We start from the raw sequence: 65000 nt of genomic DNA on the forward strand, positions 1-65000 counted from the left end.
ATAAACACCGAGCCTGCTCTGGGGGGACAAAGACAGAAGGGCGTCCGCCTTCCGAGAGCCCTCACCTGGGGTGAGGACTCAAGATGTGCCCTTCTGACAGTGATTACCTCCAGAGAACCAGGACCCCCGTGGGAAGGGTCCTGCCAAGCTCGGGTCGCCCAGATTCGCCTCTCTCACTCGGGTCACGCGCCCAGCCAACGTCCGCAGAAGACTTCCGATAAACACCGAGCCTGCTCTGGGGGGACAAAGACAGAAGGGCGTCCGCCTTCCGAGAGCCCTCACCTGGGTGAGGACCCAAGATGTGCCCTTCTGACAGTGATTACCTCCAGAGAACCAGGACCCCCCGTGGGAAGGGTCCTGCCAAGCTCGGGTCACCCAGATTCGCCTCTCTCACTCGGGTCACGTGCCCAGCCAACGTCCGCAGAAGACTTCCGATAAACACCGAGCCTGCTCTGGGGGGACAAAGACAGAAGGGCGTCCGCCTTCCGAGAGCCCTCACCTGGGTGAGGACTCAAGATGTGCCCTTCTGACAGTGATTACCTCCAGAGAACCAGGACCCCCGTGGGAAGGGTCCTGCCAAGCTCGGGTCGCCCAGATTCGCCTCTCTCACTCGGGTCACGCGCCCAGCCAACGTCCGCAGAAGACTTCCGATAAACACCGAGCCTGCTCTGGGGGGACAAAGACAGAAGGGCGTCCGCCTTCCCGAGAGCCCTCACCTGGGTGAGGACTCAAGATGTGCCCTTCTGACAGTGATTACCTCCAGAGAACCAGGACCCCCGTGGGAAGGGTCCTGCCAAGCTCGGGTCACCCAGATTCGCCTCTCTCACTCGGGTCACGCGCCCAGCCAATGTCCACAGCGGATTTCCGACAAATTTTCACTGAAAATTCAACTTTGTGCCCATGAACCAGACACTTTACCCACACTTGGGTCTCTATCTTGGGGTACTTTACAACATATTGACGACCCATGAGGTTGAAGTAGGGAAAATGTGAGATTTTTTTTTTTTTACAAAATCGGGATTGTCTCAAAATTTTTCTAAAAATGTCTAAGGAAGTGTCCTTGACATAACACCTGAGATTTTTCCCTTTCTGAATGTATGACACAACAGGATTCGAACCCGAGACGCCAGCTCGGCAAGGCCGCAGCGCTAACAAGTGAGCCACCGTGCTTTGACTGGGATCGATGGATCCAGTTAGTACCCAATCCGTTACAGATATGACTGATCGACAGCCGTGTAGGTGCCACCCCCTGGGGCTGAGTCATCCCCCGTGATGCCGTATAGGCGATTATGGCAGGTGGATCCGGTCAGGTGCCACCCCTGGGGCTGAGTCATCTCCCGTGATGCCGTATAGGTGATTACAGCAGGTGGATCAGGTGAGGGATATATCATCAACCCTACGGATGTTTAGCGACCGTGGAGGTGCCACCCCCTGGGCTGACTCAACCCCCGTGGTGACCTATATCAGAGTACGGCAAAACACATCCGGTTAATTTCAATCACCTCAGCTGGCGTCTTTCACCTGCGTGGCTGACTCGCGCGGAGGAAAATCATTTGCCACAGTTCAAGACACAGAGAAACACGGCACTTTAATAAACTATTACGAGACGCTCTGTTTGACTGCGGGAAACCCTTCGCAATGGAGCGGTGAGTAGAAGACATTTGTCGGCCACGTAGAGACACATGAATGTACCTTGTAGTGGAGTTGTACACTTGCTGGCAAGGTGACCGGTTTTATTGCTTGTGTCTCCCCCGCAGGCACCCACGGACACCACTTACATGCCCCGTGTGCCACAGGGTAACCAAATATATATCCACACATCTGAGAAGGGTATGCCTGAGGTCACACGGTGATTCGGAGATAAAAACCGCCATAGCCTCCGCAAAGTATCAACTTCGCTGTATCGCCAACAAGGGGACAACAATCCAATTCAGTGAGCTCAAGCCCCTCCAATCCTTGGAGGAGACTGTAGCCTTCTTAGAAGGTCGCGGCTTTTTGATAGCAAACAAGCCTAGGTTTGAGTCACAAATCACACCACTGACCTGTGAAGGGCCCGCTCAGGTACCAACTGACAATCCGGAGCTCCGCCCAGGCTCCATGCCAGAGCTAGATTCAGATGTGATGGATGTGCCTTTCCTTTTACGGCCGGGAGACAGTCTGGAGGGAGACCCGTGCCCCCCGCCAGAGCTAGATTCAGATGAGATGGATGTGCCTTTCCTTTTACGGCCAGTAGACAGTCGGGAGGGAGACCCATGCCCCACGCCAAAGCTAGATTCGGATGAGATGGATGTGCCTTTCCTTTTACGGCCGGTAGACAGTCGGGAGGGAGACCCGTGCCCTGAGCCTGACCACACAGGGAGCATTTCTGACCGCATAGGCAATGAGGAGGTCATGGATGGCAGCAATTTAAGTATCCAGAAAAGGGAATGGAAAGACAAAAACCGCACGGCTACCAAGGCCGCCGGATTGTACAAGCGTCACTCATTGAATCACCCCATGTTAAAGGGGTTCCACTCGTACCTAACAGTTACCCATGGGGTCCCAAACTGTCAACAGGAGGTATCAAACGTAGCACGGTTTCTATTTTTTGTGAACCCAAAATCTGTAACTCTGGAGTACCTCGTAAAACCAAACCAGGTTAATAATTTTTTTCAACAACTTGGAAAACTCCATCTATCGAGCCAGACCTCCCTCAAAATGTTGAAGCATATACGGAGATTTACCATGTATCAGATGAGGGCTACCAAACTGAGACTAGAGAATCCTCAACTTTATAAGGCATGCGAAGTGTTCATGAATTTTACAACAGACCTTCAGAAATCATTGTACAAGGGAGCCTGCCGAGAGTCTGTAAGTAAAAGGTACACCGTTCAAAAGAGCCAATATTCAGCGCATTGTTACCAAACCTTGGATGTTGGTTAATTGCCTTTATTTTTCCCCACAGGTACGATCTATTGATGAAGCCATCAAAGTCACCCAAGGACTGCCAGATTATACTGGAGGAGGCAAGGCCAACATTTCTAGCTAGCATCGAGGCTGTGACAGATGGCGGATCAGAAGTAGATCGCCGGGAAGTGGTACTGTACCTCGAGGCCCTTCTGATTCTAAAACATCTCCAAAGACCAGGTGTTGTTCGTAACATGACGGTAAGTCGTCGGGCCCTGTGGGTCAGCGGTATTTGCTGAACCGGTTCAATATTTTTCCACCTTTTTTTTTCACATCGTAGGTTTCAGAGTGGAATGAGAGGATCCATCACACGTACCAAGGAAGACGCAAGACAATTGTGGGTGTGAAGACTCACAAGTGCTCCACCTCTCAGGTAGCAACTTTTGTACTTTCAGAGGAAGAGGAATCGGTAAGCTTTTCTCAAAGCCAGGGAACCCAGGCAACCCCACTCATTGTGGGGAGCAAAACACTCTCTTGTCCCCATGTAAAACCTTTTGGAGGGGTGCCCCCAGACTGGAGAGTAACATATATATATATTTTTTTTCTTTTTCAGTGGTTCAATGCGTATGCGGAATATGTCAGACCGGTCTTTACCTTTGGCCGAAAGATTATCACAAACTTTTTCGTGACGTGTACCGGGAAGGTCATAAAAAATCCATCCATGAGACTCAGACGATACCATTCAAGGTAAGGTAGCCACAAGTCAAGTGACCCACAGCCATAAGTAGCAACCAGTACTAACAATGTGCTTTCCTCCGTAGCTACAACCTCCCAAACATCACCAGCCACCTTGTACGGCGGATTTGCGAGACATGGACTTTGTCACAATACACAGATTGCGAAAAGCGCTTGTTTGCACGCTACTTGGCACATACAAACGATGTGGCCGAGAGAGTTTACCGGGAGAAGACCCTGACCGATATGTGCCGTGCCCAAGAGCTAGTGTTCAACGCAGGAAATCATGAGGACGCAAAAATTATGTCGCCAGTAATGGCATCAACCAGTGAATTGGATAACGAGGTGGTAGACCTCACGGAAAGTGATACCGAGTCATCCGATTCTACTGAGGAGTATAGTCTCAAGAATATTCGGCTCATCCCAATCAGGAGAACAAAGCCCTTGTGAATATGTCAATTTTTATCTGACATTAATAAAATTATTCAAATGTACATTCATCTTTGCCTCTTTGACTTGCCTCACTTTTCTCCCACTTTGGGGACCCTTTCGGGGTACTCTGCAACATATTGAAGCCCCTCTTGGGTGGGGGGTAAGGGGAAATGTGATTTTTTTTTTTTCTCAGAAAATTGCCCAAAATTTTCCAAGTGTCAAGGACTCTTCCAGAAAAGCTTCCCCAGGCTTCTGGAAGTGTCCTCGGTACACCTCCAGCGGTTTCCCCCTGCCTGGAAGTCTGACACATGTCTGAAATTTTCAAAGTGTGAAAGTATGGTTTTTCACCCAAAATTCAACTTTCCGCCCATGAACCACAGACTTCACCCACACTTAGGTCACTGTCTTGGGGTACACCTCCAGTGCTATGTCACGGTCATCACTGTTGTCACAAAAAATTGACTTTTGTTTAGGCCAAGCAATTTGAGGACGGCACGGCAGCCAGCAGCCCGTACGGTACAGGGGTTGATCAGACCCCCGTACGTCCGGTTGTGGTCTCCGTGCCCCGAAGGGGTTCCCGCTTCTCGCCTGCACCAGGCACGGCAGCCAGCAGACCGTACGGTCCAGGGGTGGGTCAGACCCCCGTACGTCCGGTTGTAGTCTCCGTGCCCCGAAGGGGTTCTCGCTTCTCGCCTGCGGCAGGCACAGCAGCCCGTACGGTCCAGGGGTTGATCAGGCCCCTGTACGTCTGCCCGTGGTCTCCGTGAGTCTTTCGCCCCTATACCCAGGGACCACACCTATGGCCATTTAGCTCAGTTGGTTAGAGCGTGGTGCTAATAACACCAAGGTCGTGGGTTCGATCCCCGTACGGGCCAAGCACATCTACAAACGCCCCTATACCCAGATGACCAATTTGCACATCAGGGTCGCTGCGGACCTCCACCAGAGTTTCCTCTGGCTTCGTCCTGCCCAGGCATAGCTCACCATCTTTCGGGTCCTATCGCGCACTCATGCTCCACCTCCCCGACAGAGGCGGGCCGATGGTGCACCCGCCGTGTCAACCCCCCGGAGCGGGCGGCGGGATCCCACCTCGGCCGGAGCGCCCCGGCCTTCACCTTCATTGCGCCACAGGGTTTCACGTCGCAACGGGGGGAGTGACGATGGTAAACCCCATCAGGTGGGCCCAGGGCAGGTGAGTCTGGCCTTGGGGGGACGTAAGGGATAAAGGAGAAGAGACCATCAGGGCACGGAGCCTCAGGCCTCCCTCGTTGTCACCCTTGCGAGGGGACCCCAGCTGCGCCATGGAGGCGATAGATGGAGGGGCAACCCTCAGACAGGCATAGCCCCGGGAGCACCCCGGGGCCGCAAGGTGCGTTCGAAGTGTCGATGATCAATGTGTCCTGCAATTCACACTTAATTCTCGCAGCTAGCTGCGTTCTTCGACGCGCGCGCCGAGTGATCCACCGTTAAGAGTCGCGCTTTCTGGTTTGGGGACACTCGGAGGCGCCCCCCTTTTCACTCTCGTGTCAGCCGGCCGCAAAAGACTGGGATGCTTTGGAGGGTTGTTTTCAAATCTCGGCCCTGTTGCCCGGGCGCTCGGCCTCCCCGTCCCTCCCTCCAGCGGGGAGGAGAACAAAGGAGGGCTCGAGGCTTCTCAACCTACCGCCCAGACCCACATACCCCGGGGAGGGGTGTGTGAGCGCACAGGAGAATGGTACCCGGGACGGCCTTTCGCGTACGCGGGGGGCTTCTTATTTTTCCTCGGCAGGCAGCGGCAGGGCAACAATCGTCGGCGCGAGGCCGGGCGTCTTTTTCCTGGGCGACGGAGCGAGAGGGGCTCCCCGCACCCTCCCGACGTCGCCCGCCCGCTGTCCTCACGTGCCCTCACCGTCCCCACCCTGCGGAGCGCCCTGGCGAAGCAGAAAGAGACCTACCACCGCCCCCATCACGTTCGGTACCCTTCGGGGATTTGGCGGGCGGCTGGCCTCCTGATCTGCACCTCATCGGTATTTTTCACTCGCCCATTAAAGATCCTTCCACAGGTTCATCTAGGGAAACCTTGTTACGACTTTTACTGTCTCTAGATAGTCAAGTTCGATCGTCTTCTCGGCTCTCCACCATGGGTCTTGGCCGAACCCGGCGGGGCCGATCCAAGGACCTCACTAAACCATCCAATCGGTAGTAGCGACGGGCAGTGTGTACAAAGGCCAGGGACTTAATCAATCGAGGGAGAGAAGCCAGATAGGAAGCCCCGCAGCGGGAAGGGCACCCGGAGGAAGGGAAATCCTCCTCGTCGTCCGTGCCGGCAGGCGGGCATCCCGGGGCGTCACCTTCCGGAGGAAAACAGGAGCCTGAACGGCGAGTGCAGTGCCACTGGGGAGATCGTGCACGCTGTACGGTGCGAGGCGGCCGATGCGGAGGGTGTCTGGAAAAAAACCCACCTTGCACGGAGAGGGCGAGGTGACTGGCCTCCGGAGGACACCACGGCTCCCCTGCCTCGTGACCCACCGCTCCCGGGGCGACACACAGAGTCGCTGCTGGGGAGAGGGGCCAGGGCGGTGGGGGGCCTATGCGGCGCCACCATCTGGCTTAGACCCGGCCTCCCGATCGGAGGGCATCTGTTGTAAAAACCACCCCTTGCACGGGGAGGGCCGTAGGTGACTGGCCTTCGGAGGACGCCACGGCCACCCTGCCTCGTGACCCACCGCTCCCGGGGCGACACACAGAGTCGCTGCTGGGGAGAGGGGCCAGGGCGGTGGGGGGCCTATGCGGGGCCTCCGTCTGGCTTAGACCTGCCTCCGCCGCGGGGGGTCCTCGACCCACCGGCGGACGGGCGCGAGGAGTGGGAGAGGGGGGCTGGCCGTCGGGGTCCACCGCGGCTCAGGCGCAGAGCCCGCCAGCGACGCGGAGGTCGCACGGGGGGCGCAGTTGGCCTGGCCGTGTCGGCGTCGCCCTATGGCGTAGTCCCTCGTCCCGGGCTCTTGCCCGTAACCTCAAAGGAGCCCCAACCGAGCGGCGTCTCCCCCCCAAAGCCGTGCCTCCGCTGTTGAGAACAGAAGAAGCCCGGGGCGGCAGTTCGCCGGGTACTCCCCTTCGCCAAAACTCTTTTTGCCCCACTCGTCTCTCCCTTTTCCATCCTCCCTTCTCGCTCTGGGGCGTCCGCTTGGTCTCTCTCTCTCTCTCTCGCTCTCTCCCTCTCGCGCTCCCTTCCGAGCCGCCTCGGAGGACGTCGGACGAGCGGGGAAGGCGACGGCGTTCGGCCGGGCACACCACGCGGTGAGAACCCACTCCGCCTGCCTCCCCACGCGTCTGTCGTCCCCCCACTATCGTAGGGGCTCGGGAAAAGACTGGAGAACGCGGAGCTCGGCGGTGGCGTGGAAGCGCCACCCACCGCCGCCGCTCTCGCCGATGCCCACCGCGGAGGCCGCCCATCGGACGCTGGGTGGGGGTCGGCACGGGCCTCCGCGGGCGAGCTGCGCATCTGGAAGTCAAAGGGCCGCCCTCGGAGAAGATCGTTGTGCTACCCCGCGCGGGGAGCGATTCGGACGACGGGCCCCCACGCCGAGGTGGGTGGGCGCCCCGCCATTCGCCCGCGCGGGTCGTCGGACCCCTGCCGTACCACAGTTCGGGTCAAACTCCCCCTCTGCACGGCAGCCACCGTCCTGCGAACGGGAGGCGACTGCCGGCGTGCACGCCCAAGGATGCGTGCCTGAATCCCGGGGGGGTAAAAGAGGAAGGAGACCGCCCGCCTTAGACCGACGCGGGCTCCAAAGCCCGGGCCGAGCGAGCGGCACCACCTCCCCACCCGGGAGCGCTGAGCCAAATCGATCGGAGGAAGAGCCGGTGGGGGGCATGGGTGAGAAACCCCACCCGCTGCCATCCTTCCCCTCGGGGAGACGGGGAAGAAACATGCCCGATAGTCCTGGAGGTCCCTCTCCGACACGCTACGGGCGCCCTCGAGACGGAATCCGGGTCACAGTGCGATTCTCTCATAGGTCTCCCCGGTGGCGTGGAAGCGGGAGACATCCGACACAGAGAAACGCCAAGCCTGCTCTGAGGGGACCGAGTCAGGGGGTGCAATCCGCCCTCCTGGAGCCCTCCTCGGGACGAAGACTCCAGATCTGCCTCCCTTCTGACATCCGTCACCCTCGGAGAACCAGAACACGCTTGGGGAGGGTCCGTTCAGGCTCAGGCGACCCGGGAAACGCGTCTCTGACTTGGGGCAGACGACCGGCAAGAGTCCCCCTGGAGCCGCGGAAGCCTGGTGTCGACGCGAGGGCGGACTTCCATGCAAACAGGGGGGTACTCGCCAAACCGCCTACCCGACTTGAGGAACCACGAAAACATCGGAAATCAGTCGGGCCCGAGAGGTACCCCTCTCTCCTATATCCTGCAGCTGGTGTGCAAAAGTGGGTATTTGCATGGCGAAACACCGACCCACACTTTAAGGGAGCGAAGCCGAAAAGTGTCCGACTTCCTGGAGCTGTGCGGCGGATCCGGCGGCCAGAAATTCCTCATTCCGGTTCTATTTTTTTTTTTTTCGATTTTGCGAAATTTGGCGGCCAGGCGGCGTAGCTGGGGCCTGGACTAGCCCGAAACACCTGGAGCCGGCGAGCGGAACGAATTTCCCAACGTTCTGCGGCTCCCGGAAGCCAAAAACGCATCGCCGAAAAATTTCAAAGTCCCAAGGACTCGTTCTTGAAAATCGATCCGGGGGCCATGGAAGTGTCCTCGGTACAGCTTCAGAGCTTTCCCCCCGCCTGGAAGTCTGAAAGTTCTATGTTTGTTCTAAGTGGAAAATCGCGTTTTTTTCAGTGTTCCACCCATCAGACCCAAACTTTGCCCACGCTTAGGTCTCTGTCTCGGGGTGCTTTACAACATATTGACGCCCCTTTAGGGTGGAAGTAGGGGAAAGGGGTCATTTTTCACAAAATCGGAAATTTCTCAAAATATTTCTAAGTGTCAAGGACACTTTTGGAAAATCTTCCCCAGGCTCCTGGAAGCCTCCTCGGTACGCCTACTGCGGTTTCTCCCTGCCTGGAAGTCTGACACTTGTCTGAAATTTTTAGAGTATGAAAATGCGGTTTTTCACCCAAAATTCGACTTTGCGCCCATGACTCGCAAACTTCACCCACATTTGGGCGACTGTCCTGGGGTACCTCACAACATATTGACGCCCCCCTGGCGTGGAAGTAGGGGAAACGTGTCAATTTTCACAAAATCGTGATTTTTTCAAAATATTTCTAAGTGTCAAGGACACTTTTGGATAATCTTCCCCAGGCTCCTGGAAGCCTCCTCGGTACGCCTCCTGCGGTTTCTCCCTGCCTGGAAGTCTGACACTTGTCTGAAATTTTTAGAGTATGAAAATGCGGTTTTTCACCCAAAATTCGACTTTGCGCCCATGACTCGCAAACTTCACCCACATTTGGGCGACTGTCCTGGGGTACCTCACAACATATTGACGCCCCCCTGGCGTGGAAGTAGGGGAAACGTGTCAATTTTCACAAAATCGTGATTTTCTGAAAATATTTCTAAGTGTCAAGGACACTTTTGGATAATCTTCCCCAGGCTCCTGGAAGCCTCCTCGGTACGCCTCCTGCGGTTTCTCCCTGCCTGGAAGTCTGACACTTGTCTGAAATTTTTAGAGTATGAAAATGCGGTTTTTCACCCAAAATTCGACTTTGCGCCCATGACTCGCAAACTTCACCCACATTTGGGCGACTGTCCTGGGGTACCTCACAACATATTGATGCCCCCCTGGCGTGGAAGTAGGGGAAACGTGTCAATTTTCACAAAATCGTGATTTTTTCAAAATATTTCTAAGTGTCAAGGACACTTTTGGATAATCTTCCCCAGGCTCCTGGAAGCCTCCTCGGTACGCCTCCTGCGGTTTCCCCCTGCCTGGAAGTCTGACACTTGTCTGAAATTTTTAGCGCATGAAAACGCGGTTTTTCACCCAAAATTCGACTTTGCGCCCGTGACTCGCAAACTTCACCCACATTTAGGCGACTGTCCTGGGGTACCTCACAACATATTGACGCCCCCCTGGCGTGGAAGTAGGGGAAACGTGTCAATTTTCACAAAATCGTGATTTTTTCAAAATATTTCTAAGTGTCAAGGACACTTTTGGATAATCTTCCCCAGGCTCCTGGAAGCCTCCTCGGTACGCCTCCTGCGGTTTCCCCCTGCCTGGAAGTCTGACACTTGTCTGAAATTTTTAGCGCATGAAAACGCGGTTTTTCACCCAAAATTCGACTTTGCGCCCGTGACTCGCAAACTTCACCCACAGTTAGGCGACTGTCCTGGGGTACCTCACAACATATTGACGCCCCCCTGGCGTGGAAGTAGGGGAAACGTGTCAATTTTCACAAAATCGTGATTTTCTGAAAATATTTCTAAGTGTCAAGGACACTTTTGGATAATCTTCCCCAGGCTCCTGGAAGCCTCCTCGGTACGCCTCCTGCGGTTTCCCCCTGCCTGGAAGTCTGACACTTGTCTGAAATTTTTAGCGCATGAAAACGCGGTTTTTCACCCAAAATTCGACTTTGCGCCCGTGACTCGCAAACTTCACCCACATTTAGGCGACTGTCCTGGGGTACCTCACAACATATTGACGCCCCCCTGGCGTGGAAGTAGGGGAAACGTGTCAATTTTCACAAAATCGTGATTTTCTGAAAATATTTCTAAGTGTCAAGGACACTTTTGGAAAATCTTCCCCAGGCTCCTGGAAGCCTCCTCGGTACGCCTCCTGCGGTTTCCCCCTGCCTGGAAGTCTGACACTTGTCTGAAATTTTTAGCGCATGAAAACGCGGTTTTTCACCCAAAATTCGACTTTGCGCCCGTGACTCGCAAACTTCACCCACATTTAGGCGACTGTCCTGGGGTACCTCACAACATATTGACGCCCCCCTGGCGTGGAAGTAGGGGAAACGTGTCAATTTTCACAAAATCGTGATTTTCTGAAAATATTTCTAAGTGTCAAGGACACTTTTGGATAATCTTCCCCAGGCTCCTGGAAGCCTCCTCGGTACGCCTCCTGCGGTTTCCCCCTGCCTGGAAGTCTGACACTTGTCTGAAATTTTTAGCGCATGAAAACGCGGTTTTTCACCCAAAATTCGACTTTGCGCCCATGACTCGCAAACTTCACCCACATTTGGGCGACTGTCCTGGGGTACCTCACAACATATTGACGCCCCCCTGGCGTGGAAGTAGGGGAAACGTGTCAATTTTCACAAAATCGTGATTTTTTCAAAATATTTCTAAGTGTCAAGGACACTTTTGGATAATCTTCCCCAGGCTCCTGGAAGCCTCCTCGGTACGCCTCCTGCGGTTTCTCCCTGCCTGGAAGTCTGACACTTGTCTGAAATTTTTAGAGTATGAAAACGCGGTTTTTCACCCAAAATTCGACTTTGCGCCCGTGACTCGCAAACTTCACCCACATTTAGGCGACTGTCCTGGGGTACCTCACAACATATTGACGCCCCCCTGGCGTGGAAGTAGGGGAAACGTGTCAATTTTCACAAAATCGTGATTTTTTTCAAAATATTTCTAAGTGTCAAGGACACTTTTGGAAAATCTTCCCCAGGCTCCTGGAAGCCTCCTCGGTACGCCTCCTGCGGTTTTCCCCCGCCTGGAAGTCTGACATTTTTTACAGTGCGAAAATACGGTTTTTCGCTCAAAATTAAACTTTCCGCCCATGGAACGCACACTGTGCCCCTACCTTGGAGAGTCGCTATGGCGTACTCAGGGTGACTATTAAGCCCACAGACAACCTCCACAGGCCGACTATTAAGCCCCCTCCGTCTTCCGCAGGGCCGACTATTAAGCCCTCCACCGACTTCCGCAGGGCCGACTATTAAGCCCCCCTCCGACTTCCACAGGGCCGACTATTAAGCCCCCCTACGGAGTCCACTCAGCCAGCGACTGAAACGTGGTGAGCGGGGTGTGCGCATCCCGGCCGCGCCCAAAGTGCTTCGCCGCGGTCATGGCTGTCGCCACCGAAAACGGCAAATGTTTGTTTCGGCCAAGCTGCAAGGATACATCTCGGAACACAAAAACCAAACCGGTGGGGACATCCTACAGAGAAACACCGAGCCTGCTCTGGGGGGACAAAGACAGAAGGGCGTCCGCCTTCCGAGAGCCCTCACCTGGGTGAGGACTCAAGATGTGCCCTTCTGACAGTGATTACCTCCAGAGAACCAGGACCCCCGTGGGAAGGGTCCTGCCAAGCTCGGGTCGCCCAGATTCGCCTCTCTCACTCGGGTCACGCGCCCAGCCAACGTCCGCAGAAGACTTCCGATAAACACCGAGCCTGCTCTGGGGGGACAAAGACAGAAGGGCGTCCGCCTTCCGAGAGCCCTCACCTGGGTGAGGACTCAAGATGTGCCCTTCTGACAGTGATTACCTCCAGAGAACCAGGACCCCCGTGGGAAGGGTCCTGCCAAGCTCGGGTCGCCCAGATTCGCCTCTCTCACTCGGGTCACGCGCCCACCCAACGTCCGCAGAAGACTTCCGATAAACACCGAGCCTGCTCTGGGGGGACAAAGACAGAAGGGCGTCCGCCTTCCAAGAGCCCTCACCTGGGTGAGGGCCCAAGATGTGCCCTTCTGACAGTGATTACCTCCAGAGAACCAGGACCCCCGTGGGAAGGGTCCTGCCAAGCTCGGGTCGCCCAGATTCGCCTCTCTCACTCGGGTCACGCGCCCAGCCAACGTCCGCAGAAGACTTCCGATAAACACCGAGCCTGCTCTGGGGGGACAAAGACAGAAGGGCGTCCGCCTTCCGAGAGCCCTCACCTGGGTGAGGACCCAAGATGTGCCCTTCTGACAGTGATTACCTCCAGAGAACCAGGACCCCCCGTGGGAAGGGTCCTGCCAAGCTCGGGTCACCCAGATTCGCCTCTCTCACTCGGGTCACGCGCCCAGCCAACGTCCGCAGAAGACTTCCGATAAACACCGAGCCTGCTCTGGGGGGACAAAGACAGAAGGGCGTCCGCCTTCCGAGAGCCCTCACCTGGGTGAGGACCCAAGATGTGCCCTTCTGACAGTGATTACCTCCAGAGAACCAGGACCCCCCGTGGGAAGGGTCCTGCCAAGCTCGGGTCACCCAGATTCGCCTCTCTCACTCGGGTCACGCGCCCAGCCAACGTCCGCAGAAGACTTCCGATAAACACCGAGCCTGCTCTGGGGGGACAAAGACAGAAGGGCGTCCGCCTTCCGAGAGCCCTCACCTGGGTGAGGACTCAAGATGTGCCCTTCTGACAGTGATTACCTCCAGAGAACCAGGACCCCCGTGGGAAGGGTCCTGCCAAGCTCGGGTCGCCCAGATTCGCCTCTCTCACTCGGGTCACGCGCCCAGCCAACGTCCGCAGAAGACTTCCGATAAACACCGAGCCTGCTCTGGGGGGACAAAGACAGAAGGGCGTCCGCCTTCCGAGAGCCCTCACCTGGGTGAGGACCCAAGATGTGCCCTTCTGACAGTGATTACCTCCAGAGAACCAGGACCCCCCGTGGGAAGGGTCCTGCCAAGCTCGGGTCACCCAGATTCGCCTCTCTCACTCGGGTCACGTGCCCAGCCAACGTCCGCAGAAGACTTCCGATAAACACCGAGCCTGCTCTGGGGGGACAAAGACAGAAGGGCGTCCGCCTTCCGAGAGCCCTCACCTGGGTGAGGACTCAAGATGTGCCCTTCTGACAGTGATTACCTCCAGAGAACCAGGACCCCCGTGGGAAGGGTCCTGCCAAGCTCGGGTCGCCCAGATTCGCCTCTCTCACTCGGGTCACGCGCCCAGCCAACGTCCGCAGAAGACTTCCGATAAACACCGAGCCTGCTCTGGGGGGACAAAGACAGAAGGGCGTCCGCCTTCCGAGAGCCCTCACCTGGGTGAGGACTCAAGATGTGCCCTTCTGACAGTGATTACCTCCAGAGAACCAGGACCCCCGTGGGAAGGGTCCTGCCAAGCTCGGGTCACCCAGATTCGCCTCTCTCACTCGGGTCACGCGCCCAGCCAATGTCCACAGCGGATTTCCGACAAATTTTCACTGAAAATTCAACTTTGTGCCCATGAACCAGACACTTTACCCACACTTGGGTCTCTATCTTGGGGTACTTTACAACATATTGACGACCCATGAGGTTGAAGTAGGGAAAATGTGAGATTTTTTTTTTTTTACAAAATCGGGATTGTCTCAAAATTTTTCTAAAAATGTCTAAGGAAGTGTCCTTGACATAACACCTGAGATTTTTCCCTTTCTGAATGTATGACACAACAGGATTCGAACCCGAGACGCCAGCTCGGCAAGGCCGCAGCGCTAACAAGTGAGCCACCGTGCTTTGACTGGGATCGATGGATCCAGTTAGTACCCAATCCGTTACAGATATGACTGATCGACAGCCGTGTAGGTGCCACCCCCTGGGGCTGAGTCATCCCCCGTGATGCCGTATAGGCGATTATGGCAGGTGGATCCGGTCAGGTGCCACCCCTGGGGCTGAGTCATCTCCCGTGATGCCGTATAGGTGATTACAGCAGGTGGATCAGGTGAGGGATATATCATCAACCCTACGGATGTTTAGCGACCGTGGAGGTGCCACCCCCTGGGCTGACTCAACCCCCGTGGTGACCTATATCAGAGTACGGCAAAACACATCCGGTTAATTTCAATCACCTCAGCTGGCGTCTTTCACCTGCGTGGCTGACTCGCGCGGAGGAAAATCATTTGCCACAGTTCAAGACACAGAGAAACACGGCACTTTAATAAACTATTACGAGACGCTCTGTTTGACTGCGGGAAACCCTTCGCAATGGAGCGGTGAGTAGAAGACATTTGTCGGCCACGTAGAGACACATGAATGTACCTTGTAGTGGAGTTGTACACTTGCTGGCAAGGTGACCGGTTTTATTGCTTGTGTCTCCCCCGCAGGCACCCACGGACACCACTTACATGCCCCGTGTGCCACAGGGTAACCAAATATATATCCACACATCTGAGAAGGGTATGCCTGAGGTCACACGGTGATTCGGAGATAAAAACCGCCATAGCCTCCGCAAAGTATCAACTTCGCTGTATCGCCAACAAGGGGACAACAATCCAATTCAGTGAGCTCAAGCCCCTCCAATCCTTGGAGGAGACTGTAGCCTTCTTAGAAGGTCGCGGCTTTTTGATAGCAAACAAGCCTAGGTTTGAGTCACAAATCACACCACTGACCTGTGAAGGGCCCGCTCAGGTACCAACTGACAATCCGGAGCTCCGCCCAGGCTCCATGCCAGAGCTAGATTCAGATGTGATGGATGTGCCTTTCCTTTTACGGCCGGGAGACAGTCTGGAGGGAGACCCGTGCCCCCCGCCAGAGCTAGATTCAGATGAGATGGATGTGCCTTTCCTTTTACGGCCAGTAGACAGTCGGGAGGGAGACCCATGCCCCACGCCAAAGCTAGATTCGGATGAGATGGATGTGCCTTTCCTTTTACGGCCGGTAGACAGTCGGGAGGGAGACCCGTGCCCTGAGCCTGACCACACAGGGAGCATTTCTGACCGCATAGGCAATGAGGAGGTCATGGATGGCAGCAATTTAAGTATCCAGAAAAGGGAATGGAAAGACAAAAACCGCACGGCTACCAAGGCCGCCGGATTGTACAAGCGTCACTCATTGAATCACCCCATGTTAAAGGGGTTCCACTCGTACCTAACAGTTACCCATGGGGTCCCAAACTGTCAACAGGAGGTATCAAACGTAGCACGGTTTCTATTTTTTGTGAACCCAAAATCTGTAACTCTGGAGTACCTCGTAAAACCAAACCAGGTTAATAATTTTTTTCAACAACTTGGAAAACTCCATCTATCGAGCCAGACCTCCCTCAAAATGTTGAAGCATATACGGAGATTTACCATGTATCAGATGAGGGCTACCAAACTGAGACTAGAGAATCCTCAACTTTATAAGGCATGCGAAGTGTTCATGAATTTTACAACAGACCTTCAGAAATCATTGTACAAGGGAGCCTGCCGAGAGTCTGTAAGTAAAAGGTACACCGTTCAAAAGAGCCAATATTCAGCGCATTGTTACCAAACCTTGGATGTTGGTTAATTGCCTTTATTTTTCCCCACAGGTACGATCTATTGATGAAGCCATCAAAGTCACCCAAGGACTGCCAGATTATACTGGAGGAGGCAAGGCCAACATTTCTAGCTAGCATCGAGGCTGTGACAGATGGCGGATCAGAAGTAGATCGCCGGGAAGTGGTACTGTACCTCGAGGCCCTTCTGATTCTAAAACATCTCCAAAGACCAGGTGTTGTTCGTAACATGACGGTAAGTCGTCGGGCCCTGTGGGTCAGCGGTATTTGCTGAACCGGTTCAATATTTTTCCACCTTTTTTTTTCACATCGTAGGTTTCAGAGTGGAATGAGAGGATCCATCACACGTACCAAGGAAGACGCAAGACAATTGTGGGTGTGAAGACTCACAAGTGCTCCACCTCTCAGGTAGCAACTTTTGTACTTTCAGAGGAAGAGGAATCGGTAAGCTTTTCTCAAAGCCAGGGAACCCAGGCAACCCCACTCATTGTGGGGAGCAAAACACTCTCTTGTCCCCATGTAAAACCTTTTGGAGGGGTGCCCCCAGACTGGAGAGTAACATATATATATTTTTTTTCTTTTTCAGTGGTTCAATGCGTATGCGGAATATGTCAGACCGGTCTTTACCTTTGGCCGAAAGATTATCACAAACTTTTTCGTGACGTGTACCGGGAAGGTCATAAAAAATCCATCCATGAGACTCAGACGATACCATTCAAGGTAAGGTAGCCACAAGTCAAGTGACCCACAGCCATAAGTAGCAACCAGTACTAACAATGTGCTTTCCTCCGTAGCTACAACCTCCCAAACATCACCAGCCACCTTGTACGGCGGATTTGCGAGACATGGACTTTGTCACAATACACAGATTGCGAAAAGCGCTTGTTTGCACGCTACTTGGCACATACAAACGATGTGGCCGAGAGAGTTTACCGGGAGAAGACCCTGACCGATATGTGCCGTGCCCAAGAGCTAGTGTTCAACGCAGGAAATCATGAGGACGCAAAAATTATGTCGCCAGTAATGGCATCAACCAGTGAATTGGATAACGAGGTGGTAGACCTCACGGAAAGTGATACCGAGTCATCCGATTCTACTGAGGAGTATAGTCTCAAGAATATTCGGCTCATCCCAATCAGGAGAACAAAGCCCTTGTGAATATGTCAATTTTTATCTGACATTAATAAAATTATTCAAATGTACATTCATCTTTGCCTCTTTGACTTGCCTCACTTTTCTCCCACTTTGGGGACCCTTTCGGGGTACTCTGCAACATATTGAAGCCCCTCTTGGGTGGGGGGTAAGGGGAAATGTGATTTTTTTTTTTTCTCAGAAAATTGCCCAAAATTTTCCAAGTGTCAAGGACTCTTCCAGAAAAGCTTCCCCAGGCTTCTGGAAGTGTCCTCGGTACACCTCCAGCGGTTTCCCCCTGCCTGGAAGTCTGACACATGTCTGAAATTTTCAAAGTGTGAAAGTATGGTTTTTCACCCAAAATTCAACTTTCCGCCCATGAACCACAGACTTCACCCACACTTAGGTCACTGTCTTGGGGTACACCTCCAGTGCTATGTCACGGTCATCACTGTTGTCACAAAAAATTGACTTTTGTTTAGGCCAAGCAATTTGAGGACGGCACGGCAGCCAGCAGCCCGTACGGTACAGGGGTTGATCAGACCCCCGTACGTCCGGTTGTGGTCTCCGTGCCCCGAAGGGGTTCCCGCTTCTCGCCTGCACCAGGCACGGCAGCCAGCAGACCGTACGGTCCAGGGGTGGGTCAGACCCCCGTACGTCCGGTTGTAGTCTCCGTGCCCCGAAGGGGTTCTCGCTTCTCGCCTGCGGCAGGCACAGCAGCCCGTACGGTCCAGGGGTTGATCAGGCCCCTGTACGTCTGCCCGTGGTCTCCGTGAGTCTTTCGCCCCTATACCCAGGGACCACACCTATGGCCATTTAGCTCAGTTGGTTAGAGCGTGGTGCTAATAACACCAAGGTCGTGGGTTCGATCCCCGTACGGGCCAAGCACATCTACAAACGCCCCTATACCCAGATGACCAATTTGCACATCAGGGTCGCTGCGGACCTCCACCAGAGTTTCCTCTGGCTTCGTCCTGCCCAGGCATAGCTCACCATCTTTCGGGTCCTATCGCGCACTCATGCTCCACCTCCCCGACAGAGGCGGGCCGATGGTGCACCCGCCGTGTCAACCCCCCGGAGCGGGCGGCGGGATCCCACCTCGGCCGGAGCGCCCCGGCCTTCACCTTCATTGCGCCACAGGGTTTCACGTCGCAACGGGGGGAGTGACGATGGTAAACCCCATCAGGTGGGCCCAGGGCAGGTGAGTCTGGCCTTGGGGGGACGTAAGGGATAAAGGAGAAGAGACCATCAGGGCACGGAGCCTCAGGCCTCCCTCGTTGTCACCCTTGCGAGGGGACCCCAGCTGCGCCATGGAGGCGATAGATGGAGGGGCAACCCTCAGACAGGCATAGCCCCGGGAGCACCCCGGGGCCGCAAGGTGCGTTCGAAGTGTCGATGATCAATGTGTCCTGCAATTCACACTTAATTCTCGCAGCTAGCTGCGTTCTTCGACGCGCGCGCCGAGTGATCCACCGTTAAGAGTCGCGCTTTCTGGTTTGGGGACACTCGGAGGCGCCCCCCTTTTCACTCTCGTGTCAGCCGGCCGCAAAAGACTGGGATGCTTTGGAGGGTTGTTTTCAAATCTCGGCCCTGTTGCCCGGGCGCTCGGCCTCCCCGTCCCTCCCTCCAGCGGGGAGGAGAACAAAGGAGGGCTCGAGGCTTCTCAACCTACCGCCCAGACCCACATACCCCGGGGAGGGGTGTGTGAGCGCACAGGAGAATGGTACCCGGGACGGCCTTTCGCGTACGCGGGGGGCTTCTTATTTTTCCTCGGCAGGCAGCGGCAGGGCAACAATCGTCGGCGCGAGGCCGGGCGTCTTTTTCCTGGGCGACGGAGCGAGAGGGGCTCCCCGCACCCTCCCGACGTCGCCCGCCCGCTGTCCTCACGTGCCCTCACCGTCCCCACCCTGCGGAGCGCCCTGGCGAAGCAGAAAGAGACCTACCACCGCCCCCATCACGTTCGGTACCCTTCGGGGATTTGGCGGGCGGCTGGCCTCCTGATCTGCACCTCATCGGTATTTTTCACTCGCCCATTAAAGATCCTTCCACAGGTTCATCTAGGGAAACCTTGTTACGACTTTTACTGTCTCTAGATAGTCAAGTTCGATCGTCTTCTCGGCTCTCCACCATGGGTCTTGGCCGAACCCGGCGGGGCCGATCCAAGGACCTCACTAAACCATCCAATCGGTAGTAGCGACGGGCAGTGTGTACAAAGGCCAGGGACTTAATCAATCGAGGGAGAGAAGCCAGATAGGAAGCCCCGCAGCGGGAAGGGCACCCGGAGGAAGGGAAATCCTCCTCGTCGTCCGTGCCGGCAGGCGGGCATCCCGGGGCGTCACCTTCCGGAGGAAAACAGGAGCCTGAACGGCGAGTGCAGTGCCACTGGGGAGATCGTGCACGCTGTACGGTGCGAGGCGGCCGATGCGGAGGGTGTCTGGAAAAAAACCCACCTTGCACGGAGAGGGCGAGGTGACTGGCCTCCGGAGGACACCACGGCTCCCCTGCCTCGTGACCCACCGCTCCCGGGGCGACACACAGAGTCGCTGCTGGGGAGAGGGGCCAGGGCGGTGGGGGGCCTATGCGGCGCCACCATCTGGCTTAGACCCGGCCTCCCGATCGGAGGGCATCTGTTGTAAAAACCACCCCTTGCACGGGGAGGGCCGTAGGTGACTGGCCTTCGGAGGACGCCACGGCCACCCTGCCTCGTGACCCACCGCTCCCGGGGCGACACACAGAGTCGCTGCTGGGGAGAGGGGCCAGGGCGGTGGGGGGCCTATGCGGGGCCTCCGTCTGGCTTAGACCTGCCTCCGCCGCGGGGGGTCCTCGACCCACCGGCGGACGGGCGCGAGGAGTGGGAGAGGGGGGCTGGCCGTCGGGGTCCACCGCGGCTCAGGCGCAGAGCCCGCCAGCGACGCGGAGGTCGCACGGGGGGCGCAGTTGGCCTGGCCGTGTCGGCGTCGCCCTATGGCGTAGTCCCTCGTCCCGGGCTCTTGCCCGTAACCTCAAAGGAGCCCCAACCGAGCGGCGTCTCCCCCCCAAAGCCGTGCCTCCGCTGTTGAGAACAGAAGAAGCCCGGGGCGGCAGTTCGCCGGGTACTCCCCTTCGCCAAAACTCTTTTTGCCCCACTCGTCTCTCCCTTTTCCATCCTCCCTTCTCGCTCTGGGGCGTCCGCTTGGTCTCTCTCTCTCTCTCGCTCTCTCCCTCTCGCGCTCCCTTCCGAGCCGCCTCGGAGGACGTCGGACGAGCGGGGAAGGCGACGGCGTTCGGCCGGGCACACCACGCGGTGAGAACCCACTCCGCCTGCCTCCCCACGCGTCTGTCGTCCCCCCACTATCGTAGGGGCTCGGGAAAAGACTGGAGAACGCGGAGCTCGGCGGTGGCGTGGAAGCGCCACCCACCGCCGCCGCTCTCGCCGATGCCCACCGCGGAGGCCGCCCATCGGACGCTGGGTGGGGGTCGGCACGGGCCTCCGCGGGCGAGCTGCGCATCTGGAAGTCAAAGGGCCGCCCTCGGAGAAGATCGTTGTGCTACCCCGCGCGGGGAGCGATTCGGACGACGGGCCCCCACGCCGAGGTGGGTGGGCGCCCCGCCATTCGCCCGCGCGGGTCGTCGGACCCCTGCCGTACCACAGTTCGGGTCAAACTCCCCCTCTGCACGGCAGCCACCGTCCTGCGAACGGGAGGCGACTGCCGGCGTGCACGCCCAAGGATGCGTGCCTGAATCCCGGGGGGGTAAAAGAGGAAGGAGACCGCCCGCCTTAGACCGACGCGGGCTCCAAAGCCCGGGCCGAGCGAGCGGCACCACCTCCCCACCCGGGAGCGCTGAGCCAAATCGATCGGAGGAAGAGCCGGTGGGGGGCATGGGTGAGAAACCCCACCCGCTGCCATCCTTCCCCTCGGGGAGACGGGGAAGAAACATGCCCGATAGTCCTGGAGGTCCCTCTCCGACACGCTACGGGCGCCCTCGAGACGGAATCCGGGTCACAGTGCGATTCTCTCATAGGTCTCCCCGGTGGCGTGGAAGCGGGAGACATCCGACACAGAGAAACGCCAAGCCTGCTCTGAGGGGACCGAGTCAGGGGGTGCAATCCGCCCTCCTGGAGCCCTCCTCGGGACGAAGACTCCAGATCTGCCTCCCTTCTGACATCCGTCACCCTCGGAGAACCAGAACACGCTTGGGGAGGGTCCGTTCAGGCTCAGGCGACCCGGGAAACGCGTCTCTGACTTGGGGCAGACGACCGGCAAGAGTCCCCCTGGAGCCGCGGAAGCCTGGTGTCGACGCGAGGGCGGACTTCCATGCAAACAGGGGGGTACTCGCCAAACCGCCTACCCGACTTGAGGAACCACGAAAACATCGGAAATCAGTCGGGCCCGAGAGGTACCCCTCTCTCCTATATCCTGCAGCTGGTGTGCAAAAGTGGGTATTTGCATGGCGAAACACCGACCCACACTTTAAGGGAGCGAAGCCGAAAAGTGTCCGACTTCCTGGAGCTGTGCGGCGGATCCGGCGGCCAGAAATTCCTCATTCCGGTTCTATTTTTTTTTTTTTCGATTTTGCGAAATTTGGCGGCCAGGCGGCGTAGCTGGGGCCTGGACTAGCCCGAAACACCTGGAGCCGGCGAGCGGAACGAATTTCCCAACGTTCTGCGGCTCCCGGAAGCCAAAAACGCATCGCCGAAAAATTTCAAAGTCCCAAGGACTCGTTCTTGAAAATCGATCCGGGGGCCATGGAAGTGTCCTCGGTACAGCTTCAGAGCTTTCCCCCCGCCTGGAAGTCTGAAAGTTCTATGTTTGTTCTAAGTGGAAAATCGCGTTTTTTTCAGTGTTCCACCCATCAGACCCAAACTTTGCCCACGCTTAGGTCTCTGTCTCGGGGTGCTTTACAACATATTGACGCCCCTTTAGGGTGGAAGTAGGGGAAAGGGGTCATTTTTCACAAAATCGGAAATTTCTCAAAATATTTCTAAGTGTCAAGGACACTTTTGGAAAATCTTCCCCAGGCTCCTGGAAGCCTCCTCGGTACGCCTACTGCGGTTTCTCCCTGCCTGGAAGTCTGACACTTGTCTGAAATTTTTAGAGTATGAAAATGCGGTTTTTCACCCAAAATTCGACTTTGCGCCCATGACTCGCAAACTTCACCCACATTTGGGCGACTGTCCTGGGGTACCTCACAACATATTGACGCCCCCCTGGCGTGGAAGTAGGGGAAACGTGTCAATTTTCACAAAATCGTGATTTTTTCAAAATATTTCTAAGTGTCAAGGACACTTTTGGATAATCTTCCCCAGGCTCCTGGAAGCCTCCTCGGTACGCCTCCTGCGGTTTCTCCCTGCCTGGAAGTCTGACACTTGTCTGAAATTTTTAGAGTATGAAAATGCGGTTTTTCACCCAAAATTCGACTTTGCGCCCATGACTCGCAAACTTCACCCACATTTGGGCGACTGTCCTGGGGTACCTCACAACATATTGACGCCCCCCTGGCGTGGAAGTAGGGGAAACGTGTCAATTTTCACAAAATCGTGATTTTCTGAAAATATTTCTAAGTGTCAAGGACACTTTTGGATAATCTTCCCCAGGCTCCTGGAAGCCTCCTCGGTACGCCTCCTGCGGTTTCTCCCTGCCTGGAAGTCTGACACTTGTCTGAAATTTTTAGAGTATGAAAATGCGGTTTTTCACCCAAAATTCGACTTTGCGCCCATGACTCGCAAACTTCACCCACATTTGGGCGACTGTCCTGGGGTACCTCACAACATATTGATGCCCCCCTGGCGTGGAAGTAGGGGAAACGTGTCAATTTTCACAAAATCGTGATTTTTTCAAAATATTTCTAAGTGTCAAGGACACTTTTGGATAATCTTCCCCAGGCTCCTGGAAGCCTCCTCGGTACGCCTCCTGCGGTTTCCCCCTGCCTGGAAGTCTGACACTTGTCTGAAATTTTTAGCGCATGAAAACGCGGTTTTTCACCCAAAATTCGACTTTGCGCCCGTGACTCGCAAACTTCACCCACATTTAGGCGACTGTCCTGGGGTACCTCACAACATATTGACGCCCCCCTGGCGTGGAAGTAGGGGAAACGTGTCAATTTTCACAAAATCGTGATTTTTTCAAAATATTTCTAAGTGTCAAGGACACTTTTGGATAATCTTCCCCAGGCTCCTGGAAGCCTCCTCGGTACGCCTCCTGCGGTTTCCCCCTGCCTGGAAGTCTGACACTTGTCTGAAATTTTTAGCGCATGAAAACGCGGTTTTTCACCCAAAATTCGACTTTGCGCCCGTGACTCGCAAACTTCACCCACAGTTAGGCGACTGTCCTGGGGTACCTCACAACATATTGACGCCCCCCTGGCGTGGAAGTAGGGGAAACGTGTCAATTTTCACAAAATCGTGATTTTCTGAAAATATTTCTAAGTGTCAAGGACACTTTTGGATAATCTTCCCCAGGCTCCTGGAAGCCTCCTCGGTACGCCTCCTGCGGTTTCCCCCTGCCTGGAAGTCTGACACTTGTCTGAAATTTTTAGCGCATGAAAACGCGGTTTTTCACCCAAAATTCGACTTTGCGCCCGTGACTCGCAAACTTCACCCACATTTAGGCGACTGTCCTGGGGTACCTCACAACATATTGACGCCCCCCTGGCGTGGAAGTAGGGGAAACGTGTCAATTTTCACAAAATCGTGATTTTCTGAAAATATTTCTAAGTGTCAAGGACACTTTTGGAAAATCTTCCCCAGGCTCCTGGAAGCCTCCTCGGTACGCCTCCTGCGGTTTCCCCCTGCCTGGAAGTCTGACACTTGTCTGAAATTTTTAGCGCATGAAAACGCGGTTTTTCACCCAAAATTCGACTTTGCGCCCGTGACTCGCAAACTTCACCCACATTTAGGCGACTGTCCTGGGGTACCTCACAACATATTGACGCCCCCCTGGCGTGGAAGTAGGGGAAACGTGTCAATTTTCACAAAATCGTGATTTTCTGAAAATATTTCTAAGTGTCAAGGACACTTTTGGATAATCTTCCCCAGGCTCCTGGAAGCCTCCTCGGTACGCCTCCTGCGGTTTCCCCCTGCCTGGAAGTCTGACACTTGTCTGAAATTTTTAGCGCATGAAAACGCGGTTTTTCACCCAAAATTCGACTTTGCGCCCATGACTCGCAAACTTCACCCACATTTGGGCGACTGTCCTGGGGTACCTCACAACATATTGACGCCCCCCTGGCGTGGAAGTAGGGGAAACGTGTCAATTTTCACAAAATCGTGATTTTTTCAAAATATTTCTAAGTGTCAAGGACACTTTTGGATAATCTTCCCCAGGCTCCTGGAAGCCTCCTCGGTACGCCTCCTGCGGTTTCTCCCTGCCTGGAAGTCTGACACTTGTCTGAAATTTTTAGAGTATGAAAACGCGGTTTTTCACCCAAAATTCGACTTTGCGCCCGTGACTCGCAAACTTCACCCACATTTAGGCGACTGTCCTGGGGTACCTCACAACATATTGACGCCCCCCTGGCGTGGAAGTAGGGGAAACGTGTCAATTTTCACAAAATCGTGATTTTTTTCAAAATATTTCTAAGTGTCAAGGACACTTTTGGAAAATCTTCCCCAGGCTCCTGGAAGCCTCCTCGGTACGCCTCCTGCGGTTTTCCCCCGCCTGGAAGTCTGACATTTTTAACAGTGCGAAAATACGGTTTTTCGCTCAAAATTAAACTTTCCGCCCATGGAACGCACACTGTGCCCCTACCTTGGAGAGTCGCTATGGCGTACTCAGGGTGACTATTAAGCCCACAGACAACCTCCACAGGCCGACTATTAAGCCCCCTCCGTCTTCCGCAGGGCCGACTATTAAGCCCTCCACCGACTTCCGCAGGGCCGACTATTAAGCCCCCCTCCGACTTCCACAGGGCCGACTATTAAGCCCCCCTACGGAGTCCACTCAGCCAGCGACTGAAACGTGGTGAGCGGGGTGTGCGCATCCCGGCCGCGCCCAAAGTGCTTCGCCGCGGTCATGGCTGTCGCCACCGAAAACGGCAAATGTTTGTTTCGGCCAAGCTGCAAGGATACATCTCGGAACACAAAAACCAAACCGGTGGGGACATCCTACAGAGAAACACCGAGCCTGCTCTGGGGGGACAAAGACAGAAGGGCGTCCGCCTTCCGAGAGCCCTCACCTGGGTGAGGACTCAAGATGTGCCCTTCTGACAGTGATTACCTCCAGAGAACCAGGACCCCCGTGGGAAGGGTCCTGCCAAGCTCGGGTCGCCCAGATTCGCCTCTCTCACTCGGGTCACGCGCCCAGCCAACGTCCGCAGAAGACTTCCGATAAACACCGAGCCTGCTCTGGGGGGACAAAGACAGAAGGGCGTCCGCCTTCCGAGAGCCCTCACCTGGGTGAGGACTCAAGATGTGCCCTTCTGACAGTGATTACCTCCAGAGAACCAGGACCCCCGTGGGAAGGGTCCTGCCAAGCTCGGGTCGCCCAGATTCGCCTCTCTCACTCGGGTCACGCGCCCAGCCAACGTCCGCAGAAGACTTCCGATAAACACCGAGCCTGCTCTGGGGGGACAAAGACAGAAGGGCGTCCGCCTTCCAAGAGCCCTCACCTGGGTGAGGGCCCAAGATGTGCCCTTCTGACAGTGATTACCTCCAGAGAACCAGGACCCCCGTGGGAAGGGTCCTGCCAAGCTCGGGTCGCCCAGATTCGCCTCTCTCACTCGGGTCACGCGCCCAGCCAACGTCCGCAGAAGACTTCCGATAAACACCGAGCCTGCTCTGGGGGGACAAAGACAGAAGGGCGTCCGCCTTCCGAGAGCCCTCACCTGGGTGAGGACCCAAGATGTGCCCTTCTGACAGTGATTACCTCCAGAGAACCAGGACCCCCCGTGGGAAGGGTCCTGCCAAGCTCGGGTCACCCAGATTCGCCTCTCTCACTCGGGTCACGCGCCCAGCCAACGTCCGCAGAAGACTTCCGATAAACACCGAGCCTGCTCTGGGGGGACAAAGACAGAAGGGCGTCCGCCTTCCGAGAGCCCTCACCTGGGTGAGGACCCAAGATGTGCCCTTCTGACAGTGATTACCTCCAGAGAACCAGGACCCCCCGTGGGAAGGGTCCTGCCAAGCTCGGGTCACCCAGATTCGCCTCTCTCACTCGGGTCACGCGCCCAGCCAACGTCCGCAGAAGACTTCCGATAAACACCGAGCCTGCTCTGGGGGGACAAAGACAGAAGGGCGTCCGCCTTCCGAGAGCCCTCACCTGGGTGAGGACTCAAGATGTGCCCTTCTGACAGTGATTACCTCCAGAGAACCAGGACCCCCGTGGGAAGGGTCCTGCCAAGCTCGGGTCGCCCAGATTCGCCTCTCTCACTCGGGTCACGCGCCCAGCCAACGTCCGCAGAAGACTTCCGATAAACACCGAGCCTGCTCTGGGGGGACAAAGACAGAAGGGCGTCCGCCTTCCGAGAGCCCTCACCTGGGTGAGGACCCAAGATGTGCCCTTCTGACAGTGATTACCTCCAGAGAACCAGGACCCCCCGTGGGAAGGGTCCTGCCAAGCTCGGGTCACCCAGATTCGCCTCTCTCACTCGGGTCACGTGCCCAGCCAACGTCCGCAGAAGACTTCCGATAAACACCGAGCCTGCTCTGGGGGGACAAAGACAGAAGGGCGTCCGCCTTCCGAGAGCCCTCACCTGGGTGAGGACTCAAGATGTGCCCTTCTGACAGTGATTACCTCCAGAGAACCAGGACCCCCGTGGGAAGGGTCCTGCCAAGCTCGGGTCGCCCAGATTCGCCTCTCTCACTCGGGTCACGCGCCCAGCCAACGTCCGCAGAAGACTTCCGATAAACACCGAGCCTGCTCTGGGGGGACAAAGACAGAAGGGCGTCCGCCTTCCGAGAGCCCTCACCTGGGTGAGGACTCAAGATGTGCCCTTCTGACAGTGATTACCTCCAGAGAACCAGGACCCCCGTGGGAAGGGTCCTGCCAAGCTCGGGTCACCCAGATTCGCCTCTCTCACTCGGGTCACGCGCCCAGCCAATGTCCACAGCGGATTTCCGACAAATTTTCACTGAAAATTCAACTTTGTGCCCATGAACCAGACACTTTACCCACACTTGGGTCTCTATCTTGGGGTACTTTACAACATATTGACGACCCATGAGGTTGAAGTAGGGAAAATGTGAGATTTTTTTTTTTTTACAAAATCGGGATTGTCTCAAAATTTTTCTAAAAATGTCTAAGGAAGTGTCCTTGACATAACACCTGAGATTTTTCCCTTTCTGAATGTATGACACAACAGGATTCGAACCCGAGACGCCAGCTCGGCAAGGCCGCAGCGCTAACAAGTGAGCCACCGTGCTTTGACTGGGATCGATGGATCCAGTTAGTACCCAATCCGTTACAGATATGACTGATCGACAGCCGTGTAGGTGCCACCCCCTGGGGCTGAGTCATCCCCCGTGATGCCGTATAGGCGATTATGGCAGGTGGATCCGGTCAGGTGCCACCCCTGGGGCTGAGTCATCTCCCGTGATGCCGTATAGGTGATTACAGCAGGTGGATCAGGTGAGGGATATATCATCAACCCTACGGATGTTTAGCGACCGTGGAGGTGCCACCCCCTGGGCTGACTCAACCCCCGTGGTGACCTATATCAGAGTACGGCAAAACACATCCGGTTAATTTCAATCACCTCAGCTGGCGTCTTTCACCTGCGTGGCTGACTCGCGCGGAGGAAAATCATTTGCCACAGTTCAAGACACAGAGAAACACGGCACTTTAATAAACTATTACGAGACGCTCTGTTTGACTGCGGGAAACCCTTCGCAATGGAGCGGTGAGTAGAAGACATTTGTCGGCCACGTAGAGACACATGAATGTACCTTGTAGTGGAGTTGTACACTTGCTGGCAAGGTGACCGGTTTTATTGCTTGTGTCTCCCCCGCAGGCACCCACGGACACCACTTACATGCCCCGTGTGCCACAGGGTAACCAAATATATATCCACACATCTGAGAAGGGTATGCCTGAGGTCACACGGTGATTCGGAGATAAAAACCGCCATAGCCTCCGCAAAGTATCAACTTCGCTGTATCGCCAACAAGGGGACAACAATCCAATTCAGTGAGCTCAAGCCCCTCCAATCCTTGGAGGAGACTGTAGCCTTCTTAGAAGGTCGCGGCTTTTTGATAGCAAACAAGCCTAGGTTTGAGTCACAAATCACACCACTGACCTGTGAAGGGCCCGCTCAGGTACCAACTGACAATCCGGAGCTCCGCCCAGGCTCCATGCCAGAGCTAGATTCAGATGTGATGGATGTGCCTTTCCTTTTACGGCCGGGAGACAGTCTGGAGGGAGACCCGTGCCCCCCGCCAGAGCTAGATTCAGATGAGATGGATGTGCCTTTCCTTTTACGGCCAGTAGACAGTCGGGAGGGAGACCCATGCCCCACGCCAAAGCTAGATTCGGATGAGATGGATGTGCCTTTCCTTTTACGGCCGGTAGACAGTCGGGAGGGAGACCCGTGCCCTGAGCCTGACCACACAGGGAGCATTTCTGACCGCATAGGCAATGAGGAGGTCATGGATGGCAGCAATTTAAGTATCCAGAAAAGGGAATGGAAAGACAAAAACCGCACGGCTACCAAGGCCGCCGGATTGTACAAGCGTCACTCATTGAATCACCCCATGTTAAAGGGGTTCCACTCGTACCTAACAGTTACCCATGGGGTCCCAAACTGTCAACAGGAGGTATCAAACGTAGCACGGTTTCTATTTTTTGTGAACCCAAAATCTGTAACTCTGGAGTACCTCGTAAAACCAAACCAGGTTAATAATTTTTTTCAACAACTTGGAAAACTCCATCTATCGAGCCAGACCTCCCTCAAAATGTTGAAGCATATACGGAGATTTACCATGTATCAGATGAGGGCTACCAAACTGAGACTAGAGAATCCTCAACTTTATAAGGCATGCGAAGTGTTCATGAATTTTACAACAGACCTTCAGAAATCATTGTACAAGGGAGCCTGCCGAGAGTCTGTAAGTAAAAGGTACACCGTTCAAAAGAGCCAATATTCAGCGCATTGTTACCAAACCTTGGATGTTGGTTAATTGCCTTTATTTTTCCCCACAGGTACGATCTATTGATGAAGCCATCAAAGTCACCCAAGGACTGCCAGATTATACTGGAGGAGGCAAGGCCAACATTTCTAGCTAGCATCGAGGCTGTGACAGATGGCGGATCAGAAGTAGATCGCCGGGAAGTGGTACTGTACCTCGAGGCCCTTCTGATTCTAAAACATCTCCAAAGACCAGGTGTTGTTCGTAACATGACGGTAAGTCGTCGGGCCCTGTGGGTCAGCGGTATTTGCTGAACCGGTTCAATATTTTTCCACCTTTTTTTTTCACATCGTAGGTTTCAGAGTGGAATGAGAGGATCCATCACACGTACCAAGGAAGACGCAAGACAATTGTGGGTGTGAAGACTCACAAGTGCTCCACCTCTCAGGTAGCAACTTTTGTACTTTCAGAGGAAGAGGAATCGGTAAGCTTTTCTCAAAGCCAGGGAACCCAGGCAACCCCACTCATTGTGGGGAGCAAAACACTCTCTTGTCCCCATGTAAAACCTTTTGGAGGGGTGCCCCCAGACTGGAGAGTAACATATATATATATTTTTTTTCTTTTTCAGTGGTTCAATGCGTATGCGGAATATGTCAGACCGGTCTTTACCTTTGGCCGAAAGATTATCACAAACTTTTTCGTGACGTGTACCGGGAAGGTCATAAAAAATCCATCCATGAGACTCAGACGATACCATTCAAGGTAAGGTAGCCACAAGTCAAGTGACCCACAGCCATAAGTAGCAACCAGTACTAACAATGTGCTTTCCTCCGTAGCTACAACCTCCCAAACATCACCAGCCACCTTGTACGGCGGATTTGCGAGACATGGACTTTGTCACAATACACAGATTGCGAAAAGCGCTTGTTTGCACGCTACTTGGCACATACAAACGATGTGGCCGAGAGAGTTTACCGGGAGAAGACCCTGACCGATATGTGCCGTGCCCAAGAGCTAGTGTTCAACGCAGGAAATCATGAGGACGCAAAAATTATGTCGCCAGTAATGGCATCAACCAGTGAATTGGATAACGAGGTGGTAGACCTCACGGAAAGTGATACCGAGTCATCCGATTCTACTGAGGAGTATAGTCTCAAGAATATTCGGCTCATCCCAATCAGGAGAACAAAGCCCTTGTGAATATGTCAATTTTTATCTGACATTAATAAAATTATTCAAATGTACATTCATCTTTGCCTCTTTGACTTGCCTCACTTTTCTCCCACTTTGGGGACCCTTTCGGGGTACTCTGCAACATATTGAAGCCCCTCTTGGGTGGGGGGTAAGGGGAAATGTGATTTTTTTTTTTTCTCAGAAAATTGCCCAAAATTTTCCAAGTGTCAAGGACTCTTCCAGAAAAGCTTCCCCAGGCTTCTGGAAGTGTCCTCGGTACACCTCCAGCGGTTTCCCCCTGCCTGGAAGTCTGACACATGTCTGAAATTTTCAAAGTGTGAAAGTATGGTTTTTCACCCAAAATTCAACTTTCCGCCCATGAACCACAGACTTCACCCACACTTAGGTCACTGTCTTGGGGTACACCTCCAGTGCTATGTCACGGTCATCACTGTTGTCACAAAAAATTGACTTTTGTTTAGGCCAAGCAATTTGAGGACGGCACGGCAGCCAGCAGCCCGTACGGTACAGGGGTTGATCAGACCCCCGTACGTCCGGTTGTGGTCTCCGTGCCCCGAAGGGGTTCCCGCTTCTCGCCTGCACCAGGCACGGCAGCCAGCAGACCGTACGGTCCAGGGGTGGGTCAGACCCCCGTACGTCCGGTTGTAGTCTCCGTGCCCCGAAGGGGTTCTCGCTTCTCGCCTGCGGCAGGCACAGCAGCCCGTACGGTCCAGGGGTTGATCAGGCCCCTGTACGTCTGCCCGTGGTCTCCGTGAGTCTTTCGCCCCTATACCCAGGGACCACACCTATGGCCATTTAGCTCAGTTGGTTAGAGCGTGGTGCTAATAACACCAAGGTCGTGGGTTCGATCCCCGTACGGGCCAAGCACATCTACAAACGCCCCTATACCCAGATGACCAATTTGCACATCAGGGTCGCTGCGGACCTCCACCAGAGTTTCCTCTGGCTTCGTCCTGCCCAGGCATAGCTCACCATCTTTCGGGTCCTATCGCGCACTCATGCTCCACCTCCCCGACAGAGGCGGGCCGATGGTGCACCCGCCGTGTCAACCCCCCGGAGCGGGCGGCGGGATCCCACCTCGGCCGGAGCGCCCCGGCCTTCACCTTCATTGCGCCACAGGGTTTCACGTCGCAACGGGGGGAGTGACGATGGTAAACCCCATCAGGTGGGCCCAGGGCAGGTGAGTCTGGCCTTGGGGGGACGTAAGGGATAAAGGAGAAGAGACCATCAGGGCACGGAGCCTCAGGCCTCCCTCGTTGTCACCCTTACGAGGGGACCCCAGCTGCGCCATGGAGGCGATAGATGGAGGGGCAACCCTCAGACAGGCATAGCCCCGGGAGCACCCCGGGGCCGCAAGGTGCGTTCGAAGTGTCGATGATCAATGTGTCCTGCAATTCACACTTAATTCTCGCAGCTAGCTGCGTTCTTCGACGCGCGCGCCGAGTGATCCACCGTTAAGAGTCGCGCTTTCTGGTTTGGGGACACTCGGAGGCGCCCCCCTTTTCACTCTCGTGTCAGCCGGCCGCAAAAGACTGGGATGCTTTGGAGGGTTGTTTTCAAATCTCGGCCCTGTTGCCCGGGCGCTCGGCCTCCCCGTCCCTCCCTCCAGCGGGGAGGAGAACAAAGGAGGGCTCGAGGCTTCTCAACCTACCGCCCAGACCCACATACCCCGGGGAGGGGTGTGTGAGCGCACAGGAGAATGGTACCCGGGACGGCCTTTCGCGTACGCGGGGGGCTTCTTATTTTTCCTCGGCAGGCAGCGGCAGGGCAACAATCGTCGGCGCGAGGCCGGGCGTCTTTTTCCTGGGCGACGGAGCGAGAGGGGCTCCCCGCACCCTCCCGACGTCGCCCGCCCGCTGTCCTCACGTGCCCACCCTGCGGAGCGCCCTGGCGAAGCAGAAAGAGACCTACCACCGCCCCCATCACGTTCGGTACCCTTCGGGGATTTGGCGGGCGGCTGGCCTCCTGATCTGCACCTCATCGGTATTTTTCACTCGCCCATTAAAGATCCTTCCACAGGTTCATCTAGGGAAACCTTGTTACGACTTTTACTGTCTCTAGATAGTCAAGTTCGATCGTCTTCTCGGCTCTCCACCATGGGTCTTGGCCGAACCCGGCGGGGCCGATCCAAGGACCTCACTAAACCATCCAATCGGTAGTAGCGACGGGCAGTGTGTACAAAGGCCAGGGACTTAATCAATCGAGGGAGAGAAGCCAGATAGGAAGCCCCGCAGCGGGAAGGGCACCCGGAGGAAGGGAAATCCTCCTCGTCGTCCGTGCCGGCAGGCGGGCATCCCGGGGCGTCACCTTCCGGAGGAAAACAGGAGCCTGAACGGCGAGTGCAGTGCCACTGGGGAGATCGTGCACGCTGTACGGTGCGAGGCGGCCGATGCGGAGGGTGTCTGGAAAAAAACCCACCTTGCACGGAGAGGGCGAGGTGACTGGCCTCCGGAGGACACCACGGCTCCCCTGCCTCGTGACCCACCGCTCCCGGGGCGACACACAGAGTCGCTGCTGGGGAGAGGGGCCAGGGCGGTGGGGGGCCTATGCGGCGCCACCATCTGGCTTAGACCCGGCCTCCCGATCGGAGGGCATCTGTTGTAAAAACCACCCCTTGCACGGGGAGGGCCGTAGGTGACTGGCCTTCGGAGGACGCCACGGCCACCCTGCCTCGTGACCCACCGCTCCCGGGGCGACACACAGAGTCGCTGCTGGGGAGAGGGGCCAGGGCGGTGGGGGGCCTATGCGGGGCCTCCGTCTGGCTTAGACCTGCCTCCGCCGCGGGGGGTCCTCGACCCACCGGCGGACGGGCGCGAGGAGTGGGAGAGGGGGGCTGGCCGTCGGGGTCCACCGCGGCTCAGGCGCAGAGCCCGCCAGCGACGCGGAGGTCGCACGGGGGGCGCAGTTGGCCTGGCCGTGTCGGCGTCGCCCTATGGCGTAGTCCCTCGTCCCGGGCTCTTGCCCGTAACCTCAAAGGAGCCCCAACCGAGCGGCGTCTCCCCCCCAAAGCCGTGCCTCCGCTGTTGAGAACAGAAGAAGCCCGGGGCGGCAGTTCGCCGGGTACTCCCCTTCGCCAAAACTCTTTTTGCCCCACTCGTCTCTCCCTTTTCCATCCTCCCTTCTCGCTCTGGGGCGTCCGCTTGGTCTCTCTCTCTCTCTCGCTCTCTCCCTCTCGCGCTCCCTTCCGAGCCGCCTCGGAGGACGTCGGACGAGCGGGGAAGGCGACGGCGTTCGGCCGGGCACACCACGCGGTGAGAACCCACTCCGCCTGCCTCCCCACGCGTCTGTCGTCCCCCCACTATCGTAGGGGCTCGGGAAAAGACTGGAGAACGCGGAGCTCGGCGGTGGCGTGGAAGCGCCACCCACCGCCGCCGCTCTCGCCGATGCCCACCGCGGAGGCCGCCCATCGGACGCTGGGTGGGGGTCGGCACGGGCCTCCGCGGGCGAGCTGCGCATCTGGAAGTCAAAGGGCCGCCCTCGGAGAAGATCGTTGTGCTACCCCGCGCGGGGAGCGATTCGGACGACGGGCCCCCACGCCGAGGTGGGTGGGCGCCCCGCCATTCGCCCGCGCGGGTCGTCGGACCCCTGCCGTACCACAGTTCGGGTCAAACTCCCCCTCTGCACGGCAGCCACCGTCCTGCGAACGGGAGGCGACTGCCGGCGTGCACGCCCAAGGATGCGTGCCTGAATCCCGGGGGGGTAAAAGAGGAAGGAGACCGCCCGCCTTAGACCGACGCGGGCTCCAAAGCCCGGGCCGAGCGAGCGGCACCACCTCCCCACCCGGGAGCGCTGAGCCAAATCGATCGGAGGAAGAGCCGGTGGGGGGCATGGGTGAGAAACCCCACCCGCTGCCATCCTTCCCCTCGGGGAGACGGGGAAGAAACATGCCCGATAGTCCTGGAGGTCCCTCTCCGACACGCTACGGGCGCCCTCGAGACGGAATCCGGGTCACAGTGCGATTCTCTCATAGGTCTCCCCGGTGGCGTGGAAGCGGGAGACATCCGACACAGAGAAACGCCAAGCCTGCTCTGAGGGGACCGAGTCAGGGGGTGCAATCCGCCCTCCTGGAGCCCTCCTCGGGACGAAGACTCCAGATCTGCCTCCCTTCTGACATCCGTCACCCTCGGAGAACCAGAACACGCTTGGGGAGGGTCCGTTCAGGCTCAGGCGACCCGGGAAACGCGTCTCTGACTTGGGGCAGACGACCGGCAAGAGTCCCCCTGGAGCCGCGGAAGCCTGGTGTCGACGCGAGGGCGGACTTCCATGCAAACAGGGGGGTACTCGCCAAACCGCCTACCCGACTTGAGGAACCACGAAAACATCGGAAATCAGTCGGGCCCGAGAGGTACCCCTCTCTCCTATATCCTGCAGCTGGTGTGCAAAAGTGGGTATTTGCATGGCGAAACACCGACCCACACTTTAAGGGAGCGAAGCCGAAAAGTGTCCGACTTCCTGGAGCTGTGCGGCGGATCCGGCGGCCAGAAATTCCTCATTCCGGTTCTATTTTTTTTTTTTTCGATTTTGCGAAATTTGGCGGCCAGGCGGCGTAGCTGGGGCCTGGACTAGCCCGAAACACCTGGAGCCGGCGAGCGGAACGAATTTCCCAACGTTCTGCGGCTCCCGGAAGCCAAAAACGCATCGCCGAAAAATTTCAAAGTCCCAAGGACTCGTTCTTGAAAATCGATCCGGGGGCCATGGAAGTGTCCTCGGTACAGCTTCAGAGCTTTCCCCCCGCCTGGAAGTCTGAAAGTTCTATGTTTGTTCTAAGTGGAAAATCGCGTTTTTTTCAGTGTTCCACCCATCAGACCCAAACTTTGCCCACGCTTAGGTCTCTGTCTCGGGGTGCTTTACAACATATTGACGCCCCTTTAGGGTGGAAGTAGGGGAAAGGGGTCATTTTTCACAAAATCGGAAATTTCTCAAAATATTTCTAAGTGTCAAGGACACTTTTGGAAAATCTTCCCCAGGCTCCTGGAAGCCTCCTCGGTACGCCTACTGCGGTTTCTCCCTGCCTGGAAGTCTGACACTTGTCTGAAATTTTTAGAGTATGAAAATGCGGTTTTTCACCCAAAATTCGACTTTGCGCCCATGACTCGCAAACTTCACCCACATTTGGGCGACTGTCCTGGGGTACCTCACAACATATTGACGCCCCCCTGGCGTGGAAGTAGGGGAAACGTGTCAATTTTCACAAAATCGTGATTTTTTCAAAATATTTCTAAGTGTCAAGGACACTTTTGGATAATCTTCCCCAGGCTCCTGGAAGCCTCCTCGGTACGCCTCCTGCGGTTTCTCCCTGCCTGGAAGTCTGACACTTGTCTGAAATTTTTAGAGTATGAAAATGCGGTTTTTCACCCAAAATTCGACTTTGCGCCCATGACTCGCAAACTTCACCCACATTTGGGCGACTGTCCTGGGGTACCTCACAACATATTGATGCCCCCCTGGCGTGGAAGTAGGGGAAACGTGTCAATTTTCACAAAATCGTGATTTTTTCAAAATATTTCTAAGTGTCAAGGACACTTTTGGATAATCTTCCCCAGGCTCCTGGAAGCCTCCTCGGTACGCCTCCTGCGGTTTCCCCCTGCCTGGAAGTCTGACACTTGTCTGAAATTTTTAGCGCATGAAAACGCGGTTTTTCACCCAAAATTCGACTTTGCGCCCGTGACTCGCAAACTTCACCCACATTTAGGCGACTGTCCTGGGGTACCTCACAACATATTGACGCCCCCCTGGCGTGGAAGTAGGGGAAACGTGTCAATTTTCACAAAATCGTGATTTTTTCAAAATATTTCTAAGTGTCAAGGACACTTTTGGATAATCTTCCCCAGGCTCCTGGAAGCCTCCTCGGTACGCCTCCTGCGGTTTCCCCCTGCCTGGAAGTCTGACACTTGTCTGAAATTTTTAGCGCATGAAAACGCGGTTTTTCACCCAAAATTCGACTTTGCGCCCGTGACTCGCAAACTTCACCCACAGTTAGGCGACTGTCCTGGGGTACCTCACAACATATTGACGCCCCCCTGGCGTGGAAGTAGGGGAAACGTGTCAATTTTCACAAAATCGTGATTTTCTGAAAATATTTCTAAGTGTCAAGGACACTTTTGGATAATCTTCCCCAGGCTCCTGGAAGCCTCCTCGGTACGCCTCCTGCGGTTTCCCCCTGCCTGGAAGTCTGACACTTGTCTGAAATTTTTAGCGCATGAAAACGCGGTTTTTCACCCAAAATTCGACTTTGCGCCCGTGACTCGCAAACTTCACCCACATTTAGGCGACTGTCCTGGGGTACCTCACAACATATTGACGCCCCCCTGGCGTGGAAGTAGGGGAAACGTGTCAATTTTCACAAAATCGTGATTTTCTGAAAATATTTCTAAGTGTCAAGGACACTTTTGGAAAATCTTCCCCAGGCTCCTGGAAGCCTCCTCGGTACGCCTCCTGCGGTTTCCCCCTGCCTGGAAGTCTGACACTTGTCTGAAATTTTTAGCGCATGAAAACGCGGTTTTTCACCCAAAATTCGACTTTGCGCCCGTGACTCGCAAACTTCACCCACATTTAGGCGACTGTCCTGGGGTACCTCACAACATATTGACGCCCCCCTGGCGTGGAAGTAGGGGAAACGTGTCAATTTTCACAAAATCGTGATTTTCTGAAAATATTTCTAAGTGTCAAGGACACTTTTGGATAATCTTCCCCAGGCTCCTGGAAGCCTCCTCGGTACGCCTCCTGCGGTTTCCCCCTGCCTGGAAGTCTGACACTTGTCTGAAATTTTTAGCGCATGAAAACGCGGTTTTTCACCCAAAATTCGACTTTGCGCCCATGACTCGCAAACTTCACCCACATTTGGGCGACTGTCCTGGGGTACCTCACAACATATTGACGCCCCCCTGGCGTGGAAGTAGGGGAAACGTGTCAATTTTCACAAAATCGTGATTTTTTCAAAATATTTCTAAGTGTCAAGGACACTTTTGGATAATCTTCCCCAGGCTCCTGGAAGCCTCCTCGGTACGCCTCCTGCGGTTTCTCCCTGCCTGGAAGTCTGACACTTGTCTGAAATTTTTAGAGTATGAAAACGCGGTTTTTCACCCAAAATTCGACTTTGCGCCCGTGACTCGCAAACTTCACCCACATTTAGGCGACTGTCCTGGGGTACCTCACAACATATTGACGCCCCCCTGGCGTGGAAGTAGGGGAAACGTGTCAATTTTCACAAAATCGTGATTTTTTTCAAAATATTTCTAAGTGTCAAGGACACTTTTGGAAAATCTTCCCCAGGCTCCTGGAAGCCTCCTCGGTACGCCTCCTGCGGTTTTCCCCCGCCTGGAAGTCTGACATTTTTTACAGTGCGAAAATACGGTTTTTCGCTCAAAATTAAACTTTCCGCCCATGGAACGCACACTGTGCCCCTACCTTGGAGAGTCGCTATGGCGTACTCAGGGTGACTATTAAGCCCACAGACAACCTCCACAGGCCGACTATTAAGCCCCCTCCGTCTTCCGCAGGGCCGACTATTAAGCCCTCCACCGACTTCCGCAGGGCCGACTATTAAGCCCCCCTCCGACTTCCACAGGGCCGACTATTAAGCCCCCCTACGGAGTCCACTCAGCCAGCGACTGAAACGTGGTGAGCGGGGTGTGCGCATCCCGGCCGCGCCCAAAGTGCTTCGCCGCGGTCATGGCTGTCGCCACCGAAAACGGCAAATGTTTGTTTCGGCCAAGCTGCAAGGATACATCTCGGAACACAAAAACCAAACCGGTGGGGACATCCTACAGAGAAACACCGAGCCTGCTCTGGGGGGACAAAGACAGAAGGGCGTCCGCCTTCCGAGAGCCCTCACCTGGGTGAGGACTCAAGATGTGCCCTTCTGACAGTGATTACCTCCAGAGAACCAGGACCCCCGTGGGAAGGGTCCTGCCAAGCTCGGGTCGCCCAGATTCGCCTCTCTCACTCGGGTCACGCGCCCAGCCAACGTCCGCAGAAGACTTCCGATAAACACCGAGCCTGCTCTGGGGGGACAAAGACAGAAGGGCGTCCGCCTTCCGAGAGCCCTCACCTGGGTGAGGACTCAAGATGTGCCCTTCTGACAGTGATTACCTCCAGAGAACCAGGACCCCCGTGGGAAGGGTCCTGCCAAGCTCGGGTCGCCCAGATTCGCCTCTCTCACTCGGGTCACGCGCCCAGCCAACGTCCGCAGAAGACTTCCGATAAACACCGAGCCTGCTCTGGGGGGACAAAGACAGAAGGGCGTCCGCCTTCCAAGAGCCCTCACCTGGGTGAGGGCCCAAGATGTGCCCTTCTGACAGTGATTACCTCCAGAGAACCAGGACCCCCGTGGGAAGGGTCCTGCCAAGCTCGGGTCGCCCAGATTCGCCTCTCTCACTCGGGTCACGCGCCCAGCCAACGTCCGCAGAAGACTTCCGATAAACACCGAGCCTGCTCTGGGGGGACAAAGACAGAAGGGCGTCCGCCTTCCGAGAGCCCTCACCTGGGTGAGGACCCAAGATGTGCCCTTCTGACAGTGATTACCTCCAGAGAACCAGGACCCCCCGTGGGAAGGGTCCTGCCAAGCTCGGGTCACCCAGATTCGCCTCTCTCACTCGGGTCACGCGCCCAGCCAACGTCCGCAGAAGACTTCCGATAAACACCGAGCCTGCTCTGGGGGGACAAAGACAGAAGGGCGTCCGCCTTCCGAGAGCCCTCACCTGGGTGAGGACCCAAGATGTGCCCTTCTGACAGTGATTACCTCCAGAGAACCAGGACCCCCCGTGGGAAGGGTCCTGCCAAGCTCGGGTCACCCAGATTCGCCTCTCTCACTCGGGTCACGCGCCCAGCCAACGTCCGCAGAAGACTTCCGATAAACACCGAGCCTGCTCTGGGGGGACAAAGACAGAAGGGCGTCCGCCTTCCGAGAGCCCTCACCTGGGTGAGGACTCAAGATGTGCCCTTCTGACAGTGATTACCTCCAGAGAACCAGGACCCCCGTGGGAAGGGTCCTGCCAAGCTCGGGTCGCCCAGATTCGCCTCTCTCACTCGGGTCACGCGCCCAGCCAACGTCCGCAGAAGACTTCCGATAAACACCGAGCCTGCTCTGGGGGGACAAAGACAGAAGGGCGTCCGCCTTCCGAGAGCCCTCACCTGGGTGAGGACCCAAGATGTGCCCTTCTGACAGTGATTACCTCCAGAGAACCAGGACCCCCCGTGGGAAGGGTCCTGCCAAGCTCGGGTCACCCAGATTCGCCTCTCTCACTCGGGTCACGTGCCCAGCCAACGTCCGCAGAAGACTTCCGATAAACACCGAGCCTGCTCTGGGGGGACAAAGACAGAAGGGCGTCCGCCTTCCGAGAGCCCTCACCTGGGTGAGGACTCAAGATGTGCCCTTCTGACAGTGATTACCTCCAGAGAACCAGGACCCCCGTGGGAAGGGTCCTGCCAAGCTCGGGTCGCCCAGATTCGCCTCTCTCACTCGGGTCACGCGCCCAGCCAACGTCCGCAGAAGACTTCCGATAAACACCGAGCCTGCTCTGGGGGGACAAAGACAGAAGGGCGTCCGCCTTCCGAGAGCCCTCACCTGGGTGAGGACTCAAGATGTGCCCTTCTGACAGTGATTACCTCCAGAGAACCAGGACCCCCGTGGGAAGGGTCCTGCCAAGCTCGGGTCACCCAGATTCGCCTCTCTCACTCGGGTCACGCGCCCAGCCAATGTCCACAGCGGATTTCCGACAAATTTTCACTGAAAATTCAACTTTGTGCCCATGAACCAGACACTTTACCCACACTTGGGTCTCTATCTTGGGGTACTTTACAACATATTGACGACCCATGAGGTTGAAGTAGGGAAAATGTGAGATTTTTTTTTTTTTACAAAATCGGGATTGTCTCAAAATTTTTCTAAAAATGTCTAAGGAAGTGTCCTTGACATAACACCTGAGATTTTTCCCTTTCTGAATGTATGACACAACAGGATTCGAACCCGAGACGCCAGCTCGGCAAGGCCGCAGCGCTAACAAGTGAGCCACCGTGCTTTGACTGGGATCGATGGATCCAGTTAGTACCCAATCCGTTACAGATATGACTGATCGACAGCCGTGTAGGTGCCACCCCCTGGGGCTGAGTCATCCCCCGTGATGCCGTATAGGCGATTATGGCAGGTGGATCCGGTCAGGTGCCACCCCTGGGGCTGAGTCATCTCCCGTGATGCCGTATAGGTGATTACAGCAGGTGGATCAGGTGAGGGATATATCATCAACCCTACGGATGTTTAGCGACCGTGGAGGTGCCACCCCCTGGGCTGACTCAACCCCCGTGGTGACCTATATCAGAGTACGGCAAAACACATCCGGTTAATTTCAATCACCTCAGCTGGCGTCTTTCACCTGCGTGGCTGACTCGCGCGGAGGAAAATCATTTGCCACAGTTCAAGACACAGAGAAACACGGCACTTTAATAAACTATTACGAGACGCTCTGTTTGACTGCGGGAAACCCTTCGCAATGGAGCGGTGAGTAGAAGACATTTGTCGGCCACGTAGAGACACATGAATGTACCTTGTAGTGGAGTTGTACACTTGCTGGCAAGGTGACCGGTTTTATTGCTTGTGTCTCCCCCGCAGGCACCCACGGACACCACTTACATGCCCCGTGTGCCACAGGGTAACCAAATATATATCCACACATCTGAGAAGGGTATGCCTGAGGTCACACGGTGATTCGGAGATAAAAACCGCCATAGCCTCCGCAAAGTATCAACTTCGCTGTATCGCCAACAAGGGGACAACAATCCAATTCAGTGAGCTCAAGCCCCTCCAATCCTTGGAGGAGACTGTAGCCTTCTTAGAAGGTCGCGGCTTTTTGATAGCAAACAAGCCTAGGTTTGAGTCACAAATCACACCACTGACCTGTGAAGGGCCCGCTCAGGTACCAACTGACAATCCGGAGCTCCGCCCAGGCTCCATGCCAGAGCTAGATTCAGATGTGATGGATGTGCCTTTCCTTTTACGGCCGGGAGACAGTCTGGAGGGAGACCCGTGCCCCCCGCCAGAGCTAGATTCAGATGAGATGGATGTGCCTTTCCTTTTACGGCCAGTAGACAGTCGGGAGGGAGACCCATGCCCCACGCCAAAGCTAGATTCGGATGAGATGGATGTGCCTTTCCTTTTACGGCCGGTAGACAGTCGGGAGGGAGACCCGTGCCCTGAGCCTGACCACACAGGGAGCATTTCTGACCGCATAGGCAATGAGGAGGTCATGGATGGCAGCAATTTAAGTATCCAGAAAAGGGAATGGAAAGACAAAAACCGCACGGCTACCAAGGCCGCCGGATTGTACAAGCGTCACTCATTGAATCACCCCATGTTAAAGGGGTTCCACTCGTACCTAACAGTTACCCATGGGGTCCCAAACTGTCAACAGGAGGTATCAAACGTAGCACGGTTTCTATTTTTTGTGAACCCAAAATCTGTAACTCTGGAGTACCTCGTAAAACCAAACCAGGTTAATAATTTTTTTCAACAACTTGGAAAACTCCATCTATCGAGCCAGACCTCCCTCAAAATGTTGAAGCATATACGGAGATTTACCATGTATCAGATGAGGGCTACCAAACTGAGACTAGAGAATCCTCAACTTTATAAGGCATGCGAAGTGTTCATGAATTTTACAACAGACCTTCAGAAATCATTGTACAAGGGAGCCTGCCGAGAGTCTGTAAGTAAAAGGTACACCGTTCAAAAGAGCCAATATTCAGCGCATTGTTACCAAACCTTGGATGTTGGTTAATTGCCTTTATTTTTCCCCACAGGTACGATCTATTGATGAAGCCATCAAAGTCACCCAAGGACTGCCAGATTATACTGGAGGAGGCAAGGCCAACATTTCTAGCTAGCATCGAGGCTGTGACAGATGGCGGATCAGAAGTAGATCGCCGGGAAGTGGTACTGTACCTCGAGGCCCTTCTGATTCTAAAACATCTCCAAAGACCAGGTGTTGTTCGTAACATGACGGTAAGTCGTCGGGCCCTGTGGGTCAGCGGTATTTGCTGAACCGGTTCAATATTTTTCCACCTTTTTTTTTCACATCGTAGGTTTCAGAGTGGAATGAGAGGATCCATCACACGTACCAAGGAAGACGCAAGACAATTGTGGGTGTGAAGACTCACAAGTGCTCCACCTCTCAGGTAGCAACTTTTGTACTTTCAGAGGAAGAGGAATCGGTAAGCTTTTCTCAAAGCCAGGGAACCCAGGCAACCCCACTCATTGTGGGGAGCAAAACACTCTCTTGTCCCCATGTAAAACCTTTTGGAGGGGTGCCCCCAGACTGGAGAGTAACATATATATATATTTTTTTTCTTTTTCAGTGGTTCAATGCGTATGCGGAATATGTCAGACCGGTCTTTACCTTTGGCCGAAAGATTATCACAAACTTTTTCGTGACGTGTACCGGGAAGGTCATAAAAAATCCATCCATGAGACTCAGACGATACCATTCAAGGTAAGGTAGCCACAAGTCAAGTGACCCACAGCCATAAGTAGCAACCAGTACTAACAATGTGCTTTCCTCCGTAGCTACAACCTCCCAAACATCACCAGCCACCTTGTACGGCGGATTTGCGAGACATGGACTTTGTCACAATACACAGATTGCGAAAAGCGCTTGTTTGCACGCTACTTGGCACATACAAACGATGTGGCCGAGAGAGTTTACCGGGAGAAGACCCTGACCGATATGTGCCGTGCCCAAGAGCTAGTGTTCAACGCAGGAAATCATGAGGACGCAAAAATTATGTCGCCAGTAATGGCATCAACCAGTGAATTGGATAACGAGGTGGTAGACCTCACGGAAAGTGATACCGAGTCATCCGATTCTACTGAGGAGTATAGTCTCAAGAATATTCGGCTCATCCCAATCAGGAGAACAAAGCCCTTGTGAATATGTCAATTTTTATCTGACATTAATAAAATTATTCAAATGTACATTCATCTTTGCCTCTTTGACTTGCCTCACTTTTCTCCCACTTTGGGGACCCTTTCGGGGTACTCTGCAACATATTGAAGCCCCTCTTGGGTGGGGGGTAAGGGGAAATGTGATTTTTTTTTTTTCTCAGAAAATTGCCCAAAATTTTCCAAGTGTCAAGGACTCTTCCAGAAAAGCTTCCCCAGGCTTCTGGAAGTGTCCTCGGTACACCTCCAGCGGTTTCCCCCTGCCTGGAAGTCTGACACATGTCTGAAATTTTCAAAGTGTGAAAGTATGGTTTTTCACCCAAAATTCAACTTTCCGCCCATGAACCACAGACTTCACCCACACTTAGGTCACTGTCTTGGGGTACACCTCCAGTGCTATGTCACGGTCATCACTGTTGTCACAAAAAATTGACTTTTGTTTAGGCCAAGCAATTTGAGGACGGCACGGCAGCCAGCAGCCCGTACGGTACAGGGGTTGATCAGACCCCCGTACGTCCGGTTGTGGTCTCCGTGCCCCGAAGGGGTTCCCGCTTCTCGCCTGCACCAGGCACGGCAGCCAGCAGACCGTACGGTCCAGGGGTGGGTCAGACCCCCGTACGTCCGGTTGTAGTCTCCGTGCCCCGAAGGGGTTCTCGCTTCTCGCCTGCGGCAGGCACAGCAGCCCGTACGGTCCAGGGGTTGATCAGGCCCCTGTACGTCTGCCCGTGGTCTCCGTGAGTCTTTCGCCCCTATACCCAGGGACCACACCTATGGCCATTTAGCTCAGTTGGTTAGAGCGTGGTGCTAATAACACCAAGGTCGTGGGTTCGATCCCCGTACGGGCCAAGCACATCTACAAACGCCCCTATACCCAGATGACCAATTTGCACATCAGGGTCGCTGCGGACCTCCACCAGAGTTTCCTCTGGCTTCGTCCTGCCCAGGCATAGCTCACCATCTTTCGGGTCCTATCGCGCACTCATGCTCCACCTCCCCGACAGAGGCGGGCCGATGGTGCACCCGCCGTGTCAACCCCCCGGAGCGGGCGGCGGGATCCCACCTCGGCCGGAGCGCCCCGGCCTTCACCTTCATTGCGCCACAGGGTTTCACGTCGCAACGGGGGGAGTGACGATGGTAAACCCCATCAGGTGGGCCCAGGGCAGGTGAGTCTGGCCTTGGGGGGACGTAAGGGATAAAGGAGAAGAGACCATCAGGGCACGGAGCCTCAGGCCTCCCTCGTTGTCACCCTTGCGAGGGGACCCCAGCTGCGCCATGGAGGCGATAGATGGAGGGGCAACCCTCAGACAGGCATAGCCCCGGGAGCACCCCGGGGCCGCAAGGTGCGTTCGAAGTGTCGATGATCAATGTGTCCTGCAATTCACACTTAATTCTCGCAGCTAGCTGCGTTCTTCGACGCGCGCGCCGAGTGATCCACCGTTAAGAGTCGCGCTTTCTGGTTTGGGGACACTCGGAGGCGCCCCCCTTTTCACTCTCGTGTCAGCCGGCCGCAAAAGACTGGGATGCTTTGGAGGGTTGTTTTCAAATCTCGGCCCTGTTGCCCGGGCGCTCGGCCTCCCCGTCCCTCCCTCCAGCGGGGAGGAGAACAAAGGAGGGCTCGAGGCTTCTCAACCTACCGCCCAGACCCACATACCCCGGGGAGGGGTGTGTGAGCGCACAGGAGAATGGTACCCGGGACGGCCTTTCGCGTACGCGGGGGGCTTCTTATTTTTCCTCGGCAGGCAGCGGCAGGGCAACAATCGTCGGCGCGAGGCCGGGCGTCTTTTTCCTGGGCGACGGAGCGAGAGGGGCTCCCCGCACCCTCCCGACGTCGCCCGCCCGCTGTCCTCACGTGCCCACCCTGCGGAGCGCCCTGGCGAAGCAGAAAGAGACCTACCACCGCCCCCATCACGTTCGGTACCCTTCGGGGATTTGGCGGGCGGCTGGCCTCCTGATCTGCACCTCATCGGTATTTTTCACTCGCCCATTAAAGATCCTTCCACAGGTTCATCTAGGGAAACCTTGTTACGACTTTTACTGTCTCTAGATAGTCAAGTTCGATCGTCTTCTCGGCTCTCCACCATGGGTCTTGGCCGAACCCGGCGGGGCCGATCCAAGGACCTCACTAAACCATCCAATCGGTAGTAGCGACGGGCAGTGTGTACAAAGGCCAGGGACTTAATCAATCGAGGGAGAGAAGCCAGATAGGAAGCCCCGCAGCGGGAAGGGCACCCGGAGGAAGGGAAATCCTCCTCGTCGTCCGTGCCGGCAGGCGGGCATCCCGGGGCGTCACCTTCCGGAGGAAAACAGGAGCCTGAACGGCGAGTGCAGTGCCACTGGGGAGATCGTGCACGCTGTACGGTGCGAGGCGGCCGATGCGGAGGGTGTCTGGAAAAAAACCCACCTTGCACGGAGAGGGCGAGGTGACTGGCCTCCGGAGGACACCACGGCTCCCCTGCCTCGTGACCCACCGCTCCCGGGGCGACACACAGAGTCGCTGCTGGGGAGAGGGGCCAGGGCGGTGGGGGGCCTATGCGGCGCCACCATCTGGCTTAGACCCGGCCTCCCGATCGGAGGGCATCTGTTGTAAAAACCACCCCTTGCACGGGGAGGGCCGTAGGTGACTGGCCTTCGGAGGACGCCACGGCCACCCTGCCTCGTGACCCACCGCTCCCGGGGCGACACACAGAGTCGCTGCTGGGGAGAGGGGCCAGGGCGGTGGGGGGCCTATGCGGGGCCTCCGTCTGGCTTAGACCTGCCTCCGCCGCGGGGGGTCCTCGACCCACCGGCGGACGGGCGCGAGGAGTGGGAGAGGGGGGCTGGCCGTCGGGGTCCACCGCGGCTCAGGCGCAGAGCCCGCCAGCGACGCGGAGGTCGCACGGGGGGCGCAGTTGGCCTGGCCGTGTCGGCGTCGCCCTATGGCGTAGTCCCTCGTCCCGGGCTCTTGCCCGTAACCTCAAAGGAGCCCCAACCGAGCGGCGTCTCCCCCCCAAAGCCGTGCCTCCGCTGTTGAGAACAGAAGAAGCCCGGGGCGGCAGTTCGCCGGGTACTCCCCTTCGCCAAAACTCTTTTTGCCCCACTCGTCTCTCCCTTTTCCATCCTCCCTTCTCGCTCTGGGGCGTCCGCTTGGTCTCTCTCTCTCTCTCTCGCTCTCTCCCTCTCGCGCTCCCTTCCGAGCCGCCTCGGAGGACGTCGGACGAGCGGGGAAGGCGACGGCGTTCGGCCGGGCACACCACGCGGTGAGAACCCACTCCGCCTGCCTCCCCACGCGTCTGTCGTCCCCCCACTATCGTAGGGGCTCGGGAAAAGACTGGAGAACGCGGAGCTCGGCGGTGGCGTGGAAGCGCCACCCACCGCCGCCGCTCTCGCCGATGCCCACCGCGGAGGCCGCCCATCGGACGCTGGGTGGGGGTCGGCACGGGCCTCCGCGGGCGAGCTGCGCATCTGGAAGTCAAAGGGCCGCCCTCGGAGAAGATCGTTGTGCTACCCCGCGCGGGGAGCGATTCGGACGACGGGCCCCCACGCCGAGGTGGGTGGGCGCCCCGCCATTCGCCCGCGCGGGTCGTCGGACCCCTGCCGTACCACAGTTCGGGTCAAACTCCCCCTCTGCACGGCAGCCACCGTCCTGCGAACGGGAGGCGACTGCCGGCGTGCACGCCCAAGGATGCGTGCCTGAATCCCGGGGGGGTAAAAGAGGAAGGAGACCGCCCGCCTTAGACCGACGCGGGCTCCAAAGCCCGGGCCGAGCGAGCGGCACCACCTCCCCACCCGGGAGCGCTGAGCCAAATCGATCGGAGGAAGAGCCGGTGGGGGGCATGGGTGAGAAACCCCACCCGCTGCCATCCTTCCCCTCGGGGAGACGGGGAAGAAACATGCCCGATAGTCCTGGAGGTCCCTCTCCGACACGCTACGGGCGCCCTCGAGACGGAATCCGGGTCACAGTGCGATTCTCTCATAGGTCTCCCCGGTGGCGTGGAAGCGGGAGACATCCGACACAGAGAAACGCCAAGCCTGCTCTGAGGGGACCGAGTCAGGGGGTGCAATCCGCCCTCCTGGAGCCCTCCTCGGGACGAAGACTCCAGATCTGCCTCCCTTCTGACATCCGTCACCCTCGGAGAACCAGAACACGCTTGGGGAGGGTCCGTTCAGGCTCAGGCGACCCGGGAAACGCGTCTCTGACTTGGGGCAGACGACCGGCAAGAGTCCCCCTGGAGCCGCGGAAGCCTGGTGTCGACGCGAGGGCGGACTTCCATGCAAACAGGGGGGTACTCGCCAAACCGCCTACCCGACTTGAGGAACCACGAAAACATCGGAAATCAGTCGGGCCCGAGAGGTACCCCTCTCTCCTATATCCTGCAGCTGGTGTGCAAAAGTGGGTATTTGCATGGCGAAACACCGACCCACACTTTAAGGGAGCGAAGCCGAAAAGTGTCCGACTTCCTGGAGCTGTGCGGCGGATCCGGCGGCCAGAAATTCCTCATTCCGGTTCTATTTTTTTTTTTTTCGATTTTGCGAAATTTGGCGGCCAGGCGGCGTAGCTGGGGCCTGGACTAGCCCGAAACACCTGGAGCCGGCGAGCGGAACGAATTTCCCAACGTTCTGCGGCTCCCGGAAGCCAAAAACGCATCGCCGAAAAATTTCAAAGTCCCAAGGACTCGTTCTTGAAAATCGATCCGGGGGCCATGGAAGTGTCCTCGGTACAGCTTCAGAGCTTTCCCCCCGCCTGGAAGTCTGAAAGTTCTATGTTTGTTCTAAGTGGAAAATCGCGTTTTTTTCAGTGTTCCACCCATCAGACCCAAACTTTGCCCACGCTTAGGTCTCTGTCTCGGGGTGCTTTACAACATATTGACGCCCCTTTAGGGTGGAAGTAGGGGAAAGGGGTCATTTTTCACAAAATCGGAAATTTCTCAAAATATTTCTAAGTGTCAAGGACACTTTTGGAAAATCTTCCCCAGGCTCCTGGAAGCCTCCTCGGTACGCCTACTGCGGTTTCTCCCTGCCTGGAAGTCTGACACTTGTCTGAAATTTTTAGAGTATGAAAATGCGGTTTTTCACCCAAAATTCGACTTTGCGCCCATGACTCGCAAACTTCACCCACATTTGGGCGACTGTCCTGGGGTACCTCACAACATATTGACGCCCCCCTGGCGTGGAAGTAGGGGAAACGTGTCAATTTTCACAAAATCGTGATTTTTTCAAAATATTTCTAAGTGTCAAGGACACTTTTGGATAATCTTCCCCAGGCTCCTGGAAGCCTCCTCGGTACGCCTCCTGCGGTTTCTCCCTGCCTGGAAGTCTGACACTTGTCTGAAATTTTTAGAGTATGAAAATGCGGTTTTTCACCCAAAATTCGACTTTGCGCCCATGACTCGCAAACTTCACCCACATTTGGGCGACTGTCCTGGGGTACCTCACAACATATTGACGCCCCCCTGGCGTGGAAGTAGGGGAAACGTGTCAATTTTCACAAAATCGTGATTTTCTGAAAATATTTCTAAGTGTCAAGGACACTTTTGGATAATCTTCCCCAGGCTCCTGGAAGCCTCCTCGGTACGCCTCCTGCGGTTTCTCCCTGCCTGGAAGTCTGACACTTGTCTGAAATTTTTAGAGTATGAAAATGCGGTTTTTCACCCAAAATTCGACTTTGCGCCCATGACTCGCAAACTTCACCCACATTTGGGCGACTGTCCTGGGGTACCTCACAACATATTGATGCCCCCCTGGCGTGGAAGTAGGGGAAACGTGTCAATTTTCACAAAATCGTGATTTTTTCAAAATATTTCTAAGTGTCAAGGACACTTTTGGATAATCTTCCCCAGGCTCCTGGAAGCCTCCTCGGTACGCCTCCTGCGGTTTCCCCCTGCCTGGAAGTCTGACACTTGTCTGAAATTTTTAGCGCATGAAAACGCGGTTTTTCACCCAAAATTCGACTTTGCGCCCGTGACTCGCAAACTTCACCCACATTTAGGCGACTGTCCTGGGGTACCTCACAACATATTGACGCCCCCCTGGCGTGGAAGTAGGGGAAACGTGTCAATTTTCACAAAATCGTGATTTTTTCAAAATATTTCTAAGTGTCAAGGACACTTTTGGATAATCTTCCCCAGGCTCCTGGAAGCCTCCTCGGTACGCCTCCTGCGGTTTCCCCCTGCCTGGAAGTCTGACACTTGTCTGAAATTTTTAGCGCATGAAAACGCGGTTTTTCACCCAAAATTCGACTTTGCGCCCGTGACTCGCAAACTTCACCCACAGTTAGGCGACTGTCCTGGGGTACCTCACAACATATTGACGCCCCCCTGGCGTGGAAGTAGGGGAAACGTGTCAATTTTCACAAAATCGTGATTTTCTGAAAATATTTCTAAGTGTCAAGGACACTTTTGGATAATCTTCCCCAGGCTCCTGGAAGCCTCCTCGGTACGCCTCCTGCGGTTTCCCCCTGCCTGGAAGTCTGACACTTGTCTGAAATTTTTAGCGCATGAAAACGCGGTTTTTCACCCAAAATTCGACTTTGCGCCCGTGACTCGCAAACTTCACCCACATTTAGGCGACTGTCCTGGGGTACCTCACAACATATTGACGCCCCCCTGGCGTGGAAGTAGGGGAAACGTGTCAATTTTCACAAAATCGTGATTTTCTGAAAATATTTCTAAGTGTCAAGGACACTTTTGGAAAATCTTCCCCAGGCTCCTGGAAGCCTCCTCGGTACGCCTCCTGCGGTTTCCCCCTGCCTGGAAGTCTGACACTTGTCTGAAATTTTTAGCGCATGAAAACGCGGTTTTTCACCCAAAATTCGACTTTGCGCCCGTGACTCGCAAACTTCACCCACATTTAGGCGACTGTCCTGGGGTACCTCACAACATATTGACGCCCCCCTGGCGTGGAAGTAGGGGAAACGTGTCAATTTTCACAAAATCGTGATTTTCTGAAAATATTTCTAAGTGTCAAGGACACTTTTGGATAATCTTCCCCAGGCTCCTGGAAGCCTCCTCGGTACGCCTCCTGCGGTTTCCCCCTGCCTGGAAGTCTGACACTTGTCTGAAATTTTTAGCGCATGAAAACGCGGTTTTTCACCCAAAATTCGACTTTGCGCCCATGACTCGCAAACTTCACCCACATTTGGGCGACTGTCCTGGGGTACCTCACAACATATTGACGCCCCCCTGGCGTGGAAGTAGGGGAAACGTGTCAATTTTCACAAAATCGTGATTTTTTCAAAATATTTCTAAGTGTCAAGGACACTTTTGGATAATCTTCCCCAGGCTCCTGGAAGCCTCCTCGGTACGCCTCCTGCGGTTTCTCCCTGCCTGGAAGTCTGACACTTGTCTGAAATTTTTAGAGTATGAAAACGCGGTTTTTCACCCAAAATTCGACTTTGCGCCCGTGACTCGCAAACTTCACCCACATTTAGGCGACTGTCCTGGGGTACCTCACAACATATTGACGCCCCCCTGGCGTGGAAGTAGGGGAAACGTGTCAATTTTCACAAAATCGTGATTTTTTTCAAAATATTTCTAAGTGTCAAGGACACTTTTGGAAAATCTTCCCCAGGCTCCTGGAAGCCTCCTCGGTACGCCTCCTGCGGTTTTCCCCCGCCTGGAAGTCTGACATTTTTTACAGTGCGAAAATACGGTTTTTCGCTCAAAATTAAACTTTCCGCCCATGGAACGCACACTGTGCCCCTACCTTGGAGAGTCGCTATGGCGTACTCAGGGTGACTATTAAGCCCACAGACAACCTCCACAGGCCGACTATTAAGCCCCCTCCGTCTTCCGCAGGGCCGACTATTAAGCCCTCCACCGACTTCCGCAGGGCCGACTATTAAGCCCCCCTCCGACTTCCACAGGGCCGACTATTAAGCCCCCCTACGGAGTCCACTCAGCCAGCGACTGAAACGTGGTGAGCGGGGTGTGCGCATCCCGGCCGCGCCCAAAGTGCTTCGCCGCGGTCATGGCTGTCGCCACCGAAAACGGCAAATGTTTGTTTCGGCCAAGCTGCAAGGATACATCTCGGAACACAAAAACCAAACCGGTGGGGACATCCTACAGAGAAACACCGAGCCTGCTCTGGGGGGACAAAGACAGAAGGGCGTCCGCCTTCCGAGAGCCCTCACCTGGGTGAGGACTCAAGATGTGCCCTTCTGACAGTGATTACCTCCAGAGAACCAGGACCCCCGTGGGAAGGGTCCTGCCAAGCTCGGGTCGCCCAGATTCGCCTCTCTCACTCGGGTCACGCGCCCAGCCAACGTCCGCAGAAGACTTCCGATAAACACCGAGCCTGCTCTGGGGGGACAAAGACAGAAGGGCGTCCGCCTTCCGAGAGCCCTCACCTGGGTGAGGACTCAAGATGTGCCCTTCTGACAGTGATTACCTCCAGAGAACCAGGACCCCCGTGGGAAGGGTCCTGCCAAGCTCGGGTCGCCCAGATTCGCCTCTCTCACTCGGGTCACGCGCCCAGCCAACGTCCGCAGAAGACTTCCGATAAACACCGAGCCTGCTCTGGGGGGACAAAGACAGAAGGGCGTCCGCCTTCCAAGAGCCCTCACCTGGGTGAGGGCCCAAGATGTGCCCTTCTGACAGTGATTACCTCCAGAGAACCAGGACCCCCGTGGGAAGGGTCCTGCCAAGCTCGGGTCGCCCAGATTCGCCTCTCTCACTCGGGTCACGCGCCCAGCCAACGTCCGCAGAAGACTTCCGATAAACACCGAGCCTGCTCTGGGGGGACAAAGACAGAAGGGCGTCCGCCTTCCGAGAGCCCTCACCTGGGTGAGGACCCAAGATGTGCCCTTCTGACAGTGATTACCTCCAGAGAACCAGGACCCCCCGTGGGAAGGGTCCTGCCAAGCTCGGGTCACCCAGATTCGCCTCTCTCACTCGGGTCACGCGCCCAGCCAACGTCCGCAGAAGACTTCCGATAAACACCGAGCCTGCTCTGGGGGGACAAAGACAGAAGGGCGTCCGCCTTCCGAGAGCCCTCACCTGGGTGAGGACCCAAGATGTGCCCTTCTGACAGTGATTACCTCCAGAGAACCAGGACCCCCCGTGGGAAGGGTCCTGCCAAGCTCGGGTCACCCAGATTCGCCTCTCTCACTCGGGTCACGCGCCCAGCCAACGTCCGCAGAAGACTTCCGATAAACACCGAGCCTGCTCTGGGGGGACAAAGACAGAAGGGCGTCCGCCTTCCGAGAGCCCTCACCTGGGTGAGGACTCAAGATGTGCCCTTCTGACAGTGATTACCTCCAGAGAACCAGGACCCCCGTGGGAAGGGTCCTGCCAAGCTCGGGTCGCCCAGATTCGCCTCTCTCACTCGGGTCACGCGCCCAGCCAACGTCCGCAGAAGACTTCCGATAAACACCGAGCCTGCTCTGGGGGGACAAAGACAGAAGGGCGTCCGCCTTCCGAGAGCCCTCACCTGGGTGAGGACCCAAGATGTGCCCTTCTGACAGTGATTACCTCCAGAGAACCAGGACCCCCCGTGGGAAGGGTCCTGCCAAGCTCGGGTCACCCAGATTCGCCTCTCTCACTCGGGTCACGTGCCCAGCCAACGTCCGCAGAAGACTTCCGATAAACACCGAGCCTGCTCTGGGGGGACAAAGACAGAAGGGCGTCCGCCTTCCGAGAGCCCTCACCTGGGTGAGGACTCAAGATGTGCCCTTCTGACAGTGATTACCTCCAGAGAACCAGGACCCCCGTGGGAAGGGTCCTGCCAAGCTCGGGTCGCCCAGATTCGCCTCTCTCACTCGGGTCACGCGCCCAGCCAACGTCCGCAGAAGACTTCCGATAAACACCGAGCCTGCTCTGGGGGGACAAAGACAGAAGGGCGTCCGCCTTCCGAGAGCCCTCACCTGGGTGAGGACTCAAGATGTGCCCTTCTGACAGTGATTACCTCCAGAGAACCAGGACCCCCGTGGGAAGGGTCCTGCCAAGCTCGGGTCACCCAGATTCGCCTCTCTCACTCGGGTCACGCGCCCAGCCAATGTCCACAGCGGATTTCCGACAAATTTTCACTGAAAATTCAACTTTGTGCCCATGAACCAGACACTTTACCCACACTTGGGTCTCTATCTTGGGGTACTTTACAACATATTGACGACCCATGAGGTTGAAGTAGGGAAAATGTGAGATTTTTTTTTTTTTACAAAATCGGGATTGTCTCAAAATTTTTCTAAAAATGTCTAAGGAAGTGTCCTTGACATAACACCTGAGATTTTTCCCTTTCTGAATGTATGACACAACAGGATTCGAACCCGAGACGCCAGCTCGGCAAGGCCGCAGCGCTAACAAGTGAGCCACCGTGCTTTGACTGGGATCGATGGATCCAGTTAGTACCCAATCCGTTACAGATATGACTGATCGACAGCCGTGTAGGTGCCACCCCCTGGGGCTGAGTCATCCCCCGTGATGCCGTATAGGCGATTATGGCAGGTGGATCCGGTCAGGTGCCACCCCTGGGGCTGAGTCATCTCCCGTGATGCCGTATAGGTGATTACAGCAGGTGGATCAGGTGAGGGATATATCATCAACCCTACGGATGTTTAGCGACCGTGGAGGTGCCACCCCCTGGGCTGACTCAACCCCCGTGGTGACCTATATCAGAGTACGGCAAAACACATCCGGTTAATTTCAATCACCTCAGCTGGCGTCTTTCACCTGCGTGGCTGACTCGCGCGGAGGAAAATCATTTGCCACAGTTCAAGACACAGAGAAACACGGCACTTTAATAAACTATTACGAGACGCTCTGTTTGACTGCGGGAAACCCTTCGCAATGGAGCGGTGAGTAGAAGACATTTGTCGGCCACGTAGAGACACATGAATGTACCTTGTAGTGGAGTTGTACACTTGCTGGCAAGGTGACCGGTTTTATTGCTTGTGTCTCCCCCGCAGGCACCCACGGACACCACTTACATGCCCCGTGTGCCACAGGGTAACCAAATATATATCCACACATCTGAGAAGGGTATGCCTGAGGTCACACGGTGATTCGGAGATAAAAACCGCCATAGCCTCCGCAAAGTATCAACTTCGCTGTATCGCCAACAAGGGGACAACAATCCAATTCAGTGAGCTCAAGCCCCTCCAATCCTTGGAGGAGACTGTAGCCTTCTTAGAAGGTCGCGGCTTTTTGATAGCAAACAAGCCTAGGTTTGAGTCACAAATCACACCACTGACCTGTGAAGGGCCCGCTCAGGTACCAACTGACAATCCGGAGCTCCGCCCAGGCTCCATGCCAGAGCTAGATTCAGATGTGATGGATGTGCCTTTCCTTTTACGGCCGGGAGACAGTCTGGAGGGAGACCCGTGCCCCCCGCCAGAGCTAGATTCAGATGAGATGGATGTGCCTTTCCTTTTACGGCCAGTAGACAGTCGGGAGGGAGACCCATGCCCCACGCCAAAGCTAGATTCGGATGAGATGGATGTGCCTTTCCTTTTACGGCCGGTAGACAGTCGGGAGGGAGACCCGTGCCCTGAGCCTGACCACACAGGGAGCATTTCTGACCGCATAGGCAATGAGGAGGTCATGGATGGCAGCAATTTAAGTATCCAGAAAAGGGAATGGAAAGACAAAAACCGCACGGCTACCAAGGCCGCCGGATTGTACAAGCGTCACTCATTGAATCACCCCATGTTAAAGGGGTTCCACTCGTACCTAACAGTTACCCATGGGGTCCCAAACTGTCAACAGGAGGTATCAAACGTAGCACGGTTTCTATTTTTTGTGAACCCAAAATCTGTAACTCTGGAGTACCTCGTAAAACCAAACCAGGTTAATAATTTTTTTCAACAACTTGGAAAACTCCATCTATCGAGCCAGACCTCCCTCAAAATGTTGAAGCATATACGGAGATTTACCATGTATCAGATGAGGGCTACCAAACTGAGACTAGAGAATCCTCAACTTTATAAGGCATGCGAAGTGTTCATGAATTTTACAACAGACCTTCAGAAATCATTGTACAAGGGAGCCTGCCGAGAGTCTGTAAGTAAAAGGTACACCGTTCAAAAGAGCCAATATTCAGCGCATTGTTACCAAACCTTGGATGTTGGTTAATTGCCTTTATTTTTCCCCACAGGTACGATCTATTGATGAAGCCATCAAAGTCACCCAAGGACTGCCAGATTATACTGGAGGAGGCAAGGCCAACATTTCTAGCTAGCATCGAGGCTGTGACAGATGGCGGATCAGAAGTAGATCGCCGGGAAGTGGTACTGTACCTCGAGGCCCTTCTGATTCTAAAACATCTCCAAAGACCAGGTGTTGTTCGTAACATGACGGTAAGTCGTCGGGCCCTGTGGGTCAGCGGTATTTGCTGAACCGGTTCAATATTTTTCCACCTTTTTTTTTCACATCGTAGGTTTCAGAGTGGAATGAGAGGATCCATCACACGTACCAAGGAAGACGCAAGACAATTGTGGGTGTGAAGACTCACAAGTGCTCCACCTCTCAGGTAGCAACTTTTGTACTTTCAGAGGAAGAGGAATCGGTAAGCTTTTCTCAAAGCCAGGGAACCCAGGCAACCCCACTCATTGTGGGGAGCAAAACACTCTCTTGTCCCCATGTAAAACCTTTTGGAGGGGTGCCCCCAGACTGGAGAGTAACATATATATATATTTTTTTTCTTTTTCAGTGGTTCAATGCGTATGCGGAATATGTCAGACCGGTCTTTACCTTTGGCCGAAAGATTATCACAAACTTTTTCGTGACGTGTACCGGGAAGGTCATAAAAAATCCATCCATGAGACTCAGACGATACCATTCAAGGTAAGGTAGCCACAAGTCAAGTGACCCACAGCCATAAGTAGCAACCAGTACTAACAATGTGCTTTCCTCCGTAGCTACAACCTCCCAAACATCACCAGCCACCTTGTACGGCGGATTTGCGAGACATGGACTTTGTCACAATACACAGATTGCGAAAAGCGCTTGTTTGCACGCTACTTGGCACATACAAACGATGTGGCCGAGAGAGTTTACCGGGAGAAGACCCTGACCGATATGTGCCGTGCCCAAGAGCTAGTGTTCAACGCAGGAAATCATGAGGACGCAAAAATTATGTCGCCAGTAATGGCATCAACCAGTGAATTGGATAACGAGGTGGTAGACCTCACGGAAAGTGATACCGAGTCATCCGATTCTACTGAGGAGTATAGTCTCAAGAATATTCGGCTCATCCCAATCAGGAGAACAAAGCCCTTGTGAATATGTCAATTTTTATCTGACATTAATAAAATTATTCAAATGTACATTCATCTTTGCCTCTTTGACTTGCCTCACTTTTCTCCCACTTTGGGGACCCTTTCGGGGTACTCTGCAACATATTGAAGCCCCTCTTGGGTGGGGGGTAAGGGGAAATGTGATTTTTTTTTTTTCTCAGAAAATTGCCCAAAATTTTCCAAGTGTCAAGGACTCTTCCAGAAAAGCTTCCCCAGGCTTCTGGAAGTGTCCTCGGTACACCTCCAGCGGTTTCCCCCTGCCTGGAAGTCTGACACATGTCTGAAATTTTCAAAGTGTGAAAGTATGGTTTTTCACCCAAAATTCAACTTTCCGCCCATGAACCACAGACTTCACCCACACTTAGGTCACTGTCTTGGGGTACACCTCCAGTGCTATGTCACGGTCATCACTGTTGTCACAAAAAATTGACTTTTGTTTAGGCCAAGCAATTTGAGGACGGCACGGCAGCCAGCAGCCCGTACGGTACAGGGGTTGATCAGACCCCCGTACGTCCGGTTGTGGTCTCCGTGCCCCGAAGGGGTTCCCGCTTCTCGCCTGCACCAGGCACGGCAGCCAGCAGACCGTACGGTCCAGGGGTGGGTCAGACCCCCGTACGTCCGGTTGTAGTCTCCGTGCCCCGAAGGGGTTCTCGCTTCTCGCCTGCGGCAGGCACAGCAGCCCGTACGGTCCAGGGGTTGATCAGGCCCCTGTACGTCTGCCCGTGGTCTCCGTGAGTCTTTCGCCCCTATACCCAGGGACCACACCTATGGCCATTTAGCTCAGTTGGTTAGAGCGTGGTGCTAATAACACCAAGGTCGTGGGTTCGATCCCCGTACGGGCCAAGCACATCTACAAACGCCCCTATACCCAGATGACCAATTTGCACATCAGGGTCGCTGCGGACCTCCACCAGAGTTTCCTCTGGCTTCGTCCTGCCCAGGCATAGCTCACCATCTTTCGGGTCCTATCGCGCACTCATGCTCCACCTCCCCGACAGAGGCGGGCCGATGGTGCACCCGCCGTGTCAACCCCCCGGAGCGGGCGGCGGGATCCCACCTCGGCCGGAGCGCCCCGGCCTTCACCTTCATTGCGCCACAGGGTTTCACGTCGCAACGGGGGGAGTGACGATGGTAAACCCCATCAGGTGGGCCCAGGGCAGGTGAGTCTGGCCTTGGGGGGACGTAAGGGATAAAGGAGAAGAGACCATCAGGGCACGGAGCCTCAGGCCTCCCTCGTTGTCACCCTTGCGAGGGGACCCCAGCTGCGCCATGGAGGCGATAGATGGAGGGGCTCCCTCAGACAGGCATAGCCCCGGGAGCACCCCGGGGCCGCAAGGTGCGTTCGAAGTGTCGATGATCAATGTGTCCTGCAATTCACACTTAATTCTCGCAGCTAGCTGCGTTCTTCGACGCGCGCGCCGAGTGATCCACCGTTAAGAGTCGCGCTTTCTGGTTTGGGGACACTCGGAGGCGCCCCCCTTTTCACTCTCGTGTCAGCCGGCCGCAAAAGACTGGGATGCTTTGGAGGGTTGTTTTCAAATCTCGGCCCTGTTGCCCGGGCGCTCGGCCTCCCCGTCCCTCCCTCCAGCGGGGAGGAGAACAAAGGAGGGCTCGAGGCTTCTCAACCTACCGCCCAGACCCACATACCCCGGGGAGGGGTGTGTGAGCGCACAGGAGAATGGTACCCGGGACGGCCTTTCGCGTACGCGGGGGGCTTCTTATTTTTCCTCGGCAGGCAGCGGCAGGGCAACAATCGTCGGCGCGAGGCCGGGCGTCTTTTTCCTGGGCGACGGAGCGAGAGGGGCTCCCCGCACCCTCCCGACGTCGCCCGCCCGCTGTCCTCACGTGCCCTCACCGTCCCCACCCTGCGGAGCGCCCTGGCGAAGCAGAAAGAGACCTACCACCGCCCCCATCACGTTCGGTACCCTTCGGGGATTTGGCGGGCGGCTGGCCTCCTGATCTGCACCTCATCGGTATTTTTCACTCGCCCATTAAAGATCCTTCCACAGGTTCATCTAGGGAAACCTTGTTACGACTTTTACTGTCTCTAGATAGTCAAGTTCGATCGTCTTCTCGGCTCTCCACCATGGGTCTTGGCCGAACCCGGCGGGGCCGATCCAAGGACCTCACTAAACCATCCAATCGGTAGTAGCGACGGGCAGTGTGTACAAAGGCCAGGGACTTAATCAATCGAGGGAGAGAAGCCAGATAGGAAGCCCCGCAGCGGGAAGGGCACCCGGAGGAAGGGAAATCCTCCTCGTCGTCCGTGCCGGCAGGCGGGCATCCCGGGGCGTCACCTTCCGGAGGAAAACAGGAGCCTGAACGGCGAGTGCAGTGCCACTGGGGAGATCGTGCACGCTGTACGGTGCGAGGCGGCCGATGCGGAGGGTGTCTGGAAAAAAACCCACCTTGCACGGAGAGGGCGAGGTGACTGGCCTCCGGAGGACACCACGGCTCCCCTGCCTCGTGACCCACCGCTCCCGGGGCGACACACAGAGTCGCTGCTGGGGAGAGGGGCCAGGGCGGTGGGGGGCCTATGCGGCGCCACCATCTGGCTTAGACCCGGCCTCCCGATCGGAGGGCATCTGTTGTAAAAACCACCCCTTGCACGGGGAGGGCCGTAGGTGACTGGCCTTCGGAGGACGCCACGGCCACCCTGCCTCGTGACCCACCGCTCCCGGGGCGACACACAGAGTCGCTGCTGGGGAGAGGGGCCAGGGCGGTGGGGGGCCTATGCGGGGCCTCCGTCTGGCTTAGACCTGCCTCCGCCGCGGGGGGTCCTCGACCCACCGGCGGACGGGCGCGAGGAGTGGGAGAGGGGGGCTGGCCGTCGGGGTCCACCGCGGCTCAGGCGCAGAGCCCGCCAGCGACGCGGAGGTCGCACGGGGGGCGCAGTTGGCCTGGCCGTGTCGGCGTCGCCCTATGGCGTAGTCCCTCGTCCCGGGCTCTTGCCCGTAACCTCAAAGGAGCCCCAACCGAGCGGCGTCTCCCCCCCAAAGCCGTGCCTCCGCTGTTGAGAACAGAAGAAGCCCGGGGCGGCAGTTCGCCGGGTACTCCCCTTCGCCAAAACTCTTTTTGCCCCACTCGTCTCTCCCTTTTCCATCCTCCCTTCTCGCTCTGGGGCGTCCGCTTGGTCTCTCTCTCTCTCTCTCGCTCTCTCCCTCTCGCGCTCCCTTCCGAGCCGCCTCGGAGGACGTCGGACGAGCGGGGAAGGCGACGGCGTTCGGCCGGGCACACCACGCGGTGAGAACCCACTCCGCCTGCCTCCCCACGCGTCTGTCGTCCCCCCACTATCGTAGGGGCTCGGGAAAAGACTGGAGAACGCGGAGCTCGGCGGTGGCGTGGAAGCGCCACCCACCGCCGCCGCTCTCGCCGATGCCCACCGCGGAGGCCGCCCATCGGACGCTGGGTGGGGGTCGGCACGGGCCTCCGCGGGCGAGCTGCGCATCTGGAAGTCAAAGGGCCGCCCTCGGAGAAGATCGTTGTGCTACCCCGCGCGGGGAGCGATTCGGACGACGGGCCCCCACGCCGAGGTGGGTGGGCGCCCCGCCATTCGCCCGCGCGGGTCGTCGGACCCCTGCCGTACCACAGTTCGGGTCAAACTCCCCCTCTGCACGGCAGCCACCGTCCTGCGAACGGGAGGCGACTGCCGGCGTGCACGCCCAAGGATGCGTGCCTGAATCCCGGGGGGGTAAAAGAGGAAGGAGACCGCCCGCCTTAGACCGACGCGGGCTCCAAAGCCCGGGCCGAGCGAGCGGCACCACCTCCCCACCCGGGAGCGCTGAGCCAAATCGATCGGAGGAAGAGCCGGTGGGGGGCATGGGTGAGAAACCCCACCCGCTGCCATCCTTCCCCTCGGGGAGACGGGGAAGAAACATGCCCGATAGTCCTGGAGGTCCCTCTCCGACACGCTACGGGCGCCCTCGAGACGGAATCCGGGTCACAGTGCGATTCTCTCATAGGTCTCCCCGGTGGCGTGGAAGCGGGAGACATCCGACACAGAGAAACGCCAAGCCTGCTCTGAGGGGACCGAGTCAGGGGGTGCAATCCGCCCTCCTGGAGCCCTCCTCGGGACGAAGACTCCAGATCTGCCTCCCTTCTGACATCCGTCACCCTCGGAGAACCAGAACACGCTTGGGGAGGGTCCGTTCAGGCTCAGGCGACCCGGGAAACGCGTCTCTGACTTGGGGCAGACGACCGGCAAGAGTCCCCCTGGAGCCGCGGAAGCCTGGTGTCGACGCGAGGGCGGACTTCCATGCAAACAGGGGGGTACTCGCCAAACCGCCTACCCGACTTGAGGAACCACGAAAACATCGGAAATCAGTCGGGCCCGAGAGGTACCCCTCTCTCCTATATCCTGCAGCTGGTGTGCAAAAGTGGGTATTTGCATGGCGAAACACCGACCCACACTTTAAGGGAGCGAAGCCGAAAAGTGTCCGACTTCCTGGAGCTGTGCGGCGGATCCGGCGGCCAGAAATTCCTCATTCCGGTTCTATTTTTTTTTTTTTCGATTTTGCGAAATTTGGCGGCCAGGCGGCGTAGCTGGGGCCTGGACTAGCCCGAAACACCTGGAGCCGGCGAGCGGAACGAATTTCCCAACGTTCTGCGGCTCCCGGAAGCCAAAAACGCATCGCCGAAAAATTTCAAAGTCCCAAGGACTCGTTCTTGAAAATCGATCCGGGGGCCATGGAAGTGTCCTCGGTACAGCTTCAGAGCTTTCCCCCCGCCTGGAAGTCTGAAAGTTCTATGTTTGTTCTAAGTGGAAAATCGCGTTTTTTTCAGTGTTCCACCCATCAGACCCAAACTTTGCCCACGCTTAGGTCTCTGTCTCGGGGTGCTTTACAACATATTGACGCCCCTTTAGGGTGGAAGTAGGGGAAAGGGGTCATTTTTCACAAAATCGGAAATTTCTCAAAATATTTCTAAGTGTCAAGGACACTTTTGGAAAATCTTCCCCAGGCTCCTGGAAGCCTCCTCGGTACGCCTACTGCGGTTTCTCCCTGCCTGGAAGTCTGACACTTGTCTGAAATTTTTAGAGTATGAAAATGCGGTTTTTCACCCAAAATTCGACTTTGCGCCCATGACTCGCAAACTTCACCCACATTTGGGCGACTGTCCTGGGGTACCTCACAACATATTGACGCCCCCCCTGGCGTGGAAGTAGGGGAAACGTGTCAATTTTCACAAAATCGTGATTTTTTCAAAGTGTCAAGGACACTTTTGGATAATCTTCCCCAGGCTCCTGGAAGCCTCCTCGGTACGCCTCCTGCGGTTTCTCCCTGCCTGGAAGTCTGACACTTGTCTGAAATTTTTAGAGTATGAAAATGCGGTTTTTCACCCAAAATTCGACTTTGCGCCCATGACTCGCAAACTTCACCCACATTTGGGCGACTGTCCTGGGGTACCTCACAACATATTGACGCCCCCCTGGCGTGGAAGTAGGGGAAACGTGTCAATTTTCACAAAATCGTGATTTTCTGAAAATATTTCTAAGTGTCAAGGACACTTTTGGATAATCTTCCCCAGGCTCCTGGAAGCCTCCTCGGTACGCCTCCTGCGGTTTCTCCCTGCCTGGAAGTCTGACACTTGTCTGAAATTTTTAGAGTATGAAAATGCGGTTTTTCACCCAAAATTCGACTTTGCGCCCATGACTCGCAAACTTCACCCACATTTGGGCGACTGTCCTGGGGTACCTCACAACATATTGATGCCCCCCTGGCGTGGAAGTAGGGGAAACGTGTCAATTTTCACAAAATCGTGATTTTTTCAAAATATTTCTAAGTGTCAAGGACACTTTTGGATAATCTTCCCCAGGCTCCTGGAAGCCTCCTCGGTACGCCTCCTGCGGTTTCCCCCTGCCTGGAAGTCTGACACTTGTCTGAAATTTTTAGCGCATGAAAACGCGGTTTTTCACCCAAAATTCGACTTTGCGCCCGTGACTCGCAAACTTCACCCACATTTAGGCGACTGTCCTGGGGTACCTCACAACATATTGACGCCCCCCTGGCGTGGAAGTAGGGGAAACGTGTCAATTTTCACAAAATCGTGATTTTTTCAAAATATTTCTAAGTGTCAAGGACACTTTTGGATAATCTTCCCCAGGCTCCTGGAAGCCTCCTCGGTACGCCTCCTGCGGTTTCCCCCTGCCTGGAAGTCTGACACTTGTCTGAAATTTTTAGCGCATGAAAACGCGGTTTTTCACCCAAAATTCGACTTTGCGCCCGTGACTCGCAAACTTCACCCACAGTTAGGCGACTGTCCTGGGGTACCTCACAACATATTGACGCCCCCCTGGCGTGGAAGTAGGGGAAACGTGTCAATTTTCACAAAATCGTGATTTTCTGAAAATATTTCTAAGTGTCAAGGACACTTTTGGATAATCTTCCCCAGGCTCCTGGAAGCCTCCTCGGTACGCCTCCTGCGGTTTCCCCCTGCCTGGAAGTCTGACACTTGTCTGAAATTTTTAGCGCATGAAAACGCGGTTTTTCACCCAAAATTCGACTTTGCGCCCGTGACTCGCAAACTTCACCCACATTTAGGCGACTGTCCTGGGGTACCTCACAACATATTGACGCCCCCCTGGCGTGGAAGTAGGGGAAACGTGTCAATTTTCACAAAATCGTGATTTTCTGAAAATATTTCTAAGTGTCAAGGACACTTTTGGAAAATCTTCCCCAGGCTCCTGGAAGCCTCCTCGGTACGCCTCCTGCGGTTTCCCCCTGCCTGGAAGTCTGACACTTGTCTGAAATTTTTAGCGCATGAAAACGCGGTTTTTCACCCAAAATTCGACTTTGCGCCCGTGACTCGCAAACTTCACCCACATTTAGGCGACTGTCCTGGGGTACCTCACAACATATTGACGCCCCCCTGGCGTGGAAGTAGGGGAAACGTGTCAATTTTCACAAAATCGTGATTTTCTGAAAATATTTCTAAGTGTCAAGGACACTTTTGGATAATCTTCCCCAGGCTCCTGGAAGCCTCCTCGGTACGCCTCCTGCGGTTTCCCCCTGCCTGGAAGTCTGACACTTGTCTGAAATTTTTAGCGCATGAAAACGCGGTTTTTCACCCAAAATTCGACTTTGCGCCCATGACTCGCAAACTTCACCCACATTTGGGCGACTGTCCTGGGGTACCTCACAACATATTGACGCCCCCCTGGCGTGGAAGTAGGGGAAACGTGTCAATTTTCACAAAATCGTGATTTTTTCAAAATATTTCTAAGTGTCAAGGACACTTTTGGATAATCTTCCCCAGGCTCCTGGAAGCCTCCTCGGTACGCCTCCTGCGGTTTCTCCCTGCCTGGAAGTCTGACACTTGTCTGAAATTTTTAGAGTATGAAAACGCGGTTTTTCACCCAAAATTCGACTTTGCGCCCGTGACTCGCAAACTTCACCCACATTTAGGCGACTGTCCTGGGGTACCTCACAACATATTGACGCCCCCCTGGCGTGGAAGTAGGGGAAACGTGTCAATTTTCACAAAATCGTGATTTTCTGAAAATATTTCTAAGTGTCAAGGACACTTTTGGATAATCTTCCCCAGGCTCCTGGAAGCCTCCTCGGTACGCCTCCTGCGGTTTCCCCCTGCCTGGAAGTCTGACACTTGTCTGAAATTTTTAGCGCATGAAAACGCGGTTTTTCACCCAAAATTCGACTTTGCGCCCGTGACTCGCAAACTTCACCCACAGTTAGGCGACTGTCCTGGGGTACCTCACAACATATTGACGCCCCCCTGGCGTGGAAGTAGGGGAAACGTGTCAATTTTCACAAAATCGTGATTTTCTGAAAATATTTCTAAGTGTCAAGGACACTTTTGGAAAATCTTCCCCAGGCTCCTGGAAGCCTCCTCGGTACGCCTCCTGCGGTTTCCCCCTGCCTGGAAGTCTGACACTTGTCTGAAATTTTTAGCGCATGAAAACGCGGTTTTTCACCCAAAATTCGACTTTGCGCCCGTGACTCGCAAACTTCACCCACATTTAGGCGACTGTCCTGGGGTACCTCACAACATATTGACGCCCCCCTGGCGTGGAAGTAGGGGAAACGTGTCAATTTTCACAAAATCGTGATTTTCTGAAAATATTTCTAAGTGTCAAGGACACTTTTGGAAAATCTTCCCCAGGCTCCTGGAAGCCTCCTCGGTACGCCTCCTGCGGTTTCTCCCTGCCTGGAAGTCTGACACTTGTCTGAAATTTTTAGAGTATGAAAACGCGGTTTTTCACCCAAAATTCGACTTTGCGCCCATGACTCGCAAACTTCACCCACATTTGGGCGACTGTCCTGGGGTACCTCACAACATATTGACGCCCCCCTGGCGTGGAAGTAGGGGAAACGTGTCAATTTTCACAAAATCGTGATTTTTTTCAAAATATTTC

The 65000-nt window shown here is 55.6% G+C and overlaps 5 non-coding genes across 5 annotated transcripts; all 5 read right to left on the bottom strand.

The window, feature by feature from the left end:
• Positions 1–5376: 5376 nt before the first annotated feature.
• LOC138655007 (5.8S ribosomal RNA) lies at positions 5377–5528 on the bottom strand. The gene has a single exon (XR_011316598.1). It is a non-coding gene; the product is annotated as a 5.8S ribosomal RNA (ribosomal RNA).
• Positions 5529–18589: 13061 nt separating this feature from the next.
• Positions 18590–18741, bottom strand: LOC138655008 (5.8S ribosomal RNA). Its single transcript, XR_011316599.1, has one exon. It is a non-coding gene; the product is annotated as a 5.8S ribosomal RNA (ribosomal RNA).
• Positions 18742–31802: 13061 nt separating this feature from the next.
• On the bottom strand, positions 31803–31954 carry LOC138655009 (5.8S ribosomal RNA). Its single transcript, XR_011316600.1, has one exon. It is a non-coding gene; the product is annotated as a 5.8S ribosomal RNA (ribosomal RNA).
• Positions 31955–44716: 12762 nt separating this feature from the next.
• LOC138655010 (5.8S ribosomal RNA) lies at positions 44717–44868 on the bottom strand. Its single transcript, XR_011316601.1, has one exon. It is a non-coding gene; the product is annotated as a 5.8S ribosomal RNA (ribosomal RNA).
• A 13051-nt stretch (positions 44869–57919) lies between these two features.
• On the bottom strand, positions 57920–58071 carry LOC138655005 (5.8S ribosomal RNA). The gene has a single exon (XR_011316596.1). It is a non-coding gene; the product is annotated as a 5.8S ribosomal RNA (ribosomal RNA).
• Between the last annotated feature and the right edge of the window lie 6929 nt (positions 58072–65000).

This window comes from Ranitomeya imitator, unplaced genomic scaffold (assembly GCF_032444005.1).
Source record: "Ranitomeya imitator isolate aRanImi1 unplaced genomic scaffold, aRanImi1.pri SCAFFOLD_885, whole genome shotgun sequence".
In the NCBI taxonomy this organism is placed as follows: domain Eukaryota; kingdom Metazoa; phylum Chordata; class Amphibia; order Anura; family Dendrobatidae; genus Ranitomeya; species Ranitomeya imitator.